The 72,089-nt window shown below is 44.7% G+C and overlaps 2 long non-coding RNA genes across 3 annotated transcripts; both read left to right on the top strand.

Moving 5' to 3' along the window:
• The first annotated feature begins 22,530 nt into the window (after positions 1-22,530).
• Positions 22,531-29,962, top strand: LOC127006461 (uncharacterized). The gene is made up of 3 exons (XR_007759575.1): positions 22,531-23,161; positions 28,878-29,012; positions 29,645-29,962. It is a non-coding gene; the product is annotated as an uncharacterized LOC127006461 (long non-coding RNA).
• Positions 29,963-33,827: 3,865 nt separating this feature from the next.
• On the top strand, positions 33,828-45,451 carry LOC127006462 (uncharacterized). 2 transcript variants are annotated; one of them, XR_007759577.1, is made up of 4 exons: positions 33,828-33,879; positions 44,790-44,862; positions 45,005-45,080; positions 45,314-45,451. It is a non-coding gene; the product is annotated as an uncharacterized LOC127006462 (long non-coding RNA). The 2 variants fall into 2 exon arrangements; XR_007759576.1 differs by lacking the exon at positions 45,314-45,451 and having other exon boundaries at positions 45,005-45,196.
• Positions 45,452-72,089: the final 26,638 nt, after the last annotated feature.

The following is a 72,089-nucleotide window of genomic DNA, read 5'->3' on the forward strand; positions in this document are numbered from 1 at the left end:
TGGAGAGTATGTGCCCTATCCTAAGGTGTTCCAGGAAAACACAAGTTATCAACCCTTCGGGACCCACGGACTGTGTTTTCCAAGTTCTAACAGCTTATCGCTATCTAAAGTCAAGAAATGTAGTTCCATCGGGCAGGCAATGGGAGAATGCTTGCTTGGCCTCTATTAATACGGGTAACATTCCAACCCCGGTATCCTGGGAAGACCTCGGTCGGCTTGAAAGATTAAACAACATAAGTATTCGCGTTTACTGTCTAGACAACGTTGAAGACAAAAAAGGCGAACTAACTCTAGTCAGAAAGTGGCTCAAAGATCAAGAAGTTGTTCATTGTCTGTTGTTGGGGAACAGACACCTAGCTCTTATCCAAGACTTTGACGCATACATGAACCTGTTTACCTGCCAACGTCGCGGGAAAAAAATGTTTTGCGATATCTGCCTGTGCGCCTGTGAGAACAAGGCAACGCTTGCTGAACATGTGCTAATTTGCCCAACGATGATCACAAGACTAAGATTCCCACCCGCAGGTTCTACTGTGAAATTTATTAATCATGCTAAGGCATATGAGCCATCTTATTTAGCATTCTATGACTTTGAGAGTATTCTCGTAGAGCCTTCTTCGAATGTGTCTGGATGTGTAAAGAGACATCACTTTGCCATAGCGTATGCTTACATTATAGTGAATAGAAACGGAGAAACAGTACAAAGCGGATCCTATTGTGGAAGTAATGCTGTAAACCATTTTATTCATACAATGCAGTGTGCCTGGAAAAAGTTGAAATTTTCTAAAGGCTACAATAAAATCAACATGACCGATGAAGATACGACACGTCACAATGAGCAAACTCACTGTCTTCTCTGCAAACAGGGTTTTTTAAAAGGTAAAGGAGTAAAACATCATGACCATGAAAATCAGGAAACAATTACATTGGAGCTTATTGTAATAGATGCAACCTCCAAATGAAAAATCACAAATTGCAGCTCACTCTCATTGCACATAATGCTAATTACGACATGTCGTTAATCCTGCGTGAATTAACGATACCTGACTTGAAAATCAAACTAAGACCAAAACGTTCAGTTCACAAATACCATGAAGTCATCATAAATGACTTGAGATTTATTGACTCGTATGCCTTTATGTCTGGTTCGCTCGCGACTTTAGCGAACCAATTCATCAGTAATGGGAACGAACCCATATGCACACAACAGATGTTGAAAGATGTGCCAGCACCTGCGTTGCCATTATTGATCAAGGGAAAGCAGGTGTTTTGTTATGACTATATGGATTCGATGGAACGACTTTCTGAGACACGTCTTCCATCCCGCGAAGATTTTTTCAATTCGCTTCAAGAAGCAGAACTTTCCGAAAGTGATTATAAACATGCTCAGAATGTTTGGAAAGTAGCTGGGTGTCAGAGCCTGAAGGACTATTTGTTGCTTTATGTAAAAGTGGATGTTGGTCTTCTATGTGATGTCTTCCTAGAGTGGAGAGGTATTTTGAAAACCCAGTGGAGGTTGGATATTGTAAATTATGTTAGCCTGCCAGGATTTGCCTATGACTCCTTTCTGCTAAAAACACAGCAGGAATTAGAGGTGCTTAGTAGCCCAGACATATATCATTGCATTCAAACAAATGTGCGTGGGGCTACACAAGTGTTGTGCGTCGTTTTGTACGCGCCAATAACATCTACACGAACCCTCAGTTTAATCCAAAACATGATAGAAGCACTTTCCTTTCATATCTTGACTTCAACAGTCTTTATCCCACTGTAATGCAAGAGAAGTTGCCATGTGGGGATATGAGAAAACTAGATGAGACAGAAATGCAGTCGTTTTTGAGCGGGGGCTTGGTCAATCAAGCAACCGATGGCGGATTTGGATATCTCATTCTGTGCGATACTGAGGCTGTCTCACGTGAAGTCGTTGAGAAAACGGATGACCTCCCACTGATCATCAGAAGACACAATATCACCAACAGAGATATATCGTCAGTCACACGCGAATGGTATGAAGAAGAAAACCGTCCAGCACCGTGTAAGAACATAAAACTGATTGGAACACATGCTGCTCAGGAGAAAATGCTATTTGCTCTGCCCCTCCTTAAACTACTTATTCGACTAGGCCTGGTTGTTAAAAAAGTGCATGCTATTTATACGTTTAAGCAAAAGCACTTTCTTGCGGACTTCATTCAGGATAACATAGAAGCCCGCAAAAGTGCTACTTGCCCTATCAAGAAAAATGCAATCAAGTGTATTTCAAACAGCATTATTGGTCGATTCCTGATGAACGTGGCCAAATATAGTGAAGACATAGATATTGTCACCAACCGCGAAAAGTTTTTGAAGCTGGCCCGAAGTCCTTACTTTAAACGCGTTGTACCTCTCAATGATGGTCATGTAGTTGTAACTCGCCATAAGAAATATTCACGGGTGAATCATCCAAACTACATTGGCTACTACATCCTAGAGCTGTCCAAGCTGCGACTATATGATTTCTATTACAATGTGTTGAAGGCTCATTACGGGGATCGGGCGAAACTAGTGTATTGCGACACTGATTCCTTAATAACAGAAATTTAAACTCCTGATCTATTGACAGAGTACTCGCAGGAACCCTTCAAAAGCTATATAGACACAAGTAACTATAGCCCTACACATTCCTTGTACAGCACAGACAACAAAGGAAAGCTAGGATTTCTCAAGTCTGAAGTGGGGAAAGAACCATCTCAGAATTTGTAGGTGTAAAACCAAATGCTACTCCATCCTCTTGGCAGACGGTGACCGGTTGAGTTCAGCTAAGGGCGTTCCAAAGTTCATAAAGAAGAAAATTGCTCATCAGCGATACAAAGACGCCCTATTCCAGAAGCAAACATTTACCTTTGACTATCAGGGATTCACAGTGCGCAATGGACGAATGAGTACAGTAAAATATCCCAAGAGAGGGATATCTGTAGTTGAGGACAAAAGATACTACATTAGCACCTTGGAGTCGCGATCTTACGGTCATCCCGATAATTCTATAGGGATAGAGGAGGAAGAGCAGGAGGAGGAGGTAGCCCACATCATGACACTGTCAAACGAAGAAAATTTGGAGGAAGGCGATGAAAGAGGCATAACAGAAGCGAGACTAGCCGAGGTAATGGGTGGGCAAGAGATCGGTGAAATGGGAGAACTAGAAGAAGAAACCTATGAATTGTGGGGAGAACGGGATGTGCTGGTCGAGCAATATTTTCCCTTGATAAAACGGGTAGAGGCGGATGATGACATGTTAATGCAAGCCGCGGAACAGGAAGAAATAAATCAAATGCTCTCATCATCCCCCCTTGAATATATGCTAGTAGATACAGACTTTTCAGAATAAATTGTAGTTGTTTATAAGATAGGGACTGGTGTGAATGTTGTATATACTGTTTATAGTGTAAGAATTTGCCTGCTATTTTTATGTTAAATATAAAATATATGTAAATATATTCTGTATATAGGACTAATGTTGGAGCCTTTGATATTATAAAATTGCACATGATGAATCTGGAATCATAATTTGACCAAATTCCAATAAACATTGAGTTTGTTTGACTTGTTTATATGACCTTTATCAAAAACGGATGAAAAAAACACAATAATTGTCTTAAAATTTATTCGATTTGTGGAAACATGAATAAAACGCTTTTATGTTTCGATCCGGCTCATGCATAAAAGACTGCCCGCCAAATCAGGCGGGCGGCGGCGGCGGCGGCGGCGGCGGTAGCGAGAGGTGCGGCGGCAAGATGCGACAGGATTGCTCGGGGCCCGGGACGGGGCGGGGCGGGGCGGGGCGGGTGCTGCACGGGGTCGTGGCGGAGACGGTGAGTACCTGTGAGTGGAGCAAGACCTCTGATTTAAGAATGGTATACAAACAACCAACCCACCTATAAAGGAACTAGAAAATTACTTATGCGTCATGGAATGTAATACAATTCATTATGAAAAAATCAATAAGTCAATACTTACTTTTTTGTAACAAGTGTTCAATTTTTGATGACTAACGGGCATTATAAAATTGCAGTAAGCGAATCGCATCACGTGTTCATCATTCCTCGAATATTCGGTATTGGTTAACTCCATACTTATTTTTCAAGAGTTTCTCTTACACACAAGTGCGTTACATTGTAGGCAAAGTACATGGAATAAGACACTCACACATATCTTCGAGTGCTTTGAAGTCGAAATTCATTTTTATACATACTGAGCCCAGGGTAATCAATATATTTGAAATGATCAGAGTATAATTTTGGATCGAGAGCATAACTATCTAGGAACACTGCCATGCCCGGTTCATAGTAGAGACAAATCCAGTGTCCCATTTCTCTTTTAGAATAACTTGGTAGCGTATTGACGATGCACACTATAGGTTTTCTATATCGAGGTATAGAGTTTACCTCGTCTGCCAATAACACGCCTAAAAACAAGGCTTGCTTTCCTATGTGCCCCTCAATCCTCTTTCAATCTCCATGTTGTTCATCGCACAGCCGCTTCAAGCGCGCACATCACACTGCAGCCGTCTTTCAGAATTAACTGTTATTATACCCACTGTTTCGCCAAACAGTATCAACAGACGGTTCTCGTTTTCTCCCTTGCTTAGATTCAAGCTAAGTCTAAGCCCCCATTCATTTCAACGGGCAAATTATCATTCAAGTTTTCAGCACGCAAATCAAATGTGCCAATCATTGCCCCTTGCCGAAAATATCCTTTCCGATTAAATGGTCTTTGTGAAAACCAAGTGCATCCAAAGTACGATGGTCGAGCTCAGCATAGTCATGAGGAATTTACTAGGAATATTATACATGGTTCTACCATTAACACTTAAGCTTATTTGACTTATATCGCCATGGCTCAAATACAATGGATTTAGCGTATAGTCGCCAGAATGAGCTTCCATGCTCGTTATAATAAGCGAGAGTTTTTCCGGAATAACATCACCCCACGGTTGATCATACGTTCCTGAGGTTTGGTCTTTGGCTAGCACATAGGTTTTCAAGAGGGTTTTGGTAAATGTCGATTTCAAAAGATTCCCTGTGGCGAGAGACGCGTTCAAAGCATGAAGTGCATTAGGGTAAGGAAACAGTCGCGTATAAAGCAGCTTGGCTGAATCTATATGCAGACGAATGTTATCGCCACTTGGAGAATTTAGCAGCCATGCATTACTAGATAGTTCCATTCTGAGTCTAATCGAAATACCATCGAGCAAGTAACTGTCTAAAGAACTTATATCCAGAAGAAGCGGGGTACAGAGTTGTATACCGTGAGTCTTAACCCGCTTCATAATGGTCTTGTGTTGCGCGCTGGCATTGTCAAAGTATTCTGCTGTTACTTTGGAAATAAAACCGTTCTCTGGGATGGCAATATTAGCATTGGCTCCAATTGTATTCAGTTTGTTGGGCGACAAAGTATTCAGCATTTTAACGTATGACGTGTACCCATAAAGTACATTATTGTCAACAGCTACATCTCCCGAAAAACATTGCACTGATTTGAATAGGCTGTGCGCGGTATTATTTGCAAATTCAACGTGTTGAACGTCTTCGAGAGGAGTAGTATTGTCTGGCTTAGTTAAGCGTAAAGAGGTGTGCAACACCAATTTCCCCAAATCAATAAAACTGCCAAGTGTTCCAGGAATGAGAAATTCTATATATCTATCGGATAATTTCATATTGAATCCGAGGTTAGTAGGTAAAACATCAGCATCATAACGGGAGGCAATCGTTGTTTCCAATAATCTCATTTTGTTAGGGCGGGGAAACAATTCACTGACACCGGCGGCATATTGCCCCAGGGGAGAACGCGGGTTCCCGACACCAACCGCGCTGGTGATGCTCGCCATACTGCTCTTAGTTCAACAATGATTACAACTCGGTAAAGATGTCCTTTTATAACACCTTTTCCTCCCGACTCGCTTGACTTTCTATTTCCCGCTTCCTCTAGTCAATTTCATTGCAGCTTGCTTTAAGGAATTAATTCCATGCTTTTTTATAGAGCTTCTCAAGTTGCTTCCCTGTGAAATATCATCTAGAACGTTGTTTCCAAATGTTCGAGCTGAAGGCACAATGACATTTTTCACTAGGAAAGGGAAAGCTCTTATAGCGAGTCCAGCTAAAACCGAGAATAAACCCCCGCCTCTGTGATAGCTTGGTTCATAAGAAAGTGTGACTATATCATCAATACCACTCCCTCGGGTTGATATCTGTTTGCCATTCGAAAACAGGGTATGATATTCTGCTACGGAAGGAGGGATGAATGTAACCCGCATGGTGGCGGCGAGGAGACTGTCTTTTCAAATGGACAACATTCCTATTAATACAGCAAAATGTACTCAAAGATTCAACGCGATCGGATATGAAGTAAACATGTAACAGGGTATCCTTCTTCGAAATGCATAGGACGACCTTTTTGATCTGTGAGTTTAATAGAAATCGAATCAATTACTTTGGATTTAAGGGACTTATATATAGTTGGATGCACGCCTTTTGTTAGACCTCCAGAGAGCGAAAAGGCATCAAGAATATTTACATTTTTCCCTGCATACCTAGAGGGATTGACAAGGTCAGTGTAAATGAGAACACACTGTACGTCACCATTTCTCAACAGAGGGGCATGACCATGTAGCGGAACAAGAACGGGTTTTTTGTTTTCATGTGTACCCAAGGAAGAAAACACAGCATAACCTAAGTTGGGGACAAAACCGAGAACCTGGGCCAGTCGCGCATCAAAGGAAACCTTAATAAATACAACTTGTGGATGATAACCATTGTAGCAGAACAAAGTTAAATGATCATTTGTGGAGCTAAATGCAAGAACCTCTCTAGAATACGCTAGTAAATGGTAGTTGTATCCATCGACCATCTCCTTTATCAATGTCGTTATTATACCGTTAACACACATCAGCAAATACCCAGTGTCATTATACAAGATATTAGCATTAATAGCCTTTGACAGTGTGCGTCTTTCAATAGCTTCTGAATCTGGCGTTGGTCTTTTACCACATTCAAGGTGTATACTACACTCTGGTTCACCCGGTTTAACAATGTAATACCGACGGTGAAGCAACACGTTCAGTAGACCGACTTCATATTCCACGTCCTTGTCTAATGTTAGAGTTTGTATATTATTAGTAAAGCTAGTGCTGGAATTGGGGTAAATTTCCCCATCCGCAATGCTGGTAACATATATATGATGTGACTCCATTTAGAGCAAGCAAGACACTAGCAAAAATATTATAATTATTTCATTATATAGAGGTAGACATGACGAGATGCCAATTACATATTGAAGGTAAATCATACTAAACATCATTACATTGTTATTTATTGACATATTTTACATTTAGTGATGTACATAATTATTGGGAAATTGTCTGGAGCTATAGTTATTCAGGATCCACGTCGACTACAGCACCGTCCCGTTTTCTTTTCCATTCGTCAGCCACAGCATCGTCCTCTGTATCCACCAGTTTCCTCTTCCTGTTTCGCTCCTGAGACACAGATAGAGTTAATTTTGTTTCAGGCTCATCGCAGGTCCACCATCTGTCCAGGATGACGCACGATATATTATGCAGTTGGAGTTCAGCCGCAGCCTCTTGGAGATGCGGTTGGTAGTCAACTTTCCACAACACGTAAAGAATTCCAGCGCTTGCAATATTGTAGGGGAAGACGACACTTGTAATGTTGCTTTTAATCACCCATTCTACCAGTTTTGTGATGGACTCTTTAAACCAGCGGAGGCGGTTATCATAACTGTCTTCCTTTACCCCACGAATGAAATTTTGATCTCTTGACGTCTGAAGATATCCTTGGTTTATAGGGTTATTTTCCAGTTCGCGGCCAGGAGCATACTGGGTTAGGATACACGCCACATAAGGAGATTTTCACTCGGAGGATAGCGAATATGCAGACTACCGGGAATACCACGATCTTCCCAGCGACACCTGTTCAGTTGATAGATCGGGCTTCTTTCGCGGTAGAGATTACTGTGCGGGTATAATCCATGTAGGCGTCCAGTAAACCCCTCTTTTCGTAGCAGGAACTGCAGTTGAGGAAGAAACGATGATGGTCTTGTTGTTGCGGTAGATGTCATCGCCAGGAGAACCGTCTTTGTAGTTGAACACGTAGGCGTCCGACATGGTGTCCTCTGGTATACTGGTGAGTGATGAATAGTACCGCTTCAGCTGATGGCGAGGGACGAGTAGCGAACCATCGTCCCATCTGCTCTCTCTTATAAGCCCGCTCGGGGCACCACCGTGTCCGAGCGTGTTCGTCCTCGCCTCCGGCATTTCTCTCTCCATGACGTCGCCGTCCCCGCTGTATAAGTCGCGCGTCCAACGCGGTTCAGTATCTACAACGTCCATGATTCTGTTTCTTTCTTGAATCACAATGTAGGACTGCACTAGCACATTGGAAAAGCGGATTTAATATGGGTCCCATCTGTAAGTTGCCAACGATGGTTGTTTGGTGAAACCAGATCCCTGAATCTTTTGCCGCACGCGCGTATTTTTTATTTCGCTAGGTAATACACCCGTGGCGTCAATGATGTGTTTTATATCAGCAATGTCAGCAATCGTTGGTTTTGACTTGCATTAGAGAGTAAATTCAACATGTACAGGATATTGGAGGATCGAACAGAAGACAATAGGTTGCCTCGGCTATCCCATTTTACGATGGGATTGTCTTTTATTCGTTCTAGCATCATATTGACGTATGGCACGTCGATACTTTTAACATACAGAGGTATTAAATTACTTATTTCAGGATTGGAGGATATCTTGTTCTCCCTAATCCCTGTGACTCTAAGTTCCACGGGTGGTAGTTTTGTGGTTTTGTATACACCAGATCGCGATATTTTCTTTTTTGTGGAGCTTTTCTTTCTTACAGAGCGAGACGACGGGTTCAATCTTGTAGGAGTGCTTGGTCTTGCACCATGGGAGGACACGACAGGACCGCTGCTGCTTGCTGGCACATGTTCAGAGACCGGCATATGATATGGATGGGTCGACTGCGGGTTGAAACACGATTGGCCGTTGACCCCCGGACTCGTGGAGTTGGCGCATTTAGGCTTAATACCCGTTAAAACACGCTCAGCGGTAGACTCAGGAACAAGATAATACGTGCGCATTATCCAAATAATTTTCCGATCAAGGAAGCGGCAATAGGTAGTATAGCAGCTAATATTATTACCGCCCGTCTCGATGTCAATATAAGTCTTTTCTTATGGAGAGGAGTTTTCTTTCTAGCTATGGCACGTATGTCTTCCCGATAGTTACGTAATTTCTTGATAACTTTGCTATTGAGGGTGAGGTGCTTCTTTAACAAATTGGAAAATATTTCAGATATACAGTTCAATTGTTCTCGAGCTGCTTGCTTAATAGCACGGTTTCTATCTTTTACTTTTAATTTCTTCAAAAGTAAGACAAAGTTTTGTGTGCACTGAGGTGGTGTCTTTTACGCATTTTCTACAATATCATTAGCGTCAATCCAGCTGTTGAATGAAGCAGGGTATCCCAACCACGATACAAAATACTGCTTTTTCCTTTATTTTTCGTGAACGCAGTATTTTAATATCGTATGTCTCAGGCAGAGCGCTTAAGACGAGCTCTGGCGCGTAGAATATCCCTGTATTGGTTCTCCAGACAAATCTTCTAAGAGATAAGTTCTTGGGCGATTCTTGTGTTTAATTGATTTTATGCGAAAGAGCTCGTGAGTATTTTTGCTGCGTGTATCCTTTATGGAATACAGAGGAACGAGCACTTCCAACAAGGCGAACTATTTCCCCAACTGCCAGTCGAAGTGATGGAAGACGCTGGTTGCTTCGGGTTTTATACATTGCGTGGAATTGCCGTTTGATTGCAGATGGGTTTTTAAGTTATGAATATCAATGGGAGTTTGTTTGTTCTTCAGTCCAGAATGGGGCGAGCGGTTGTAGGCACTGACCATGTTTTGCAGCTGATCAATATATCTTGAAGAATTTTGAGACGTGATGAACTTGTAGATGCGTGCTTTAAGTGTACGAATGGCCCGCTCTGCCAAGGCTGCTTTGATCTCACTTGAGTACACACTGTATAGCTTAATGCCCAGGAACATAAATAGTTTCTTACTTTTCGATTCCAGAATTCTGTGCCCAAGTCGGTGTTTAATCTTCGTAAGCCTTCAGAATCTTTATTTTCCACCACTTGTTTAAAGGCCACGAGCATAGTATTTGCGTCTTTATTCCGACACGGGACAACTTGCATATACCTAGAAAACACGTCTATGCATACTAACAAGTAGCCTATGTTATTATTTTCCTTTCTTATATGTCTCACGTCTGCTAAATCGGCAGCCATGATTACTTTGGGTTTTGAGGCTATTATCTTTTGCCGGGAAATTTTTAGTCTGTAGCTTATGCAATGTATATGTTTTATTGCTTCTCAAAAGTTGAATACGTCATCACGTGTTATTGCCGGATTTATACTTTTGCTTTCTCCATAATTTCGCCTGAGAGCTTAAACCATAGGGTTCGTTATGTTGGGAGTATAGTGTGTGTAAGAGTTCCTTCTTCCTGGAGTTCACCATTGGAATACGCGTTCACCTGGGGGTTCTCCAACAATGTTTGAGCGAAACTGTAGGGACTCAGGAGTATTTATACCCAAATCAACAAGAAGATATCCATAAGGACGTGAATACACAGCATATTTATATATATTTACAAACTGGTTTGCCTTCTCTTTCCCGAATATTTGTCTGCCCAGAGTGTGAATTTGAGATAAATCTTAACAAGAGTCTTAACAAGAGGAAATGAGAACAGTTCAGGCTAATATTCCTTGCATGCTTTCCACCCATATATAGATTTTGAGTGATAAATATGCATGAAATATTGTTGTGCCGTCCGCGAGTAAAAGCATCAACCACAATTTTGTTCCTTACAGCATCAATGAAAATATCGTCAAGTACATACAATGTCCCTCTCCGATCAAACGTATCCTCGTTGGCAATTGGATCAATTATTTCAGACGACACTATAACTTTAGGTCCTATTTCTTTATTTCTTTGAAGAGGATGAGACGTTAAGCCACATATGACAATTTTTTTGAACTTTTCATGATACTTCAGAATAAGCTGCTGTACAAGTTCCGATTTTCCAGAGTTGCTATATCCTGCAACTATTATGCGCGCAGGATATTGGAAAATATCGAGAAGGTTCTCTGAATATGTCTCAGTCATAGCGGAAACTCTATTAATGATGGTAATTATTAAAGTATGATGCTTATATAGCACAGAATATGTGTGTGTGTGTGTGTGTGTGTGTATACAACAAGAACAACAACAACAACAACAATAGCAATTACCCTCACTTTGTGCATGCCCCCCACTTCCGTCACCCCCCCGCTGACGGCCCTCTGACCGTCTTACCCCCACTCCCGTCACCCCCCCGCTGACCACCCTTTCTTCCGTCACCTCCCCCCGCTGACCGACCTACCCCCGCTCCCGTCACCCCCCCGCTTCCGTACGCTAGCCCGAGGGGGGTTAGGCATGTGAACTAGTGAAAACAATTTTTTTTTTTTTGGGGGTGAAAAGGTAAAATAGATGTGGGTAGGGGGTCTAGATACCCTCTTCCGTAACCCCCCGCAAATTACCCCCCACTCCTAACCCCCGCTCACCCCCAACCCCACTTCCAGTCCCCCAAATTACCCCACTCCCGTAACCCCCCGCTCACCCCCCAACCCCACTTCCAGTCCCCGCTGAGGCAACCCCACTTCCGTACATTTGTTACTACTTAGACGACATCATCATAGCAAGTAAAGACGTGCATGCACACATGGAAACACTAAAAGCAGTCCTACACAGACTTCAAGAGGTCGGATTAAAGCTCAAAATCACCAAATGTGAATTTTTAAAGCCTCGGATCAAGTTCTTGGGGCATGTCGTGGACGAATTCGGCATCCACACAGTGGACGACAAAATAAAAGCTATTGCCGAGTTCCCTCATCCAACGTCTGTGGACAAGGTACGGTCTTTCATAAAGGACTTCGCAGCACGCGCGAGTCCCCTAACCCATCTATTAAAGAAAGACGTACCATTTCAGTGGCTCCCAGCTCAACAAACGAGCTTTGAGGATTTAAAGAAAGCGCTTACACAGGCTCCGGTCCTTGTCTTTCCGGATTTCAAGGACCCCTTTCAGCTTTGTACCGACGCTTCGGCTAGTGGACTAGGAGCCACTCTGATGCAAACAGACAAGTCCGGCAAAAAGCATATGATAGCGTTCGCCAGTCGAGTACTAACAGCTCCGGAAAAGAACTATTCTGTTACCCACCTAGAGGCTCTTGCCATTGTGTGGGCTCTGAAGCATTTTCGTGACATAGTGATGGGGTACATAATTGTGGTGTATACGGACCACGCGGCCATAACTGATCTTTTCAAGGGAAAAAACCTACACGGTCGTCTGGCAAGATGGTTCTTAACGATCCAAGCATACAATCCGGAGATAAAATATATCACCGGGAAAACAAATGTGGTCGCAGATGCCTTATCTCGGAATATTCCGATAGGCGCGATTACCACCCCAGAGGTCATCCACAACTTCACTTTACCTGAGCTACACACTGCTCAGCGAGACCACCCTGTGTGGAAGAGGTTAATTTACGCCCTCAAGTCGGGAGACGAATCAAACCTTCCTGAATTGCCAGTTCCCTTTTCATAATTCTTCCTATCAGAGGACAACCTCCTTTGTAGGTCATGGCCAACCAAACCGGTACATATAGACCAACTGGTCATCCCAGACAAATACGTCCCCGTGACGCTTAAGCTGGTCCATAACACACCCATTGCGGGTCACCCAGGAAGAGACAAGACGATATCTGTCACCAGACGAAAATTCTACTGGCCCACATTACGGGTTGATGTAGAAAAACATGTCGCACATTGCGTCGTTTGTGCTAAGCACAAGGGGTCCGTAAAAGGGCCAGCACCTATGTTGCAATACCCAGTACCAGAGGCGCCATGGGATGTTGTTAATATAGACTTACTACAGCTCCCTCAGAGCCAACATGGTTCGCGCTACTTATTGGTGTGCGTCGACCAGTTCTCTAGGTTTCTAGTTCTAGCGCCTCTCAAGGACAAGACAGCCACACGCGTGGCCCATGCCCTCGTGACTCACGTGTTGTGTCCACATTTGTCTCCTCGAATTCTTTTGAGTGACAATGGCACCGAGTCTAAGAACTCAGTATTGAGCGAATTATGCGCTCAGTTTAACATCACGCAATCCTTCATCACAGCTTACCACCCAGCTGCTAATGGGTTGGCGGAGAGGGCTAATAGGAAAATCTTACAGGTCCTGAGGCCTATCGTGAACGATCTCCACGATAACTGGGAGGATTGGCTATCGCATATAGCCGCTCCCATAAATATTAGCGGAGTCAGTCTAGAAGTTCACAGTGATCGTCTGAAAGTAATTCCCTCATCTTTGGACCTTGATATTGGAAATTCCCCTTCAGAGTCAAATGTTCAACAAGATAATCCCAACACCCATAGGTATAACTTGAGACCACGTGTTTAAATACTTCATTCCCACCACTTTCAGATCATGATGTTGCGTTTTCTGATCATCTTGTTGTCCCTCGGCTCCCTGCTTGCAACGACACCCATCCACCTGAAGCCTGGTGCCCTCACGGCACACATAGGAGAGGTCTTCCTCATAGAAGATGTGCTCCTCGTAAAATATCCATATACTTCCTTGACCAACACAGCTGACACAATCAGGATAGCCTCAGAAAAACTACTCGGCATGGCAGACGCCATACGGGCTACCAAGACTAGGGAATCAAAGGCACTTTCTAGTACCAACTCTGACTGTTTTTCAACTACTGGAGGATAGGATTCTGTTCTAACGGGGAAAAGTTGATGAGGTAGACATGGATTATATTTTTCACTCAGTTCACTCTCGGGTAAAGAGGGGATTGCTCAACATCGTTGGGTCCGCCTCAAAGTTCCTTTTTCGGTACGGCCACCGACGAGGACGTACGCGATTTGCGGGACCACTACGCTCATGTACTTTCCTTTGCTGCCCGAAATCGCAGGGTGAGCAACGCCAATTGTAGAAAACTTGCGCTATTGCATACTAACATTTAGGAACTGCTAGAGGAGACAAATAAGATGGTAGAGGTTATCAACATAGTTGTCAAACAGATCGACCAGGTGAATCAGTTTCTCCTCCTAGATCAGGCCTTGCATGTATTGGAAAACGTCATTAACTCCGTCGCAACGGCAGATTAGCAGGTTATTAGTAACATGGTTGATGCAGCGCACGGTAGAGTCACACCTGCCTTGTTCCTTCTACACGATTTGAGAACGACTGTCCATATCGGGTATCAAAATTATAGCCTAACGCCTTTATTCAACCCAGACATGAGTCAATATTTTTACCCCTTGATTGAGTCCAGCCTCACCCCCGATGCCATAATCATTCATGTTCCATTTCAGACGGCGGACGTGTTTGAGGCACACGAAATTGTCCCGTTCCCTTTTTCAGCTAAGGACAGTGTGTTAGCTCTGGACACGTCCCCGTCTCTTGTTCTAATCGCGAAGGATTTCACTCTGTATCCAACGGGTAGCTACTCACTCTTGCAATATTGCAAGGAGACGGTCTTCAGGCGATTCTATTGCTCTGCGTCTCTCTTTGCCTTCCTACCAGTTCGGGGAGGGGTATGCGAGATCGCCCTCACCCGCGTGAACGCGTCTGACGCTCTTTCCCTGTGCCCTTACAAGCAGCTACCATCAACACCTGTTTTCCATATGAACTTTCAGGGTCTGCATTATTTTTATTTCCCTCAGCCATTCTATGCATCAGTCATCTGCCCGGAGGGTACCACTTATCAACGGGTTACTGGTCACTATGCCATACCGGAAGCTTGCTATATCCGCTCCACTAACATAACAACGTACCCGTCCCGGATCCGTCTGGTTTTCACGGCCAATATTTCCCATCGAGTGTTTCCTCTACGGTCTCTCGATGATATTCACTTCTCCAGCATCTCTTATGTGACTAATTCCCTTAATTCATTGTCTTTCGCAAACAAAACAGAGTTTGCGGAAACCCTGGAGGAAACGCTACCTGATTATTTGCATCTCCCCTACCTGTACCCTGGATTTTTTGTACCAATGTTTCTGATGTTCGTCAGTCTCGTCGTTATGTGCTACCTTATTAGGAGGAACTCTGTCCTGCACGATTATTTGGTTGTGCAGACACGGCGACTGGATGCAGGGAGGCCACTGGCAAGGTATTTTTTTTCCTTTTCTCAGGCAAATCAGAGGACAGAAACCTGGCATTCCCCTGCTCCTATACTTAACATTGTACTGTGTTTCACTACTGGATGTTTCACTACTGTATTTTTTAGGAGCTAGATCAACGTTTCATTGTCTGTAACTATGCCAGTTGATAGCTTCTTATACATGTGTCCTTATATTTATCTTTTGAGAGATTTCTTATGTTTCGTGTCACACACGTTGTGTTTTACCTCTCACTATTTACATTATAACTCCACATATGTTCTTACATAGCCAGTGTTTTGATGTAATTGTATCATAGGCAGTCTGCTTGACAAACTCCCACTATGTATGTTCATGGTAACTAGACTGTTATTTAGATTTTTGTATATCGCGAGGTCGCGATCACTGGTAGGTGACCTAGCAGTGTTATAGTAGGATATCAATGTATTATTATTATTATTTAATATCACCACGAATTAGGCATACAATTGTCAATGGAAAAAACCCACGACAGATAGATCACGCCACCTTATAGGAATGTCGTCCGTCAGTGTTTACCATCTCAGTTTTGTATACATCGCATTTCATGGTGCGCAGAGGTCACCTTGACGTACGTGACCAATTGTAACAATTATTTTCCAACCTGTAACTCGTCACTCCTTCACGAGAGTCCGACTGACACACAACGACAGTTGCTCTTGCTCCGACGCTCCTGTACATAGGCTACGAATATATTCGCCTTAAGGAAGCTGAAGTCTTAATCAACGCCCTTTAAACGCCCCCCGACAAGCCCGTTACATGTGTGTGTGCCACGCCACTACACGAGTGAGTACACACAGGTGCACATGCCACATGGGTACACAGGTACGCACAATGAAAAGCAGGTACACACAGGTACCCACTCAAAAAGCCTGGTTCCTTATAGGCCGGCGGCGTGTGTGTGTGTATGCATGTGGGTGCCGCGCCAGGACACAGGTGGGTAAATACAGATGCACATGGGTACACACACACACGCACACACACACACACACACATACACACACACACGGTGGTCGAGTGGTCAGCGTGCAGGCTGAAGATTTCACACATGCTACCCAGACCTTCAGTCAACGGTAACTTCAGCGATTCCGTTGAAGTGGAGCACCGGGGGACAGCATGGGCCGAGCAAGAGTCATATATCACGGCAGCCACTATAAATATATTTCGCTGCGCTAATAACGGGCTGGGGCCGTCCAAGAGGTCCCTCAAGAGAGCCTACCGGCGCTACAGAAGCAACTAAAACACACACACACACACACACACACACACACACACACACACACACACACACACACACACACACATTCCGTAGTGCAATGGCTAGCATACTCGGCTCACTACCGAGAGATCATGGGTTCGATTCCCGCGCGAAGCGGAGAAGGCTGGGCGATCTCTTTACACCCTCACTCCTGTCTACCCAACAGTGAATGGGAAACGGGTATTAGCCGGGGTCGTGTCCCGCCTCTCGAAGTAGTGGTCTGGCACCTGCCCACACCTCCCAAACCTTGGCTCCGATAAACGACGAGCGCAAACTCACAGTTCCAGTTCCAGTGAAAACACATGTAATGTGTATATTATAATGTACAGACTGTGCGTGTGGCGACACCCGGTCGGTGTCGCACAACAGGATGTTTAGCAACACGTCGTGCTTTTGGCCGTGGGAAGCTGTGATGAACTGACACTAGGATCAGCAAATGATGACTTTGATCAGCCGTCATCAACCGGAAACCCCACCCTTCCGGACGAACTACACGCAAATAAAACCAAACGAACAACGCGAAGAAGGGGGAGAAAACGGGTGACGGGCAGGCGAGTGGTGCTCCGCTGCCCTGCGCAAACTGTAAACTTTGTGTACAACTGTTAATATAGTTAAAACACATTTTGTATTTGAACTTACCCTGTAAGAGAGAGAACTAAAGTGAACTTATAACGGCTACCGCTCGGCCAACTAAAAGGCTATTGTGTTATCTCACCTACTACAGTCAACTTGTGAAAGCAGACAACGGTACACCGGACCTGACGTGAGATAGCAGTTCGTGCCTTAAACATTAAAAGTAACACTTAAACAAAAACACTTAAAAACAGCTAACAAAAACTTATAACAAAAGTGGTGGCAGCGGTGGGATTCGAACCCATACCTCCGAAGAGACTGGTGCCTCACTCTAGTCTCCGAGAGTGTAGAATAACATAGGGATAGGTACTTTTTAACCTTGAACCTCATGTGCTTCTGCTTAAAAGACTTTTTTTTTCTGCAATGACAGACTTAACTGAACTTGAGCAGACGCTCTCCCTAACTTTTATTGTAACCAGCATGTGAATACCTGTAAGCTTTGGAAGTAATTTTTGGCGTCACATATGTCAGTCATCCACGTTCGTTACGATCGAGGGATAGGTGGAAATTTGTATTTTTTTTATTTGATGTTTATTAATGCTGGAATTACTTTAATCAATTATGCTGGAATTATACATTTCAGTGAGATTTGTTACAACAGTGATTTCACAACTTGGTGACAAGATTTTCTTTTTATTAGTACTGTAGACCTGAAAAACGGAGTATCAGGAGTTAGTGGTGCTGACAGCCGATGCTTCTAAGGTTCTCCAGACTTGTCCTTGTTATCACATTGTAACTATTAGGAGACTCTACGGATAACATTACCTCTTTTCACACAACCTTATCTATTGTTCTAAACCCCGCCCAATTCGAAGGCGTGCCGAGGGTAACGACACTGGCAATTAATTGTCACGCAACGGATGAGTGTTTCTCTGCGACAGTTTTGTGTCAAGGTGTGAGTCGAAGGTTCAGTGTGTAGCAGATCTTCTTCAAGGATTTTTCCTTTTTCTTTTTACTATTCCAAATAGCTCCATTGCCATGTATCCTAATGACAATTTAGTCAATTTATTTTTCCAGGATGTATCATGTAAATAACTATTCGAGCTATTATTTTGTTTTCTCGGAATAGTACTGAGCTTCCATGTCCACGACTCTAGCCCTGTTTACCTCGCCCTGTATTTCCTTTGCCCATTTCTTGTTACTTCCATGATTATTTTTATTATCATTGGCATTTCCCGATGCTGTATCGTTAGGCGTATATATATTTTTTTTAATGCAACCATAACAGGACCTCGTTTAACTAGCACACATTGTGCGACTGTAACATGGATAGGTACACTGCTTTTAAAGGTCGGGTGAGTCGCGAGGTCGCAACTTTTAGGGAACCGAGCGATGTAATGTGTATATTATAATGTACATGTGAATGTATGAATGTATGTGTGGCGACACCCGGTCGGTGTCACACAACAGGATGTTTAACAACACGTCGTGCTTTTGGCCGTGGGAAGCTGTGATGAACTGACACCAGGATCAGCAAATGATGACTTTCATCAACCGTCAACAACCGGAAGCCCCACCCTTCCGGACAAACTACAAGCAAATAAGTTCGCACCTTAAACATTGAAAGTAACACTTAAACAAAAACACTTAAAAACAGCTTACAAAAACTTGTAATACACACACACACACACACACACACACACACACACACACACACACACACACACACACACACACCTGTGAAGATCAACACCTTACCGTCATTTGAAGGATGCCGATCAAATAGAACAAGAAGAAATCACAATTTGAAGATAAGTGGTAAAAGATTCTCGTCGAACGAAGCTAAACACTTCTTCTTCAATCGAGTTGTTAATGTTTGGAACTATCTACCCTGTGATGTCGTTGATAGTACAACAGTTACGGCCTTCAAGAATAGATTAGACAAGTATTTTGAATCCAACCAGCAACTAAGATTTTACTCTTGTCATAATAACGTTAAGTTCTTTCAAATACTGGTGTCCTTGTCCGTTTTTATCGCCCGGTTGGTGATAGCAGTAATGGTAGTGCTTTCCTCTTTCCTACATAATTTCCATGCAGTTTTTCCATGCTGGAGAGCTCTTTTTCCTTTCCTGTCAGCTTTGGCTGGAGGTATCGGGGGTTGGGGAGGAGCCTTCGCCTTTGCTGTCCTTCATCTTCCACCTTTAATTAGATAGTTAGTGTAGCTTGTCACAAACAGCCTCGTAAGGACCAGCAGATCAGCTGTTGTTTGTTCTTCATTTATGTACTTTGTGTTCCTCCTCCTCCTCCTCCTCTTCCTAGGTAAACGTTATATGACACTTATAATCAGTAAATAAAACAATATATTTCAATGTGAAGACATTTGACAGTGTCCTGTTCTTTTATCGTATTAGATTTTGTCATTCCGTTCACTTTTTATAATGTGTTAATGTTTATGACTGACTTGGTCTTTCAACTTCCTGCCTTTCTGTGTGTCTGTTAGCTTGACTGCTTTCTCTTTCGTTAAGTTCCCTATCCTCCTTCGATCAGCCTCCCTCTTTTGATTACAAGTGTCATATAACGTTTGCCTAGGAGAAGGAGGAGGAGGAGGAGGAGGCGAAGTGATGGGAAGAGAAAGAGGAGGAGAATGGAAAGCAACGGACCAAGAGATGTTAGCGTTGGCGAACACCTCGGTTCATGCGATCATAGACTGGTGAGTCTCGACATAAGAGCTCAAACAAGGATTGCAGATCATAAGATATTGGTTCCCAATTTTAAAAGAGCGGATTTTGAAAGACTAAGACAATTATTAACGAACTTTCAATTAGTATCCAACATTGACGTCAAAGAATCTTGGCAAGCTCGATTACTAACTGAACAAAATAAATCCGTGCAATCTTGTGAAAAGCGCCGAAAAGTAAAAATCCTCCGTGGTTTAATAATGAAATCAAACTTGCCCTCCAAAAGAGGAACTTGTTATATCGGCAAAAGAATACCGATAACTCTACCGAAAATAGTACACGGTACTTCGAAGCAAGACAAGTCAAAAGTTTAATCAAGCAGGCGAAATGGAGGTACGAAGTAAACATTGCGGTAAATTGCAAGTCAGATCCTAAAAGCTTGTTTTAGATATGTAAACAACAACAAAAAAAGATTCGAAGTGGGATTGGCCCATTAACTGATAATTCGGGCAATATCGTGACAGACAGCCAACGCATAGCGAACACGTTAAATTCTTATTTCGCCTCGGTTTTTAATAGTAATTCTACCGATACTGCTGCTGTTCCTAACAATATTGAAAATCCCAGTCATACCCTCCCTGACTTGTACAGATGAGGTTCTCAAAGCGCTGCAGTCACTTAAAACTAACAAAAGTCCAGGACCTGATAAAATATATCCAAAATTACTTAAAGAAATATCAAGAGAGATACTCAGACCTTTAACAATGCTGTTTATATGTCTTTGCACCGTTCCTAGTGATTGGAAAATGGCTAACGTAACACCCATTTTCAAAAAAAGGAGACTGAAAATTACCGGATAATTACAGGCCAACCAGCTTAACTTCAATTATTGGTAAATTATTTGAGACAGTTATTCGAGATAAAGTAATTAACTACCCATAGTGTAATTCACTGATGCTTGACTCGCAACACGGTTTCCGTAACAACATATCTTGTTTGTCGAATCTATTAACGTTCTATAACGAGCTTTTTGCAGTCTATGATGTTTCTAAACCACTTGATATTAGTTATTTGGACTTCCAGAAGGTGTTTGATAAAGTTCCACACTACATGTTGCTTCATAAAATCAAGGAAATAGGCATCGGGGGTAAGTCTCACGAATCGATCAAGCACTGGCTAAGCAATAGAAAGCAAAGATTTGAAATAAATGGAGTGACCTCTGAGTGGATGCCAGTCACTAGCGGTGTCCCCCAAGGCTCTGTCCTGGGACCCGTTGTCTTCGTCATTTACATCAACGACATTGACCTTGGTCTCAATAATTTCATTAGTAAATTTGCAGACGACATGAAAATCGGCAATGCGGTACGTACAGAACGTGACAGGCGGAGCCTACAAGAAGATTTGCGTAAAATAACAGATTGGTCAGTAAAATGGGAAATGCCTTTTAGTATAAACAAGTGCCAGATTCTGCAGGTTGGACATAGAAATATAAAGAAGGACTATGAAATGTGCGGCGTTAAAATTAAAAGCGTTCACTCGGTCAAAGATCATGGCGTCACAGTCGCGTCTAACCTCAAGTTTTCCCAGCAGTGCAACGAGTCCGTTAAAAAGCAAACAGGATGATGGGTTTGATTAAAAAAAAAACTTTCAAGAATAAAGATGTTATACTACCTTTGTAAAATAATTTCGTCAGACCTCATTTGGAGTATGCCGTGCAGTTTTGGTCTCCCCAACATGCGAAAGACATTGCTAAACTAGAAGGTGTTCAGCGTAGAGCAACCAAGATGATTCCTTCATTACAAAACAAACCCTACGAGGAAAGGCTGCCACATCTAAACCTGTTTTCTCTTGAAAAACGCCGCCTAAGAGGAAAACTGATCGAGGGCTTTAAAATACTTAACGGTTTTACCAACGTGGATCCGACCAAGCTGTTTGTGATGGATGATTCAACGCGAACCAGAAATAATGGCGCTAAACCAAAATGTAGACAAGTTCATTCTTCTTCACTAATGTTGTTGTTCGAGATTGGAACAGATTATCAACATCAGTGGTACAATGTAACTCGATTGCATCGTTTAAGACTAATCTTGACCGCTAGCTCCTCTACCTCAATGTTCACAAGGTCAGTTTCAACGTCATGGTGGCCGCATAACAACTGTCACTTAGGTTTAGGACAGATCACCTAGTTTGGGCCTTAGGGCCGGTGTGGTCTGGTTATCTATGTAATTATATATGTAATTATATGTAATTCTCCCGTCTTCTTCCCTGCCTTCCTCATCTGACCAGCCTCCCTCCTCCCTCCCTTTTACTAACCAACAATCTCTACTCTCACGATCATTCTCATTTATTGTCCTATGCTCGCAATCTCGGTAGCATGTCCCCTTACATCGCACACACTCCACCTCCCATACACTCTCTCCTCTCTCCTCCACCCTCTAATCACCTCCTCATCTCCTCCACTCACAGACTCGGAGACAACCCGGACCTCGTTCTTCAGGAGCGCCACGCTCAAGCTCACCAACGGCCGCGACTTTCTGCCGGCCCTCAATTGTACCGCCCCGACCCACACCGTTGACGAGACCACCGTGGCAGAGGTCTCACGGGCATCACTGGGCCGGGACGAGGTAGTAAAGATAGATACCAAACTGTGAGGTGGCGGTGCTGTTGCCAGGGACGATGTGGTCAAGGTCGAGTTAAGATGTGAGGTGGATGTAGTGGTGTGTGGTGTCGTGGTGTTGTAGACATGAAACTGTGAGGTGCTGCGTGTTGATGAGTAGTGTGGCAGTGCGGTAGTGTTGATGGGGTGATAGACTGTGGCAGCTTGTTTACGATACACCGCAGGCGTGCCTAGATGTTGTGGTCCATCCAGAACCACCCCACCCCAACCCTCCCCCAGTTGAGACAACAGTCTCCTGAAACGTCCTGTTGTGGGGTAGCACGAGGGAAGCTGTCACCAAATTCGCCCGTGGTTTCCTGCTAGCATTTGTACCAGGAACTTTGGGAATGCAGTAACCTCTGGAAAGATCGCGTCTTCGGGATACCATATCCGTTCGCTGACCACGATACCTATCTATGTCTGTGAGCTTGTCTGTCTTCCGAGTCCACTCTTCATACCCCTCAAAGAGACAGAGGAAGCTGGTTGGTCTGCAGCTGAAGAGTTAGGTGGAAGGGGACGAGGAGGACCAAGAGTGGACCCCGATCGTTCCGGCCATGACTCTGGTCTCCCCCAAGGAGTCGCCCCATGCCGTGGTGCTGCCCCAGGCCCACGCCTTCTCCATCACACAGCACCAGCAACAGCAGTAGTAGCAGCACTTTCTACAGCAGCAGGAGCAGTAAAGCATCAGGTTTGTAGTCGATATTTTTCTCAGATATTTTTCCCTGCTTTTTTTTTACTTTTTTTTTTTTTTACAGCTACGGAGACAGTTCAAGGGCGTAATGAAAAAAAAAAAAAAAAGAAAAGGCCCGCTACTTACTGCTCCAGTACAGAGGTTAAAGGAGTGTTCAAAATCAGAGGTCAATTTCGGGAGGAGAGGTGTCCTGATACCCTCCTCCTGAAAGAGTTCAAGTCATAGGCAGGAGGAAATACAGATTAAGGAAGATTGTTCCAGAGTTTACCAGCGTGAGGGATGAAAGAGTGAAGATGTTGGTTAAGTCTTGCATAAGGGGCTTGGACAGTATAGGGATGAGCATGAGTAGAAAGTCTTGTGAAGCGGGGCCGCGGGAGGAGGGGAGGCATGCAGTCAGCAAGTTCAGAAGAGCAGTCAGCATGAAAATGTCGATAGAAGATAGAATGAGAGGCAACATGGCGGCGGAATTTGAGAGGTAGAAGACTATCAGTATGAGGGGGAGAGCTAATGAGACGAAGAGTCTTTGATTCCACTCTGTCAAGGAGAGCTGTGTGAGTGGACCTCCCCCCACACATGAGATGCATACTCCATACGAGGGCGGACAAGGCCCCTGTAAATGGACAGCAACTGTGCGGGGGAGAAAAACTGGCGGAGACGGTACAGAACGCCCAGCCTCTAGGAAGCTGATTTAGTAAGAGAGGAGATATGAAGTTTCCAGTTGAGATTTTGAATTAAGGATAGACCGAGGATGTTTAGTGTTGAGGAAGGTGATAGCTGGGTGTTGTCAAAGAATAGGGGATAGTTGTTTGGAAGATTGTGTCGAGTGGATAGGTGGAAAAACTGTGTTTTTGAGGCGTTGAAGGACACCAGGTTCCTCTTGCCCCAATCGGAAATAATAGTAAGGTCTGAGGCTAAGCGTTCTGCAGCCTCCAGCCTTGAGTCGTTAAGTTCCTGTAGGGTGGGTCTTCTATTAAAAAAAGTTGAGTAATGCAGAGTGGAATCATCGGCGTAGGAATGGATAGTACAGTTCGTTTTGGAAAGAAGATTATCAATGAACAACAGAGAGTGGGAGATAGGACAGAACCCTGTGGGACACCACTGTTAATAGGTTTACGGGAAGAACAGTGACCGTCTACCACAGCAGAAACAGAACGGTCAGAAAGGAAACTGGAGATAAACATGGAAACATGGAAATGCAGGCAACAGAAAGCCTATTGGCTCATTACGAGGTCGCCCGCTTGGGTGATTTAGTCTGCTCGACCGCCACTTGGGGCTTGGTGAGCAGATGAAAGCACCTCGATATTGAGGAGCAGATGGAAGCCCCTCGTTATTCAGTTTACTCCCGACGCAGCGAAATGACGGTCGATTCTATATTTGAAGGAGTTGATGGTATTCGCATTTACTACTTTTGAGGGAAGATTGTTCCAGTGGCGGATGACTCGGTTTGAAAAGAAACTCCTTCCAATGTCTGTGTTACATCGACTCAACTCGAGAAGGATATAAACCGTAGGAGGGTAGTTTGGAAAGCAAAGATATGTGCCAGACCCTATCAAAAGCTTTTGATATGTCCAGCGCAATAGCAAAGGTTTCACCGAAACGGCTAAGAGAGGATGACCAAGAGTCATTTAAGAAGGCTAGGAGATCACCAGTAGAACGCCCCTTGCGGAACTCATACTGGCGATCAGATAGAAGGTCAGAAGTGGAAAGGTGCTTTTGAATCTTCCGGTTAAGGATTGATTCAAAAGCTTTAGATAGACAAGAAAGTAAAGCTATAGGACGGTAGTTTGAGGGATTGGAACGGTCACCCTTCTTAGGCACAGGCTGTATGAAGGCATACTTCCAGCAGGAAGGAAAGGTAGATGTTGACAGGCAGAGGCGAAAGAGTTTGACCAGGCAGGATGACAGCACGGAGGCACAGTTTTTAAGGACAATAGGAGGCCTTCTGAGGATTGAGGCCAGAGAGGGCATAGAAAACTTCATTTGGAAGAATCTTTATAACAGGCATAAACGAGTCAGAGGGGGGATGAGTAGGAGGAATATGCCCAGAATCATCCAGAGTGGAGTTTTTAGAAAAAGTTTGAGAAGAGTTCAGCCTTAGAGATAGATGAGACGGCAGTGTTGCCATCAGGACTGAGGAGTGGAGGGAAAGATGAAGAAGTGAAGTTGGAGATGTTTTTGGCTAGATGCCAGAAGTCGCGGGAAGAGTTAGAGAAAGCAAGGTTTTGGCATTTTCTATTAATGAAAGAGTTTTTGGTTAGTCGGAAATCGGAAATGTAAAGTTCATAATTAGCATTAGTTTGAAGGCTCTGGTACCTTTTGTGAGCTGCCTCTTTGTCATTGACAGCACGAGAACAAGCGTGATTAAACCAAGGCTTTTTAGCGTGAGGAGTAGAGAAAGAACGAGGAATGAATGCCTCCATTCCAGAGACAATCACCTCTGTGATGCGCTGAGCACACACAGAGGGGTCTCTATCCTGGAAGCAATAATCATTCCACGGGAAATCGAAAAAGTACATCCTCAAGTCGTCCCACCGAGCTGAAGCAAAATGCCAGAAGCATCGCCTCTTCGGTGGGTCCAGAGGGTGTACAGGAATGATAGGACAGGATGCAGAAATAAGCTTGTGATCGGAGGAACCAAACGGATAGAACAGTTTGACAGAAGGGTTTGAGGTAAGGAAGAGGTCTAGAATGTTGGGCAGGTCTTCAAGACGGTCGGGAATACGTGTAGGGTGCTGGATCAACCGCTCTAGGTCGTTGAGGATAGTAAAGTTGTAGGCTTGTCTATTCCTTCCTCATTTTTTTGCGTCTGTACATCTTCCTCTCTTTTTCCTATTTTATTTATTTTTCTTGTCTAAAGACATCCTCCGTGATCCAGTGATCTGCGTGCTACCACTTCGCGAGCACTGGTTCGAATCCCGGCCCAGGCAGTTGGCGTGCAGCTCACCCAGCTGTTCATCCTCCCTTTCGGGTTGGTCGATAAATGGGTACCTAGGGAAGACAAACTGTGGCAATTCCGTATTTCACATTGGCTCGTGTCCCGTGGTAAATGGTTCTTACCACAGGCTCAAAGGGCCAACGGATCGGAGATCAGCACTGCAGTCACGCTCAGCTATAGCGCATGCACACACCTTTATCTTATCTTTTAGATACAGCCTCTAGACTCTAGAGTACATATTTAGTTACTAGAAACTTATTTTATGAATTTGCTGCAGTTTCAGTCTGTTCACAGCATAATCTGTTCGTTGTACAGTTAACAGGACCTCTACTTATCAGTATATTTCGTTAAATTCACTCCGGTGGTCAACACTTTTTTATTCGATTTTAATATGAGAATCAACAACTTGATGACCGTATCCGTCACAAAAAAGTAGGATAGTTGTATCTGCCTCCGCTGAAGTGAGTTGTACCTATCTGGAAAGAGAAAGGGGACCGCCAGGACTTCAAGGACTATTGTGGTATTACGCTGCTCAGTGTGCCAGGCAAGGTGCTTCCCCATCTATTGCTGATGCGGATTCGCAACCAGCTGCTAAAGCTGCAGAAACCTAGGCAGTCCGGGTTCACGCTTGGTAAGTCGACAACTGGCACTATGGGGTCTTTTGTGACTCCGTGGGATTCCTGCATAGACCGTTGGTCTATTGACTGGCCTGTACTCTGGGAGTGAGAGTGTTATGAAGAGTAAGGGGGATGTGTCCAGCTGCTCTCCCATGAACGCGGGAATGAGGTAGGTCTGTGTCCTTGATTCATCACTTTTCAACACTTGTATTGACTGAGTATTAGGCAAAGTTGTGGATCATCTGTTGGCAATACCAGAGTCACTGACCTTGGTCTTGTCGATGATGCAGTAATCCTTGTGGAATCACAGAAGGTTCTGGTGATGACGCTGGTAGGACTGGATTACAAGATAACTCCCTTGGAACTCCAGGTCACCTGGGCCAAGACCAAGGTACAGGTGGTTGGAGGCTTACTAGATACAGCAGTACAGTCTATTCATTCGTTTGGCGAAGACAGTAATATCTTAGAAAATTTAACATTCGTTGGCAGCGTAGTTCAGGACAACGGCGGGTCTCATCAAGAATCTTACGGCTGACTGGCTTCTCCCACGGTGTTATTGACTCGCTCAGCACGAGTGTGTGGGGTTGTCGATACCTATGTCGAAAGACAAAAATCCGGATCTTGAAATCGCTTGGGCTCCCTGCCTTACTATTTGCCTGTAAGACAAGGACATTGAATAGTGATTTGAAAAGGCGGATTGATGGTTTGGTAGCTCGGATCTTCAAGTTGCGTGTGCTTCCTGTCTTATGCCATATGGGGCTGAAAAATGGACATTGAATAGTGACCTGAAGAGGCGGATTGATGCCTTTAGTAATACATATGTAGCTACGTAGAACCATGGGATATCGCTGAAGTGATTTTGTGTCAAACCGGCGATTGCTCCAACAGACTGATTCTGGGTATATTACCTACATAGTCCGTAAACGCCAACTCCGGCTATAAGGACATGTGGAACGCTACCCAGAAGTCGACCTTTCTCACCATATTGTTCCTGTATTAGATAACCGCAAGTGGAGGAGTCCAAGGAAATGCCCAGAGTTCGTCATAGGGTGGGCAGGGTGAGGCATTCCCCGGTGTATGCCCCCATTGATTGATTGATTGATTGATTGATTGAAGTGACGCTGAGGTGGGGCTTCGTCCTTCTGAGCTGACCTAACTTCTGTATGAAAGTTGGTATGTGCTTGAGAACTTTTGAAGGGGATGCCAGTGCTGACGAAGTTAGAGTTAGTGGGAGAGTTGCAGCAGCATGGAGAAAGTGGAAAGGAATATTTGGGTTGCTGATGAAAAGTGTTTTTTTTTTTTGTACGTTTCGGCCTATGGCGCCGATAGACTTTGTTAGTGGACCCTAATGATCGGCCCCAGCCTGTTATGGCGCAGGCAAGTGTTTATAGTGGCGCCATCTTGCTTGGCTCATGCTGCCCCACGAAGTTTACCTTTGAGCATCTCTTTACAGAGAGAATCTAGAGTCCGGGATCAAAGGTGGTCTTCAGGACAGCATGTTGGTAGTCTTAGGCCACTTGGCGGTGACTGAAAAAAAAACATGGGGCGGTGGGCAGGACTCGAACCCGCGTCCTCCCGCACGCGGCGCCGGCAGCTAACCACTCAGCAATTGCCTGTGTGTGGTATGGAGCGGATTGTGGGCTCTGACAAAGAAGCAGCAGGATGTACTGATGGAATGAGACAGAAGGGTGTTGAGGTATATGGCTGGTACCACCTGGAGGGATGGCGTAGGCAGTGCATCTGTGATGAGTCAATGACGAGCTACATTCAGAATCAGGAGACTAAGATTGTGTGAACATGTGAAGAGAAGAAATGCGAGTGACATCTGGTAAGAATGTCAGGCATTGAGGTGCCTTGTCATAGACCACCAGGAAGATTAAAGAAGAGTAGGATCTGTACCCGTTTTCGGTGTTAATATGGAGAAACACCCTTGATAGACAGTTGAAGAATGGTCATCGAATGTCTAATCTCAATAGATGTGAAAATGAAGAAAATGGAAAATGTCTGACACATATCACTTGTATCTCAGTTGATAATGACATCACCAACTCGTCTCGTTTATCACTCGAATGATCTTTCTCTCACAAACACATCTCCATTTCAGAAGGCCTTGGTGAGGTCTGATTGATCTTAACTCAGTAATTCATCTCACTCTCAACAGGACTGTCTTTGGTCTTTGTGATCATGCCTTCACCAATTCGTCTCCCAGTCGCATCTCCAGGGACAGGAAGGGCATAGACCGGGGCCTCTTCCCCACTTACTTCCTGCATGTGGAGCGAGACGACGGAAAAAAAAGGTGTGTAAGGCAGGTCAAGGGAACAGGATGGGAAGTTAGAGAGGAGGAGGTTGGGAGCTAGGGCACAAGAGACAGAGCAGGGGGTCACGATGGATAGAAGGAAAAAAAAAAGGAAGTTAAGAATGTATAAGCCAGGTCAAAGGGTCAGAAGGACAGGAAGGGAGAGTTAGGTTAGGGAGGGAAGGCACGGGGGCCTGGTTAGGAAATCAGAGAGAAAGGAACAAGAAATTGTAGAACAAATTAACTTATACATGTTGAGTGGCTACGTTGAGGGAAAGTGGGGCGACAGCTGGCATTAGGAATTTCAAGAAGGGGAATTCTTCAACCTTACATGCCTTACCTGTCATCCTTATAACCAAAGCAGTCTTGTTCAGTTCTATTAGACTGTAATATAGGTCTGGTTTCCCTCATCCAGTAGAGGATTGGATAGTGCCAGGCCTATAACAATTGTCTTGCCCAGGAAGTTGCTCATCCACCCACTGCCTGCATGCATTTGCTGTCACCTTCTGAAGTTTTAGACATGAACCACCTGGGTTCACTCATGGTAAAGAGACTATTGGGTTTAACTCAGCTCTCAGCATTTTTATAGAATGAACAGCCAAAGTAAATATGTTGCCTCTCTCCCATGTCAGATGTTCCTCCTCGCTGGACGAAAACGAAAGAAGTCAGCAACCTCAAGCTATCTGATTTCTGCTGACCCAACTGATTAGGCCCGAGGTGGTGAGTCTCTATGGGAAGCTGAGGTCGAATCTCCTGGGGACGCAGTTCACCATATATGATGGAGGTGAAGGTCGCAAGAAGACACTGTCCTCATCCACTACCACTGACAAGCAAAGCTTGTGTGCTGTGATCTATGTAAACAGTGGTTGAGCCTGGATTGTGGGTGTCCTGTATTCAGGGGCTGGTTTTTCATCATCAGCTGAAGCAGCAACTGCATGACAAAAGCCTTTCCCAATGATCTCCTATTTCTGCGTCTGATGTTAGTGTAATCCATGTCGCTCATGCACATATTCTCTGACTTCATTTATCCATCTTGTTATCTGTCTGCCCTGACCTTTAGATTTTTTTGGGTTGCCACACTGTTACATTGGTTGTCCATCTGTTTGTTTTTCGGTCCCCCTTTTTCCTACCATGTCACATTTTTATTGTCGCCTTCTATTTCCCCAGTCCTTCCTATCGCTCTTTGCTCTCAGTCTCCTTTCTTTTGTGAACAGTCATCCATCGCAGCGTGTCTCAAAGCTAGTGGAAAATCCTTGCCCTCCTCTATTAACAATCGCCATTTACCTTCGTTTCATCCTTACCTTTAATCCTTCTGCTTACTCTGTCAAACTGTTCTCTCCGTTGGGCTCCTCCGATCATAACCTTATATCTGTATCCTGTCCTATCGCTCCTGTACATCCTCTGGACCCGCCGAAGAGGCAATGCTTCTGGCATTTTGCTTCAGCTCGGTGGGACGACCTGAGGATGTACTTTTCCGATTTTCCGTGGAATGATTACTGCTTCCAGGAGAGAGACCCCTCTGTGTGTGCTCAGCGCATCACAGAGGTGATTGTCTCTGGAATGGAGGCATACATTCCTCGTACTTTCTCTACTCATGCTAAAAAGCCTTGGTTTTATCACGCTTATTCTCGTGCTATAAAAGATAGAGAGGCAGCTCACAAAAGGTTCCAGAGCCTTCGAACTCCCACTAACCTTTACATTTCAGCCCGGAATCGTGCCAAATCTATTCTCCGAATTACCAAAACTTCTTTTATTAGTAGAAAATGTCAACACCTTGCTTCTTCTAATTCTTCCCGTGACTTCTGGCATCTAGCCAAAAATATCTCCTCCAATTTCACTTCTTCCGCTTTCCCTCCTTAACCCTGACGGCAGCACTGCCGTCTCATCTGTCTCTAAGGCTGAACTCTTCGCTCAAACTTTCTGTAAGAACTCCACCCTGGACGATTCTGGGCATATTCCTCCTACTCATCCCCCCTCTGATTCCTTTATGATTGTTATTAAGATTCTTCCAAATGATGTTTTCTATGCTCTCTCTGGCCTGAACTCTCAGAAGGCTTATGGACCTGATGCAGTGCCTCCTATTGTCCTTAAAAACTGTGCTTCTGTGCTGACACCCTGCCTGGTCAAACTCTTTCGTCTCTGCCTATTAACATCTATCTTTCCTTCCTGCTGGAAGTATGCCTTTGTACAGCCTGTGCCTAAGAAGGGTGACCGTTCCAATCCCACAAACTTCCGCTCTGTAGCTTTACTTGCCTGTCTATCTAAAGCTTTTGAATCAATCCTTAACCGGAAGATTCAAAAGCGCCTTTCCACTTCTAACCTTCTATCTGATCGCCAGTATGGATTCCGCAAGGGGCGTTCTACTGGCGATCTTCTTGCTCTCTTAACTGACTCTTGGTCATCCTCTCTTAGCCGTTTCGGTGAAACTTTCTCTGTTGCGCTAGACATATCGAAAGCCTTCGATAGAGTCTGGCACCAGTCTTTGCTTTCTAAACTGCCCTCTTTCGGATTCTATCCCCCTCTCTGTTCCTTTATCTCCAATTTCCTTTCCGGTCGTTCTATCTCTGCGGTGGTAGACGGTCACTGCTCTTCCCCTAAATCTATCAACAGTGGCGTTCCACAGGGCTATGTCCTATCACCCACTCTCTTCCTGTTATTCATCAATGATCTTCTTTCCATAACAAACTGTTCTGTCCATTCATACGCCGACGACTTCACCCTGCATTATTCAACTTCTTTCAATAGAAGACCAACACATCAGGAAGTACACGACTCCAGACTGGACGCTGCAGAACGCTTAACCTTAACCTTGCTATCATTTCCGATTGAGGCAGAAGGAACCTTGTTTCCTTCAATGCCTCAAAAACTCACTTTCTCCACCTATCAACTCGACACAATCTTCCAAACACCTATCCCCTATTCTTCGACAATACTCAGCTGTCACCTTCTTCAACACTAAACATCCTCGGTCTATTCTAAGCTCAAAATCTCAACTGGAAACTTCATATCTCCTCTCTTGCTAAATCAGCTTCCTCGAGGTTGGGCGTTCTGTATCGTCTCCGCCAGTTCTTCTCCCCCGCGCAGTTGCTATCCATATACAGGGGCCTTGTCCGCCCTCGTATGGAGTATGCATCTCACGTGTGGGGGGGGGTTTCCACTCACACAGCTCTTCTGGACAGAGTGGAGTCTAAGGCTCTTCGTCTCATCAGCTCTCCTCCTCCTACTGATAGTCTTCTACCTCTTAAATTCCGCAGCGATGTTGCCTCTCTTTCTATCTTCTATCGATATTTCCACGCTGACTGCTCTTCTGAACTTGCTAACTGCATGCCTTCCCCCCTCCCGCGGCCCCGCTGCACACGACTTTCCACTCATGCTCATCCCTACAGTGTCCAAACCCCTTATGCAAGAGTTAACCAGCATCTTCACTCTTTCATCCCTCACGCTGGTAAACTCTGGAACAATCTTCCTTCATCTGTATTTCCTCCTGCCTACGACTTGAACTCTTTCAAGATGAGGGTATCAGGACACCTCTCCTTCCGAAATTGATCTTTCTTTCGGCCACCTCTTTTAATTCTTTTTTGGGAGCAGCGAGTAGCGGGCTTTTTTTTATTATTGTTTTCTTTGTTTGTGTGCCCTTGAGCTGCTTCCTTTGTTGTAAAAAATAAAAAAAAATCCTCTTGTGTTAATGAAGCGCACTTGATATTATTTTCCGTCGTTAGTAGTGAGCAACAGTCCATTTCTTCTCTTTTATTCCTCTTTATATCAGATTACAATATTCATTTAAGTCCTTTCAAAATAGTCAGACAACTAATGATAAATCACATGTGTGTTTAGTTCAAAATTTGACTTGGGAAGAACTTTGGAGCTTGTCAGCACTGTAAAGCTTTTTGAACAGAACTTGTGGAATGTGTTGGAACGAGATGATTTTGTCCAGTCAAGATGACAAGTAAGACTTTTGTGCTCCGCAGCAGCACACTCTGGGCTATGCCTGTTGTTTTATGCCACATGGCTGTGCAGGGCTGAGGGAGACAGTTGGAGGCTGTCACATATCCCTCTCCTCCACTCATCCCTCACGAGTGGTGGAGAGGGACAGAAGGCGTTTTGAGGGATGGGGGAAAGTCAGAGGCAGAGGTAGGGAAGTGAAGAAAACGAAGGGATGGACTGCTACAAATGAGAATTTGAAAGTATTTAGGCAAGAAGCGTAGATGTGTTCAAATGATCCAAAGGTGTATGCAAAGGGAAAATAGGTTACCATCTTACAGAGGTGCTGCCGAGGAGTACAAAGGTGCCTCGGTGGCCGGCTACTCACGAGCCCACAAGAGTATTGTAACGAGACGAGCCGTTTGATAACTGTTGTATTCACCCTCCCATTAGCTGTCTTGTTGTTTTCATGTTATAATACGGATAAACACATGGTAAATGTAACAAATATTAATGAATAAAAATACAAAAAAACTTAGGGTCCACGCTTTATTATAAATCTGGTGGCTTTGCCTTTGTCACTTATGTCGTATATTTGTGTAAACAAGTTCAAATAAGCACGGACTCAGTGAAACAGTGAAACGAACGGATCGAATCAGTGAAACAAATGTGGTTATATTACTATACATCATATTGAAAAGGTACTGCTATTGCTACTAATAAACCTATCTCAATTTATGGAACTAGTACGACCGGTTTCTACAATCACTGCTTCCTTATTCTGATGCATTTTGTTCTTACCTGTTTCACGTCACTGGTTCGACCCGTCATTCGGTCCACTGAAACACTGAGCGGCCTCAAGTTGTCTTCCCCGCCAGTCGCCCCACAGCAGGCCTCGTCTCCGCACTCGCCTCCTCGCCCCGTGCTGCTCACCTCTCTGACGCAGGTAAGTCACGCGAGTCACCACTATATAGTCAGGTAGGGTCGTCGATCAGTACACATCGTTCCAATTAGTACTCATGGTAGAGGAAGTATGGGTCAAGATTCGTTTTAGGTCCGTGCCAGTATCTCATAATCTACTTTATGAAACATCACTATCTCTTCATATATCTTTTCTACAAACCTTCAACAGTCATGGAAACGCTTTGAAAATCCATTCAAGGACTTTTTTTGGTAAAGATTCGTTTTAGGTCCGTGCCAGTATCTCATAATCTACTTTATGAAACATCACTATCTCTTCATATATCTTTTCTACAAACCTTCAACAGTCATGGAAACACATTGAAAATCCAATTCAAGGACTTTTTTTTTTTTTTTTTTACTCTTGAAAATAGGGGATAATGTTTACGAAAGCGCGTCGCCTCCTCTGGCGGCGGCCACGGCGACGCTGCAGCCGCCGCAGCCGTAAAATAGCTCGCAGCGAGTTTACGGTCGGGGAGCATATTTAAACTACTCCAACCGAACTTTACGATCTACTAACGGAAGGGCTGAGCCCCCATCGCCCCCCCCCCCGTATATGTGACTTATTTCAGCGAGGAGGTATTTCTCGCAACACCGGCTGCAGCGTCGCCGCGGCCGTCGCCAGAGGAGGCGACGCGCTTTCGTAAACATTATCCCCTATTTTTGAAGAGTAAAAAAAATCCTTGAATTGGATTTTCAAAGCGTTTCCATGACTGTTGAAGGTTTGTAGAAAAGATATATGAAGAGATAGTGATGTTTCATGAAGTAGATTATGAGATACTGGCACGGACCTAAAACGAATCTTTACCGATTCATTTTTAAAGGTGTTCACACAATGGCTATAGACAGCATTCAGAAATAATATTCCACTCATTTATGACCTTTGTGTCAAAGAAGTTTCCTCTGTTTAAGGATGTGTCCTCTCGTGACAATGTGTCCACGAGGGCATGCTGGAACTAGTCAGTATTTTCATGTCCATGAAAAAGTAACTTTTTGGTCTGTCTACCCATACTCTAACTGCCCACAATGTAGTAAAACCCAATACAGAACCGTGTGGCATGTGGGTGACGAAACTTAAGTACAGGGATGCGCGGTATGTGGCAGAGAGGCAAGGCTGAGGGGCAAGTGTGCGATCCATAGTCAGTTTTTAGTTACAACTCTTCCCCACCTCCTCCCGCGTCCTTACTTCTATAATCTATTCTTTGAGGTAGAGTAGGTCCACTCCTCGTCACCAATGTAAAGCCACGCCGTTGGTTGTTTGGTACAGTGGGCGGCATGGACATAATGGATTCAAATTGATGACTGCATCTCTCCACTGTATTTAAGACCTGGCTTTGGAGAATGTGACAGGTGACACATCCAAGTCTCGGGAGACCATCCCACATCAACCCCCCTCCCCCCCCCCCTGCTCCTCTCTCTCTCTCTCTCTCTCTCTCTCTCTCTCTCTCTCTCTCTCTCTCTCTCTCTCTCTCTCTTTCTCTCTCTCTCTCTCTCCTCGGCTCGAGTTGATATGCATATCGTTATATTTTGTTGATTACTGAAATATGACAGTGGACAGTGGTATTTATCTACTTGTATTTAACTAGCTGTGATATACGGGGAGGGAGCTACGCTCGCACTCTCGTCTCTGCATCTATTAATATCTAAATAGGCCTTGAATTCATGAATCGTCTTTGCACGGACCACATCCTTTTCTAGGCCATTGCAGGCCTCCACTATTCTTTATGGAAAGCTGTTCTTAATATTATCTCTTCTACTGGGATCCTTTTCTATCTTCTTTGCAAGGCCTCTTAAGTCTCTTGTATTCCATGTTATTGAACTTTCCTTGTCCTTTACTTCCACTCCATTCAGCACCCTATACACAGCAATCAGATCTCTCCTCTCCTTCTTCTGTTCCAATGTCGGTAACTTCAGTCTCCTCAGTTTCTCTTCGTATGTTAAGTCTCTTAGTTTTGGAACAAACTTTGGGTAATACTTTTTAAGAAGTTCGCCTCCCCCTCCGCCACTCCAGCCCCCCCTACCCCCCAAGACGAGCCTGAGGAACTGTGGGGAACTGGGGTTTGGGGGGGGGAAGCCAAAATCACTAAAAAATGGTCTTCCAAAATTTCCCTAGAAAAATCCCTAAATTAAGGAAAATTCCCTAGTCTCGAAAGTAAGGAAAGTCCTAACTTTATAACCTAATAGCCCCCCTCACCCCCCTGCTAACCAAGGGGGGCTGCGCCCCTCTCTGGACCCCCCCCCCACATGTATGGTGCTCCGAAAAATCGTGTTTAATTTTTTTTTGGGTGGGGAGCATATTTAAACTACTCCAACCGAACTTTACGACCTGCTAACGAGGGGGCCACCCCCCTCGACCCCCTCCTAACCAAGGGGGGCTGCGCCCCCCCCTGGACCTTTCCCCACATGTAGGTAATTTTCCTTATTTTGGGGATTTTTCTTGGGAAATTTTGGAAGCCCATTTTTTCAGTGATTTTGGCTCCCCCCCCCCCCCAAACCCCGGTTCCCTACAGTTAACCAGGCTTGTCTTGGGGGTAGGGGGGGCTGGACTGGCGGAGGGGGAGGCGGACTTCTTAGAAAGTATTACCAAAATTTGTTGTTGTCCTCTGAATCCTCTCTAATTTCCTTATGTTTAAATTTGTGCTCAGCGACCATATTGTTGCTGGGTATCCCAACCTTGGGCGTATCACGGTCACAATCAGTTTCTTCATCATTACCTCATCTAAATATTAAAATGTTACCTGTATGTTCCTCTCCAGGCTGTATGTCGCACCCACAATTGTTTGTTTCTCTGGCGACAAATTAACTGATAGTTACTCCAAGATCCTTTTCCATTGACGTTTTTTAGTGCTTTCATTTCCCATTGAATAGTTACCTGAAGTTCTCATTTTACTCTTTCCAAATTCCATTACACTGCACTTTCTGGTGTTAAATTCCATTTCCCAAATACGATTCCACTCTCATATCCTGTCCAGGTCATATTGCAGTGTTTGACAATCTTCTTCACTTCTAATGTTAAGACGTCTTCTATTTAGAACACTGATCAGCGACCACTGGCCCGGATCTGAATCTGCTCTGGGCCCGTATCCTCGAGAGCTATTAACTTTTACTCTTAAAGTTACTATCAAAGTTAATAGTTTCAAATTATTAAGAGTAATAGCTATCCTCGTCAACTTTGAGTGTAAGTATTAGCAAATCCTGGCTACTATTATCTTCTTCTTCTTTATGGCGGGCTCGTTGCTAAGGACGCCTCCGTGCAAAACGTAAACATCCGACATGAATTAAGTATATGTTTTAAAAGAAAAATAAAGAAAACATGTATAAATGTACAACAGAAACATAATAAATGGCTAACACAAGAAAATACTGAGTTTTGTGGCAGATAGAAGCAGCCTCAAAGGCTGCTTTTACTCCGTCACTCGTCAATACCCGTATCTCCCCTCCTGCGTCACGACTTGCTCTGCTGAAATTACCGCACCATAACCACGTCATCTGCCCCAATGAGCACATCTACGGGCCGGAGAACCAGCGCAGAAAAGGAGTAAGTTTAATTGGTCGCCCGATGAAACGGTCTTCTTACATCAAATTCAAGAAAAAATACGTATAATCAGAGGGTGTTATGGGAAGAGTATCAACCCTGAGGATAAGAAGAGAGCGTGGACTGAAGTGGCAGAAGCTGTAACAAGGTTAGTAATCACATATTCATGGTTCAATTAGCTTACAAACTAACCTAACCTAATCAATTGGGTATTTTTTGCATAATAACACAACCACTGACCTTCCAAACAGAACATACTTTTTTGTTCTGTATCTGAGTAGTTTCATTATGACCATTTCTGCCACAACCCCCTCTGCCTCAACAACCAAACCTAACTAAACCTAACCATGACAAACCTGCCCCGTCCTACCGAGCACATCCTAACTTAACATGCCAAGTTTCTTGGGGGAGAGGGGTTATAGATAGTTAAGGCATATTTGCCCTGTTTTATTCTTTATTTATTTTTATTTGTTTATTATTTTTTTATTGGGGTTGATGCTAGGCAGGCCAGACTGTGGACAATTTTACAAGTACTTTATGTCAAGACTATATGGGAATAGGTAGGTTTCGTTAGAATGGTAAAGTAAGATTAAAATAGTATATTTATAGCATTGGTCAAACAGATTATGGTGATATAATGTTAGATTGGAATGTACTCAAGATAATGAAATTAAGGTTAACACTTTTATTTTTTTTGTTACATATTCACATATCCATGATTCAAGTAACTTGCAAACTAACCTAACCTCGTCAAATGGGTATTTTTGTATACAAACACAACCACAGAGTTTCCAAACAGGACATACTTTTTCCTATTGCTCCATGTGAATAGCATCATCATGACCATTTCTGCTGCAACCCCCACTCCCTCAACAATCTAACATAACTAAACCAACTCCTGCTAAAGCTGTCCTACCTAACACGTCCTAACCTAACATGGTAGGTCCCCAAGTTCGTTAGGGTGGAAAGGGGGTTCGTATAAGAGAGTCAAGTCATATTTACCGGTTATTTTATTTATTCCTTATTTAGATTTTCTTTTTGGGGGTGGGCGGGTTGGGCATGCCAGACTCTCAACACTTTTACAAGTATTTTATGTTAAGACTATATCAGAATAGGTAGATTTGATGAGAATGGTAAAGTAAGATTAAAATATTATTTTGATAGCATTGGTCAAACAGTTTCTGGTGATATAATGTTAGGTTAGAAGTACTCAAAAGAATGGAATTAAGATTAATGCTTTGAATTTTTTTTATATAGCTGTATTGTGTAATATCATCCTACTTAGAGAAAAGCATTTTAGAAAAGTAGGTAATGAAAAGTAGTATTTATGGCCATGTTCATAACAACTAAAAAGTTAATGTCTTACGATGCATGTAAATAAAATACTGGTACTGATTTAGCTTTCCATCACAGCATGTATTAAATGTTATTGGAGAAGGTATGGGAAATAAAAAGCATGCCAAAGTGAAACGATTAAGAAACTTGCTTCATATTTATACCCTGACAGTGCCTTCCCTGGGAGTGGACCCCGTACGCAGGATGACTGTGAGAGGCGTTGGTACAACGTACAACAAAAATCAAAGCCTCACATTGCCAAGTACAAGAATGAGCAGCGGCAGACTGGTAATTTTTTTTAGTTATGTCTTTAAATGTAAAACTTACATTAGTTTTTTATGTGCTCACAGAATGCAGCTATACTGGCCACACTGCCTTTATTTCAGCTTAAAGTTAATAAGTTCATAGCAGTGAACTGCATATTTGATATAGAATTTTTATTAATGTTCATCTGTCAATGACTATCAATCTATCTAAATACCTTGGTTGTCTTCCCCCAGTGAAGGGTTTTAGCCAAGACAGGCACACACTTACTCACCCACTCACACTCATCTACACCACTCTCTCAGCTGCACAGCCCCTGAGGGAATAAAAAAGGCCCTCACTGTATGGGGGATTAGCTACACAGTTCAGACAGGGAACTTCCACACCAAGGCCTCACAGCATACACTGGTTTACCCCTGCCCCTTCATAACAATGACATTTCCCCCAGCACCTGAGTGCCCCACACGTGTGGCACCACAGATACGCAGGCGCCTGCCTATATAACTATGACATTAACTGGTGTATGACATCATAGGCTGCTCGTCTCATGTATTTGAAGGGGCAGAGCCATTCAGCATTGGCATGATGTGCTAGGGATAGGACAGCAGCAACAGTCAAGCAGCAGTGAAATATTGACTGGCCTGTATGTTTTTGGCAAAAACTTTTATAATCTCATTAAAACAATTTATTAATCACCCTTAAATTCATATTTTTTGTAGATACACACTTTATCAGTATTGCTAGAGACCATCCCAGCACATTGTTCGTTACTTGTGGAAAAGATACCATTAGCTGCTCCGGCAACAGCCACTGCTTCAATATCTACTGGCCCTATGACACCAGCCACTGCTTCATCATCTGCTGGCCCAATGACACCTGCCACTGCTTCATCATCTGCTGGCCCTATGACACCTGCCACTGTTACATCATCTCCTGGCCCAATGACACCTGCCACTGCAAGGTATGACAATGAAGCTGCTCCACCACAGTCACCACCTACTTCATCGGAGTTAAGAGATGCCTTTCATAGGGCAGCAGCATAATTTTTTGATGCTGGGGCTGAATAGTACTGCCTCAAGGCTATGATTTTCTTTTTTTTTTATATTACTGAGGAGGTTAGGGTGGAAGGGGTGAAAAATAATCTCTGCTGTTTTTCGACAGAAATGGTTAGCAAATTCATTCAAAGCACAAAATTTACCAGAAAAAAAATTGTGTGCCATTGTGAGTGGGTTCACTTGAGATTGGGCTCCAATACGCATCCGTTGTCTAGTGGTCAGCATGCCTGGCTTCTACGCGGGCCCGGGTTCGATTCCTGGCCCGGGCAGTCGGCGTGCAGCTCACCCAGCTGATCATCCTCCCTCTCGGGCTCGATTGACAGACATGGCTTTGTATGTCGAAGGTCACTGGTTCAATCACCAAAGCAACACTCTCTAACTTGGATTTTTCCGAGTTCCCTAGTTCCTAGATTAATTTCTCGGTGTTAAATGAGGAGATTTGCACCGGCACCCAGTCATGGGTGTTACAAGATACGTTGTTACAATCAGTGGTGTCATTTGGACTTCAAAAGTGGGAGGGACATTAGGGCAGACAGTTTGTATATATATATATATATATATATATATATATATATATATATATATATATATATATATATATATATATATATATATATATATATATATATATATATATATATATATATATATATATATATATATATATATATATATATATATATATATATATATATATATATATTCCATCATAAGCTTATAACCCCTTTAGTCACCGATTATATTTGCATTTGATGTAGTCTGTGATGCAGGCAGGATATTCATTAGCACCTAATTAGACTCATGCTGCTCTCCAGTGCTCTCTGATGCACTCACAATCAAAGATGTAGTACCTATATGGTAGCATTGAGTAATCTTAGGTCACTTGGTAAAGTGTTCACCTAAGTCCGACCCAAGCTGACAACATAAACCTAAGCGTGTTTGCAAGCTGAGTGTTTAGAATATTGGCATAATAATAAAAGACGCTGAAAACTGGATTCCACTACTTTATTGAATATATGAATAATTATATACTGAATTTGTAATGGAGCCTAGATAAAAAAAGCTATGTTTTTCAGCGGTCATACCATGATCTCATGAAAATAATTAGGTTGACATATATAATTAATTACTACGTATTTTGGTATGATGACCATTGCACGTTAATACCATAGCTTTGCTAGCATTGAGTAATCTTACGTCACTTGGTAAAGTGTTCACATAAGTCCGACCCAAGCTGACAACGTAAACCTAAGCATGTTTGCAAGCTGAGTGCTTAGAATATTGGCATTATAATAAAAGATGCTGAAAACTAGATTCCACTAATAGAGTAATTATATACTGAATTTGTAATGGAGCCAAGATAAAAAAAAACAATGTTTTTCAGTGGTCATACCATGATCTCATGAAAATAAATAGGTTGACATACATAATTAATTACTACGTATTTTGTTATGATGACTATTGCACATTAATACCATAGCTTTGAATCCAATGATGAATATCTTCAAGCAAGACACAAATAGCAACAGATTGGTCACCAATTCACTCAGTAAACACAATACTCCAGAAAAGTATACACTGAATTCACAATAAAGTTGTTTTTCCACTTGGAACTTTGTAAACAGAAACCAAGTAACCTCGTTTTACTTCACTTATAAGTCATGATGTTCGCGATGTGGTCACCTCGACCTTTCGTTCCTCCTCCCTCACACTGGCAGACATCTCTAACAAGCTTTCTTACCACCATTATCTCAATACGAATAACCGGCAGGAGTAATTTGTTTTCTAACTTGATTTTAAAGCAACAATAATTATAAATCATATTCTAAACTACATTTTAATGCAATTTTAATGTCATGTTTTTCATTTGCATATGTGTACCTTTCTGCTACAAATAAAAGTTTTTTTCCCATGTTTTGTTTTCCTTAACTCAAATATTTCACATTTTAATCAATAACAAAGGCATCAAACACTAATTGTATGTTCAAGCTATGTTAGTTTTTTTTTCTGTTGACATAAACTACTTCGTTATCCTTTGGTGCCATTATTTTCACATGGGTGTAGTCTATCACTCCCACAACAGCGGCAAGTTGGTAGAATTCTGCTTGCTTTTCACGGATCTCCACCCTATCAAGGGGAGACTGGATAAACCTCCCGACTACCTACGGGGCACTGAGGGCGGCCAGAGTTTCCGCAATCACCCTGCTTACACTACTCTGGCTTACCTCCAAACTCATCACTTGAACACTGCAGCATTTTTCCTGTAGCCAAGTACCTTTAAGTCAAAATCACTTTCAACCCCGGGGTGAGGGAATGCTCCCTTTGAACTGGATCTTGTAGCTCTCTTCTCACCAAATCAGTCACATACTCCATTCCTGCACGGTCTAATATGTATGTCTTGACAAGTTCACCATCGTTATACAGTTCCAAAGCGTCCTATCAAACTCTAAATTGCGGAGGCGGGCTGGACGAGGAAGTCCGGTGGCCATGTTGATATGGGTCTGGGTCTGGGATTCACTATTAACTTTACTATTAAGTGTTTAGAAGTCCTCGCCAGCACTCCCAAGTTAATACCAAAGTTAATAGTAGGTATTAGGCTAATAGTTGTTGAGGATACACTTTGAGAGTGAAGTTAATACTAAAGTCGAAAGTTAATACCAAGTTTAGTATTAATAGTTGTCGCGGATACGGGCCCTGGATTCGCTCTGGTTAAATAGAAAGCGGAGCGACAGATCAAAACAAAGCGCGCGCGCGCGCGCGCACACACACACACACACACACACACACACACACACACACACACACACACACACCACTCCGGTAGCTCAATCGGTTAGAGCGCCGCGCTGGAAGGCTTCACGGCCAAACAGGCCGCGGTTCGAGCCCCGCTCAGGCCGGATTATTTCCGTTGACTAGGAGTGGTTACTGTCCCCCCTTGAGCAAGGGGGATAGGGTGTGTGGTGTGTGAATCCTAACAGTACCCATATATCGACGATAATGAGCACTTGCTCAAGTCGGTGTGGCCTAGCTGTATATCTCCTACAATTCCGTTGTGTAATACTTCTATTTTACATCTTTACTGCCTACAAAAACATTTCTGCAACATCTTATCTTATTATATGCTGCTCACTCGTTATGGGAGGCGGTGTTGAGCTGTATACTAGAATAAAGTCGGAGATGCTAAGTGTAACCGCGTGAGAGCTGGACGCGGGCGTCGTCTGCTACAACCCACCTCGGCCTCTGGATCTGGCAGATCAGGATCAGGATCACCCAGTTAATGACAATCCAGAACTTGGTGGTCAATAGAACACGGGTTCTCCAGCCAGATCAGTTATCTAAAACGGATCCTTGTAAATAGAAGAGGTCTTTAATTAACTTGTTATTGTGAGCAAACAAACTTATACCTGTTCACTCCCTCCGTCATGTCGTTAATGTAAATTGTAAACATGACCGGCGCCAGCACCAACCCTTGTGGAACGCCACTGATCACTTTCCTCCACAAGGACCATCCGAACGGTTGGTAGCACTGCCATAAGGGCTTTTGATAAACACGCGTCATGCGTCAGAATGGTTTGTTTTCTCTGATGAGTAAGTTTCTCCACGAAGCACCCTTTACTATCTCGAACGAATATCTGTTTAAAGTAGTCCATTTAAAATACATGAGTACATGAGACATGAGCAGACTGTATAAAGTACTGACAGGAAATTTTATGGTTATGTTAACACAGTCTGCAGCGGTCCGACGGCCATCTACCTCACCCACCTCCCAAAGGCCATTCCATACCACCCAGTCCCAGACTCCACCAGAGATGCGACCACTCCTTTGTGCAAAAACATTCGTCTCGTTTTATCTGCAATATAAAAGTTAAACTGCCACTTCATATGCTTGTACTGCATAATAACCTATTGAAGCATATAGCAAGCATAGCCTTGGAAGGATCACGAATACCAGGCTATAACTCTTATCATAAAAAAAATGATAATTTACGATGTTCAAGCTGTAGTGCTATAACCATGTACAGTTAACAAGGTACCTTGAGTTAACTCTGCGCCATACTGTTTGTGGCCGGAAACCCTCAGACGAAAACACCTTTTAGTCACAAAATATGACATTCTGCTCATGCCAGCATATTGTGTTGCAAATTGTAATCGTAGCTGTTTTTGTCAATGTCAGCGCAGGTTTTACGGCTGGGCTTCGGGAAAATAAAGCAGCCTCTCGAAGTCGACGCACCGGCTCGATTATTACAGTTCGCATTTCAACTCTTTTATGAATTCCAGATGCATATCCTTTAAAATCTCCATGGTTCATTTCGACCACATCTCATCAGCGGCGGATATGAAGCTTTAGAAAAAAATCGCTCTTGCCAACCGCATGGACAATAATGTGGTGGGACACGTTGTTCCACGAGTTATATGATCGGACAAGACTACGACACGACTTTTGTCTTTGACAATACTATGACAATCCCTCGCTAGTAAAAACACATTAAATTTGTTGTACAGGATTTTAGTTCTTGAAAGTCACACTGTTTGTCCGTCAATAGTGTGTGTGTGTGTGTGTGTGTGTGTGTGTGTGTGTTGTGTAAGATATTCAATTATGAGCAAGTGTCCACCCCAACAACGTAGGGAGGTGTTCACACCTCGTTGTCCTGACTTCAGTGACGTAGCGGGCACAATGAAGGTGACTCACTCGCTATCTGCTTTCAGCCTCACCAACCTCACCGACGAGACGCCTGCATGGAGAATTGCTTGGAAAGACCCCCGGGGTTGGCACTATAAGGTGGGTGCATCCCTCCTTTCTCTTCCCGCATACCCGTATGCTCATATTGATTGACTGATATACAAAGTCTTGCATACTTAACATGACTATAATAGTAAATTATCATCGATCTTCCATGTACTGCAGTGTGTATCTTTTCCAGATATTGCGCTGAGTGGCACGGTGGCCCTGAGCTGGTGTCTGATGTCACAGCAAGTGTAGCTACAACTTCACACAACGTAAGATTAACCAAACTTCTATTGACATTTTGTTCATATGAACCAAATCAGTGACAAAATATTCCAATTACGAATGACCATTCATGTTACTTGTGCACAACTGTCATTCAGCCTATTTGAAGTAATGATTGGATATTGATATGTAAGTAGTAAAACAGATGGTTAACAAAATTTATGATTCAGGTGAATAAAGGATTTTTTAAACATCATATGGCACGCAATACTTTTGACAGGTCTGGCTGGGGATGGAGAACACCCTGCCCCACTAAACACACTCGCTCCCTTTTCTTGGGGATCTCCAGTGATGTAATTGAGACACAAGCTTGTCGGGCCAGGCCCGGTGTAAACTCCAGGGGGCTCTGTGTGGGTGCCTGGAATATTCTGAGCCTTTCATTGGATCACTGACTACCACATTTATCAGCTGAACTTAACCTCTAAGAGTGGTCATAGCGGGGTTCTCCGAGACGAGGAGACCTGTCAATGGAGAGATCAATAGTGGAGGTAATTACTACTACTGGTCAGGCCAGAGTAATGGTGCTCATCTCAAAGGAGTAGATGTAGCCATTTCTCGCCGGATGCAGTCTTCTATTGTTGGAGGTGCAGTCGTGGGACACAAGTGTTGACACAGTTTCCAAAATCTTTCGGACACCAACTATCCAGCAGAGCTGCATTCGAGTTATATAAGACTTATGTGCGTCTATGTGTGAGTGTGTGCAAGGATCAAAGAGTGTGTGTGGGTGTGAGAGAGATATTATTTAAGGATTTTTCTTACGAAATTGTGAGCATCAACTGCACGACGATTATGTTTCTTTAACCCTGGAACACTGAACCTGTTTCCCTGTTACACGGCCAATGAACGTGGGTAGTTTATACCCGATTTTGGAAAATTAAAGAAAAATAGTAAATATACAAATTTATTAATCCTATCCCGTACACACTAAATATAATCCTCTTACTTAGTAATGAAACTATTAAATTAGAAAACTTACTTTAAGAAACTTAAATTAAAAAGCAAAAAGAAAGGAATGTAAAAAAGTGAAAAATTTTGAATGTTTTTGCAAAAAAAATAAGCAAAAAGAAACCCTCCCATAAAAATCGCTCAGATGCTCCCACACGCTTCCAAGGATGTCAGGCTCTCATCCCAGGGGGTCATCAATGCACAGGCGATGCAGGAACTGTAGGGAAGAGAGTAGGAAAAACACCCTTTTTTTAGTGCACCAGAAATGACAAATTGTGGAATATAATGTGTTTTTTGCTTATAAAACCCATTGAAACTGTGTATAAAAGGCTACTAAGATACAATAAAGGCTTAGCCTGATGATCGCCCACACCAAGCATCTCCACTGGTGTCTATCCCTTGCAACCTCCTGTCATTGATGTTGAAACTTCCCACTTTTTTGAAGTACTTATTGAAATGGCTTATTATATATTTTTTTTTTACATAACATAAACACTTTATCACACATCCGCACTCAAAATCTTAGTTTTATATTTATTACCTACCTCAGCCTTAGAGGCAATCACAGCAGTAGGGGAAGTAGTGGCTCGGGCAGACAGGTTGGCGGCAGCTGTGACACCTGAAACGTGTCTTCTTGTCTGCCTTGGAGTCACACTTCGTGCAACGGACCATAGGGTTCCTCATCTCGGCTGCCGATGCTCCAGCACCTGCAGCTGTGCCAGAGGGGAGGTTGAGGGAGCACACCTGTCTTATGGCCAGCTTCACCTGGCGATGCTGAGACGGGTTGTTCATCCGTTCCCGCGCTGAGGGCTTGATTAGTTGCAGGGCCAGTCCATGCATGAATTTTCTCCTGTGCAATTCCTTGCGTCCTAGCGTTGGATTATTTGCCTTGTATATAATCCAGGAGTTAATGACACTTGCATTGACCATCCCAAAGAAAACACACAATGGCCACCTATTTGTTTTTCTATATACACTTATCACTGAACGTGGGTAAACGGTACCCGAACACGTCTGTAGCGCAAAATCCAGGCAGAGGAGTGGAGCGACGCGACTTCCCCCTATAAACCCATAGGGTAGAATGAAGCTATACGGAGTCCCAGCGCGCTGGCTTGTGGGGAAGAGGGTGGAACACGAATGACGTCACCTACCCCGGGTAATCTATACCCACGTTCAGTGTTCCAGGGTTAAAAAAATCTGTTATGAATGCTCTTATTCCCACTAGTGCACGTTCTGAAATAAGATTTTCTGCATTCCATTAGCTAAACACTTGCTTGGCTTTGGTTGCCATTGTGCATTCTGGAGAGAGAGAGAGAGAGAGAGAGAGAGAGAGAGAGAGAGAGAGAGAGAGAGAGAGAGAGAGAGAGAGAGATTAATTTATCTTGAGAAAAAAAAAAGTCACTGCAAAGTAATAGCCTAGTTTCATAAATGCAAACGAATCGCTTAGTATTCTCAAATGCAAAATAATGGCTTTGTAATTCATTTCAATTCATAATAGCCTACTAGTTTCCTAAATGCGCCGGCTGGCACGGCCGATGACGTCATTGCATAACACTATCAAGCGAGAGTTAAACGGTGGTATCATTATATGTTTCTAACCATATCAGATTTTTGGTGCACGTTATCAATGTTTTCTTCGTATTTTCTTAGCGAGGACGTTGCAGGAATGAATACAACATCTATTCAAAAGCATAATAGCGTTGTAAACAACTTTACTGTCCCTGACTAAATTTGAACGAAATGTAAAGAGACATTTTCGTCCGCGAATTTAAAAGTTGTTATCAGTGTGCACAACTGACAAATTCATATCTAATAAATTATGGAGAGTGTATATGTAGTGACATATCTGAACATTAGCCTCCTTCCATGCGGTGTATATATTTTAAAGTCGGGGCCGGTGAACGAAACTCAGTGGACAGTGTGTCAACACTTGTGTCCCACGATTGTACTTCGGTTGAGGAACGTGTGATGCTGGTGGTTGAAGCACACCTTGGACTCTATTATAGTATGCAGTAAAAGTAGTAATCAAGTTGCAACGCCGTTCGGAACCAACAGGCCAGTGTGAGTCAGATTGGTTACAAATCAAAAACTTGTATTAAATGTCCTACCATGCATAGAGCAGCATTCCTGTGCCTCCGGCCCTCCCCTCCTAACCTACCTGTCCCCATGAACTCACCTCGCCCCAGCAGCCCAAAATTTGGTTGACCCCTTAGTCATTCAATGTTGTGCAACGTTACAAAATTGAGATACAAAGTTTTGCCACGATGGTGGCTTTAGCCCCACGCCCCGCTAAATCATGGCACAAGAGTTGTGCTGGCAGGGGGGCAGTGTTTGTTAACAAAGGACATCGCAGTTATGAGTGGCCAGCGTCACCTCGGCTGCATCTGTTTACCTTCTGTGAATGTTTTGTTAGACTATGATGGCTACTTCCATTAAATGGTTGCATATAGGAGCTGCTGCAGGAACAGTGTGAGGGAACTGCTGTTGTGGGATGCCATTTTGTTAGCCATCTGGTGTGTGCTAGATCTAGCAGTAAGCTTATATAGCAGACTGTAGGCCGATAAACTGGTAGAGTAGCGACTTATGACTGCAGCTTGAGTTCCACAGGCAACCGAGGAAGTGAGGGTGGGTTATCCCACCCATCCTTCCCTCCTCCTGCCTTACCCTATCCTGGGTGGGGTGGGACCAGCACGTGAGGACAGCAGTGGGTTGGGGGTGGGTGCTAGGCATGGGAGCACGATGTAAACAAGCAGTTGGCTTACCAGTGATGAGATATTTGAAATGTTAGCTCATTACTTAAGTTACTTACTTAATAGTATTGGCCTGGTCGTAACTGCAGGCGGTTGTCAGTCACATCCATTGTAACTCTAGGACTACCTGTATATGCCCCTACCAAGATGTGTGAGTTTGAGGGGAGAGATATGCTCTATGCCAAGCTCAACTCTGTAGTCAATCAGTGCCCCCTGTGTGACGTACGCATTGTACTGGGCGATTCCAATGCAGTTACTGACGCAAAGTGCTGGCTATGACTTGTGTATTGGCCCCACTTGCTTCTGGCACCAGAAACATATATAGTTCTTCCCAGAAGGCTGAGCATTGATTCCTTGCTCCTGGTTCCAGCCTTGCCACCCAACTAGTTATAGTACTACTGGTGGTGAGGCAAAGAGATTGAAACCAAAGGACCAGGCGTGTGCTCAAGAGTATAGGGTGGCAGTCTCAAATTGATTTGGGCCCGTACCAAGAGTCACGAAGATCGAAGGGAAGGACGGTGCGCACCTATAGTCACTAGCATTTTTGGAACAAAGGTCTGCGGGAGAGACGAAGGGAAGGCACGGTCTACCCCGTGTCTTCCCGCAGACCTTCGAGGAAAAATGCTTATTTTCCAAATTTGGCGTGGCAAATTGTTACGGTTCAGTTAAAACAACCTGAGAAAATATTTTCCCTAATTGGAAAGTCGTATATTATAGTTGCAGCAAATATATGTGTCTTGTTTACGACAACAGCACGCGCCTTCAAAGCACAGAGAAACCAGCCAGCAGGCGGGAACCTTCGTGGCTCACATTTTCCGACGATCCAAGGTTTTTCAAATTCTTTCTCATTTCAGTTAAGACATCTGGCTCTGTAAGTGCAAACAAAGGGTAATTAATAATTTACTGCATGCAAATAACGATTAATAATGGAAAAAAAAACGTGAAATAATAAATAATAACTGCTGAATGCGATGCTAGGCTATTTGGAGTATATTATGCTACCCATGTTATTTATACATACAACATCAAAATTCCTTATTTATAGACACTTCCAGAGTCGTACGTCATTTTATATCCCTTAACCTTAAAAGGTCCGAGTGTGGCCACATCTGGCCACCCCTCAGGCACTTCTATCAAAACGATACATTTTTTTTTTATCATGTGTAAAAGAAAAACAGTCCTTCAGATAAACGCAGAAAATACCCTAGATTAACATGTGATATCAATAAGAACCATATGAATCCTCGTTATTTTGCTATACACGAATATTTCGAGAAACTGACGCCAATCATTTTGAAACACAGTCGATGCATTATGGAACAAACGCGTTGAAACGGCTGCCGAGGGTCAGATGTACAATATAACCTATACGATACGATGATACTATTACTGTTACAAGTATATATACCCGTGTTGTATACTGCATGTTTTGCATTTTTTTTTTTTTTTTTTTTTGTTAATAAAGCTTTAGCTGATACACTAAACAGACCAGCAAACAAACTGGCTGTGGTAACTATAATGAAGGAAGACTATATAGGCTATATCCGTCGTTGGTAGCGTGCATTCTAGGTGCGTTCTAGCAAGGCCCTCTAGATGGCATTAGTTCTAGCGTGTGTGTTGTCAACGGGCAGCCGGTGACACAAGCTTGTGATTGATGATTGATTGATAGTTTATTATTGCAAGTAAACAACAATAGAGAAGGGAGGAGCATGCCATCCCAACTCCCAGGCAGTACAGTGTAATTGTACAGTCGCCAGCAAGAGGGACGTCGCACCTCAAAAAATGTTTCGTCCACTAGCCTCTATATATTTTGATGCCCTATCCTTATCCCGAGGTGATGCCGCTGAAGCTGACGCGCCGCCACCTTGAATCTCACAACTCGCTCCACAAACCTCTTGCCTTGGATCACAAAGAGTTGCTTTACACTTCAACATCCCCACCCCCACCACCACCACCAACAACAACAACACCACCATCATCACACCCCAACACCACCACCACCACCAACAACAACAACAACAACACTGCCACCACCACCACCATCATCATATAGTCCAGCAGCTACTTCCTGTACAAGGCCAAATAAGGGATTTCGTTCAACACCCCCTACAGATAAGGTTTGGCTTGACAGGATCGTTGGGTAGACCCTCAGGAACACCCTTAGGTAGTTTGTGGTTTTAAATTGTGGTATCACTTAAAAAATATAGACCGATTTACAAAAAAAAGTGAGAAAAATAATTTTTGCGTAATCACTTCATTTTATTAACAGGAATCAGAGTTATTTTGGACGAAAAATACATGTGTTATATATCAAATGGTTCGCAATGAAATACTCTATCAGTACATGTATATGAAGTTTGGCTTCTACCTCACTTCTGATGAGGGTATTACGTGAAATGCAAGAAGAGTGGAAAAAAATGCTAGTTTTCCATTTTTGTATCATATTGTGACTACTTCTCCTTCCTTTCATATAAAACAAATTGTTTCTTATGCCACCAAAAACTGCCCCTATTATTCTATTATATCTTGTGAAAGAATGAGCAACATACATCAATTATTATTACCGCAGGAAGAACGTTAGTATCAACAATCCATAGTCACTCCGCACACAAAATTTTTCAACACAGTTATTAACACTGGTATTAACAGAGTTATTCAATATCTTCTTCATCTGTGGTCTCATCAGCGACAGTTCTTTGATTTTCACACACTTCTTGGGCCATGCATGAACATGACTCTATGCATGGCATATTGTTTGCCCGGCATGCACAGTTTGCTCGTCGGCATGCAGACTTCCGGCAGTGGCAGACTGTTAGCTCGATGAGGCCTCTGGGTGCTGGATCTTTCGTCATTAGCACGGGTTGGAGTGTATTATCCTCAACTATCCAACCATGTCCAGAAGGTGGTGGTAAGTTTTGTGTTGATTCCAAAGCTTTCTTCCACACACGGGACTGATAATTGGCTCTGTTCATGTGCTGCAGCAAACTATCACTAGTTGGGGGTAAGCTTTCATTTTTCTGTCCCTTTTGGCAGAACAACCAGTATCTGACATCATTTATTTTTCTCCCTGCCTTTTCTGCTGTGGTGTAGACAGAACAAACAAAACCCTCACATGCTTCCGATGTGCTAGTAGAGAGTTGCAGTTCTTCTCCAAGCTGTCCAAGACTGCACTGATATTCTTTACTTTTGAGGAGAATGTTCAGACCCCTCTTCTTTCCCAGCCCTGAGAGGCCACTGTTAGAATCGCAGCCCGTTAGTGCATGGAATCCTGGTAAGGCTCTGCACAGTTGTGGTCCTAGATCTTGGGCAAGACTGTGGATAGGCAGATACCTCACTTTGTCTTTAGCTCCTGTTCGAAACCACAGTTCCTGGCAGTGTAGGTTGCTGTAGTGAAATGTGGACAGGACAGCTACATCTGTGTCCGGGGATTGAATGATTATTCTGCTGTGATCATATGATGCATGTTTGGCATGCAGTAGCAGCCGTGTGTCAGCCTCTTCGTGGTCTGACTTGAGGTTGGCTAGGTCTTCACAGTGCCCTTTTATGACTCGAACTGACCTTGTTGAATTTTTGAAACCACCACCGATGACAAGTTCTTGTCCATCAGGCAGATTATCAACACCCATTTGGCACCAGGTTTCTGCCAGGAATGCATTTAGGTTAACTTTGTTGTTTTGGTTGCTTATGTACTTGGACCACTGCTTTGGGACTGGTGTGTCTGGACCTTGAATGTTGACCTGTAAGCCTGCAGATGCACCACGTTTCCTTCGCTCCCCAGCCTTGATTGACAGATCAAGGTAGCGGTCAAAGACAACATCAACACGCCGACATCCATTTTTACCAAGCGGTGCAATAAGCTGGTTGTAATATTTGGAAGCCATTTCACCGAAGGTCACTACCCCACCAAACTTTGTTACCTGTATCACTGCCATTGCATCAAAGAGGTGTGCTGAACACTTCCCACTGGCTATTGGTGGCGGATTTGGTTGAACTTGAATCCTTTTCTCCAACTCCGTAAGGAGTACGCCTTTGTTTGTCTTCCTTAGACTGCCATCAGGATGTGCAAGGGAGTATGGTACTGTTGCAAGTTCATAACTTAGTACATCTTTCAAGTCAATATCTCGAGCTCTTGCTGCAATCACAAGTCGACCAAAAAGGTCACGGTCAGCACCAAAAGTTAGTACCTTTTTGTCAGCTGTTTTCACTGTTTTCTTCTTTGCTAGAGAGGCAAATGTTTTGATCTTCAGGTTTGGTATAGCATTAAAAAAATTCACGTTATTGATATTTAGTCTTTGTTCAACAAAGTCCATCATCTGAGTAGTGCCGGCGTCGTAGGAATTCAGTAGGCATGCGGCAGTATCTGGCGGCATCACAACTCCAGTTGCAATGTTGACAAGTGGTGAGACACAATGCTCGTCCTCATCCAGGGAAAAGGGATCTGTCATCATCCCTGATGTTATGATCCTTATCAGTTTCTGAATATCTGCTTCATCTCTCTCAACCCTCTTTGATGCTCCTTCTCTGTGAGTACCCACACGATCTGAGTCATGTAGGCCACACATCTCTTTCATTGCTGTTGCTATTGCTGCTCGTTCATGCCATGTCAGAAACCATCGTTCCAGTGCTCCTGGTCTCTTACTAATGCCTACGATGCCACCACTTGTCTTGCTGTCGAGGTTGATGGATTGTTCTAGCGCCATGTCTGTCCATACCTGAGCAAATGGTTTGGTTGACCGACTTATGGCGTGGTTCCCAGACATGAACTCATGGTGTAATGAAAGCTTACCCCCAACTAGTGATAGTTTGCTGCAGCACATGAACAGAGCCAATTATCAGTCCCGTGTGTGGAAGAAAGCTTTGGAATCAACACAAAACTTACCACCACCTTCTGGACATGGTTGGATAGTTGAGGATAATACACTCCAACCCGTGCTAATGACGAAAGATCCAGCACCCAGAGGCCTCATCGAGCTAACAGTCTGCCACTGCCGGAAGTCTGCATGCCGACGAGCAAACTGTGCATGCCGGGCAAACAATATGCCATGCATAGAGTCATGTTCATGCATGGCCCAAGAAGTGTGTGAAAATCAAAGAACTGTCGCTGATGAGACCACAGATGAAGAAGATATTGAATAACTCTGTTAATACCAGTGTTAATAACTGTGTTGAAAAATTTTCTGTGCGGAGTGACTATGGATTGTTGATACTAACGTTCTTCCTGCGGTAATAATAATTGATGTATGTTGCTCATTCTTTCACAAGATATAATAGAATAATAGGGGCAGTTTTTGGTGGCATAAGAAACAATTTATGTTTTATATGAAAGGAAGGAGAAGTAGTCACAATATGATACAAAAATGGAAAACTAGCATTTTCTTCCACTCTTCTTGCATTTCACGTAATACCCTCATCAGAAGTGAGGTAGAAGCCAAACTTCATATACATGTACTGATAGAGTATTTCATTGCGAACCATTTGATATATAACACATGTATTTTTCGTCCAAAATAACTCTGATTCCTGTTAATAAAATGAAGTGATTACGCAAAAATTATTTTTCTCACTTTTTTTTTGTAAATCGGTCTATATTTTTTAAGTGATACCACAATTTAAAACCACAAACTACCTAGGGGTGTTCCAGAGGGTCTACCCAACGATCCTATCAAGCCAAACCTTATCTGTAGGGGGTGTTGAACGATTCCTAAATTTCACGGACCCTGCTGCTGGACTAATACACCACTACCACCACCACCATCATCACCACCACCACCATCATCACCACCACCACCATCATCACACCCCAACACCACCACCACCAACAACAACAACACTACTACCACCACCACCATCACCACCACCACCACCACCATTATCATGCATCACCACCATCATCACCACCACCATCATCATCATCATCAACACCACCACCATCATCACCACCATCACCACCACCACCACCACCACCATCATCACCACCACCACCACCACCACCATCACCACCACCACCACCACCATCATCACCACTACCATCACCACCACCACCATGGGGTGTTCCAGAGGGTCTACCCAACGATCCTATCAAGCCAAACCTTATCTGTAGGGGGTGTTGAACGATTCCTAAATTTCACGGACCCTGCTGCTGGACTAATACACCACTACCACCACCACCATCATCACCACCACCACCATCATCACACCCCAACACCACCACCACCAACAACAACAACACTACCACCACCACCACCATCACCACCACCACCACCACCATTATCATGCATCACCACCACCACCATCATCACCACCACCATCATCATCATCATCAACACCACCACCATCATCACCACCATCACCACCACCACCACCACCACCATCATCACCACCACCACCACCACCACCATCATCACCACCACCACCACCACCACCACCATCACCACCACCACCACCACCATCATCACCACTACCATCACCACCACCACCATCATCACCACCACCATCATCATCATCATCATCATCAACACCACCACCACCACCACCACCATCATCACCACCACCACCACCACCACCACCACCACCACCATCACCACCACCACCACCACCATCATCACCACTACCATCACCACCACCACCATCATCACCACCACCATCACCATCATCACAACCACCACCATCATCATCACCACCACCACCACCATCACCACCACCACCACGACCACCACCACCATCATCACTACCACCACCACCACCATCACCACCACTACCACGACCACCACCACCATTATCATGCACCAACACCACCATCATCATCACCACCACCACCACCACCACCATCAAGAGGAGGAGGAAGAAGAGGAAGAGGAGGAAGAAGAAGAGGAAGAAGAGGAGGAAGAGGAGGAAGAAGAGGAAGAGGAGGAAGAAGAGGAAGAAGAAGAAGAGGAAGAAGAAGAGGAAGAAGAAGAAAAGAAAGAAGAGGAAGAAGAAGAGGAAGAAGAGGAAGAAGAAGAGGAGGAAGAAGAAGAGGAAGAGGAGGAAGAAGAAGAGGAAGAGGAGGAAGAAGAAGAGGAAGAGGGAGAAGAAGAGTCTGAGGAGGAGGAGGAGGAGGAGGAGGAGGAGGAGGAAGAGGAAGAAAAGGAAGAGGAGGAAGAGGAGGAAGAAGAGGAAGAGGAGGAAGAGGAGGAAGAAGAGGTAGAGGAGGAAGAAGAGGAAGAGGAGGAAGAAGAGGAACAAGAGGAAGAGGAGGAAGAAGAGGTAGAGGAGGAAGAAGAGGAAGAGGAGAAAGAAGAGGAAGAAGAGGAAGAGGAGGAAGAAGAGGAAGAAGAGGTAGATGAGGAAGATGAGGAAGATGAGGAAGAAGAGGAAGAAGAGGAAGAGGAGGAAGAGGAGGAAGAAGAGGAAGAATAAGAAGAAGAGAAAGAGGAAGAGGAAGAAGAAGAAGAATAGGAAGAAGAAGAGGAAGAGGAAGAAGAAGAGGAAGAGGAAGAGGAAGAAGAAAAGGAAGAGGAAGAAGAGGAAGAAAATTATCAGCGAGGTATACATAAATGATGCGTGTGTACGATATTTGTTTTGCGAGTTAAGATGTCTACATTCTTCCTCCAAACCTGAGACAAGCGACAGAGGGAGGGAGGGAAGGAGGGAGGAGGAGGAAGAGAGTTACCTCCGTTTTTTTTATACCCTTTTTTACTTTCCATTAGCTTCTTTTCACTCATTATTCACTATTGTTTTACACTATTGATTCGGTACCAGTATTTAGTGTTGATGAGCGTTATCGTTGTTCAGAAAAATGAGTACGATGCAAGGTGTTACGAGCGCGAAAATTTGAAAATGTCGGAGCTTATAGGGTTAAATGAGATGAAATATGAATATCTGAAAGGCTATAGGATAGCATAGATCGTTCGAGTATGATCAAACTATACTGTTTGATAGACAAGTTGTTTCTTCGTGTCCTTGTATGGTATATTATCGACGTAAATCTTTTGTTTGCAGTTCATATACGATGGTTTGAAGATTTTTTGTATACACAAACATTCAAATGATCTTCACGCAATCACAAACTCACAATGCGCAGGTGCCACATCTACATTCATGAGTGGACAGACGGAATAAAACGGACAACATTATGGCTGTAATTGCACCATGGAGGTATTATACCTCCATGAATAGCACTGTGTTTGTATGCGTGTGCGTGCATTAGATCTGGTAGGTGAAAAGAAGGTTTCAGTGTGTGTATGTGCATTTACCTTCCCGAGCGACTTGTGGTAAGGATTGAACGCACGGTCTGAGGCCGTGCCTACATTGTCGAAGGGAAGGTACGCGGCTCGACCTTCACGACTCTTGGTACGGGCCTTGAGGTTCTTTGTACCCTGGAGAACCCTGGAAAGGAATACCTTTAACCATGAAACTTTAAAAGCTGCCAAAGAGTGTACTGGAAAGTGTCCAAGGTCTAGGTGGAGTTGCCTTGAAGGTGACACTGGAGAATATTGTGTTGCCAGGTTGGGTGGGGGACTCTGACATATACAGGACTGTCACAAAGGACTAAAAACCTTCTGAGGAGGGATAAGGAAGGTATGTCTGAGGTCTTGCTGTGAATGTCGAGTGCTACCTAAATGCAAACTACCATAGACCAGCCTTCTGAGCTCTGAACACGCTCCACCCCAAATCCACATCTGAGACGATTACTATCAGAATAGCTGATGACCAGAGAATAGTATCAGACACAGACAGGGAACCAGGCTTGATGGGCAGATTACTCTGGGCAGCTGTTCATGGCAGATCCCCCTAGGGAACAGCTTCTGACTGGTTTGCAGAAGGTGGTTGCTAATCACCTTTCGACGAAATTCCACACTTTTGCTGAGGTAAGAGAGGCTGTGAGGAAGTTGAAGGGTGGAAAGGCAGCTGGGGTCTGTAATATCAGTGCAAAGATGCTGACAGTCGAAGGGGTCTGTAATATCAGTGCAGAGATGCTGACAGTCGAAGGTGTGTCTCGTCTTCTCGTCACTCGCAGGCTCATAGGCGAATGAAAGAAGGTCGTAGGTTTTCTTTATATATTGCTAAGTCACACAGAAAGCACACAATGTAGGAATAAAAGCCAAATCCCTAGTTCTCGTTGTGTGTGTGTGTGGCCGCTGAGAGAGGTGGTGGTGGACTGAACTACGCGTCCCGCGCAGCGCATGTGTGTGTTGCCAGCTGTATAGTTACCCGTGTACCTATAGCTAGCTAATAAATAACCCACACCTCCCCTTCCGCTTCAAGCTGATAGTGGAATCTTCAGCGTGATGTCTCATCAGTCCGGCCACGTAGACGGGGTGATCGCCGGAGAGCTGGTGGGTCCCGGGGCCTGTCGTCAGGAGGTTCCGGGCACACAGGGTCCTCGTCAGGGACTGCTGCGGGGCGCAGGTGGCGGCGGTTTCTCTGAAGAAGGCGTCCACTCGGGAGGCGAACTTGAAACTGCCGCGATCGTCCGCGCGCCATCACAATGCCGTCCTTGTCCCAGAGGCCAGACACGGTCCTGAACGCGGACGCGCTGGTTGACGAGTAGGAGGGGCGGTTGACGCGCGTGCTGGTTGTAGCGCTGTATTGCCTGCTCTGTCTGTTGTGCTGCACGGCGATCGCACTCCTCCGCTTCGGCCTGCCACTCTGCCCGGAAGGAAGCGTGGTGGGCTGGAACACAGGTGCGGAGAGGGTGACCGTACAGGATTTGAGCAGGCGAGCGACCACTGCGGTTGGGAGTGTTGCGGACTTCCAGAAGGCCCCTGTCAAAGTCCTCGCAGTCTATGTTGCCCGTGGGAGCGACCTTCATGATTAGGTGTTTCATGGACTTTACGGCCGCTTCAGCATGGCCGTTAGACTGCGGGTAGTGGGGGGAAGTCACTGTATGTCGAACACCCCAGCGAGTCAGGAACTGCTTGAAAGCGCTGCTTGTGAACTGGGGTCCGCCGTCGGTTCTCAGTCGCAGGGGGACGCCTAAGTCGCGGAAGTAGCTCCTGAACTGGCGTATGGTGGCGTCAGCGGTAGTGTCCCTGCCGCACGGGAAGACGACTGGCCACCCAGACAGGCGGTCCGCGATGACAAGGAATGCTTTCCCTGCCACGGAGAAGTGGTCCGCTGACATAGACTCGAAAGGTCGTGTGGGATGGTCGTCGTTCTTGTACTCCTCCTGCTGTTGACTGGGTAGAAGTGTCTAGCAGGCTTCGCAAGCGCGCACGACGTTGGTAATGTCGGCGTTTATGCCCGGCCAGAAGACTGTTTGCCCTGCACGGCGCTTTGTAGCCTCGGATCCGCGGTGGCTGTCGTGCAAACGCTGTAGAACTGACTTGCGTAGCGCTGCTGGTACTATGACGCGCGGGCCGTAGAGTAGGAGGTCACCGTCGCAGTAGAGCTCATCGCGAATCTTCCAGAATGGCAGGAGCGAGTTGTGTAGGTCGTATCGGTGGGATGGGAAGCCGTGGCGTACACACTCCAACAGTCTTGCATACGTCTCGTCGTTGCGTGCTGCTTGCCGTACGTCTCCCGTCGGGTTCTGGTCCTCGGGCAAGGTTAGGGTACGCACTGCCCTCAGAGTAACGGCGTCCCGGACGGAGATGTTGTGAAGCATGTCGTCGCCAGTCTCTGGATGCTTCACTGGGTGGCGGGACAGCGCGTCAGGGATGCAGAGCATCTTGCCTGCACGCCACTTGGTGGTGAAGACGTATGGCGACAGCTTCTCCTTCAGGCGCTGCAGACGAGGGTTCTCTACAGCGTCGAGGGTGTAGTGGTTCAGGATAGGGATGAGCGGGCGGTGGTCCGTCACATGTTCGTAGTGGTGCAAGCCTATGAGGTGGTACTTGCACTTGTGCATCGCCCAGGTTGTAGCTAGCATCCCCAACTCAATGGTGGCGTATCGCGTCTCTGCGTCTGACGAGAAGCGGGAGCCACACTGGACCAAGCGAAGGTTGTTGCTGCCGTGGTCTTGAAGAAGTGCGTAGCCGATTCCGTAGAGACGAGATGCGTCGGTCTGCAGAATCGTGGGCAGGTGCGGGTCGAACATGGCGAGCAGCGGTGGACGCGAGAGAGCTTCCTTCACCTTGGAGAAGGCTGCCTCGTGGTCAGCAGTCCACACGAATGCACGCCGTGGGCTCATGAGGGGTCTGAGGGGTTGGGCGTTAGCAGCGATGTCGGGTGAGAACTCCGTGAGCTGGTTGACTAGGCCCATGAACGACCTCAGGTCCGTAATGTTGGCTGGCGTGGGGAAGTCTGCTATGGCGGCGACTTTCTCTGGGTCTGCCGCTATCCCGTCAGCAGATAGGATGAATCCGCAGAACTTCACTGCTGGGACGGCGAGAACAAACTTGTCAGCGTTAAGTGTGATGCCGTACGCTCTGCACCTGGCCAGGACCATGTTGACTCGTCGTAGATGCTCGAGGAAGTCTTCGTCGTGGAGAAGAACGTCGTCGACTACCTTGCCGCAGCGGGAGATGCCTTGCAGTGCCTCGTCTCCGCGACGACAAAAAGCGTCACCCGTCGCTGCGAATCCCATCGGGCCACGTAAATATGTGTAGCGGCCGTAAGGTGTGATGAAGGTAGTGAGGTGCTGGTCTTCCTCTGCTAGCTCGAGTTGCCAGTAGCCGCACAGCGCATCGATGGTGGTGAAGTGTCTTGCCTTCGGGTCTACGCTCCTGATGGCTGCGAAAGGTGTTGGCGAGGGGTGAGCAGGTCGTGACACCTGACCGTTGAGCTTCGACAGGTCAGTGGTGATCCTCACGCCGCCGTTGGGTTTGGCAACTGCAACGAGTGGGTGACACCAGGGGGCTGGAGTATCGTTGGCAGGTGCAATGATGCCCTGTGACACCATGGTCTGCAGCTCCTTCTTCACCTCCTCCTGGAAAGCCAACGGGATCTGGCGAGGCGTGTGGATCGCGAATGGTTGTGCACCCTCACGTAGATAGATCCTCATCGGTGTGCCCGTCATGGGTTTCAGAGGTGAATTGTTGAGGTCCGCCCGAGACATGAGCACGCACTTGTACTCCTTGAGAAAAAACGCCCTGGCCTGTGCCGGAGTAGTAGCGGTGTTGAAGGGAAGGGCTGGTGTCGGGACGGAAGGGCTGGGTAGCGGAGGGTGAGTCGAGGGTGCGGTGGCTGGGGGTGCAGAGACCGGGACAGCGGGGGCTTCGCCGCTCTGCGCCTCGACACGCACGCTCGCATGAGTGACCTCCGCGATGGGTTGCGGGAAGCGGTTGGGGATCAGTCGTAGCTCCTTGCAGGCTTGGAACGACAGCAAGGGGACGGGAACGTCATTGTGTACGTCGATCCACGCCTCTGTCGTGACATCCTTGAGGGATAACTCCACCTGCAGCGATCCAAGGGCAGGCGTCATGGGTGAGCCGTCTGCCGTGTATCTCGGGTCGGTGGATGGTGGCTGGAGATCGCTGGTAGACAGTCCGAGCCGTGCGAGGTGCCCTGGGCCGATGATGGTCACGTCTGCTCCCGTGTCTGGCAGCATGAAAAGAGAACTCGATCCGTTGCTGTGTACGGCGGTGACGGTGACGGGTGGGGAAGATGCTGGCGAGTTGCGTGAAGTGGAACGGACGAGCCGAGCTCCGTTGCCCTTAGAGTCCTTTCGTGGCTGACGTGAAGACTCTTGTGCACGCCCTTTGGTCTCTGCATCGCTCCCTTGGCCCTTAGACGACCTGCAGTACTGGTCATAGTGGTCCACACGCTGACATCCGCGACAGGTACCCTTCGTGGCTGGACGGCGTGGAGTACGGGCCCAGTGACCGCGGTTACCACAGTTGTTACACTTGGCATCTCTGGCTGGACACTTGTCTTTCTCGTGCTTCCTTGTGCAGCAGTTGCATGTCTCCTTGAGCGTGGGAAGTGGTGGAGGCTTCTGCTTTGCCTTCTTGTGAGCTTTGTATTGCGACGTCGCAAAAACTTGCTTTCCAGGTGCAGTGATGACTGAAGCTGTTGTGTGAGTCGCCTCAAAAGCATAACACTGTTACACTACCTCCTCCAGAGTGGAAGTAGGGATTTTGGGAATGAGTTCTTGGATGAGTTGTTCATCCCGGACGCCCATCATGATGACCTGTTTGAGCTGCATCTCGTAACAGGCGTTGTCCCCTGCCTTACACACATCCACTGCCTCGACGAGAAGTCTAATACGGACGTAGAACTCGTTGAATTTCTCCCCGACCTCTTGCCTGCAGCTGAACAAATCCTTGCGTCGCAGGGCCTCGTTTGTCTGTTCCCTAACGAATCCCTTCAGGGTGTTGAGAACGTCTTCGACCGAAGAGGTAGTGTTGTCGGGGGTCTTGAGTCTGGTGCGAAGTGTGTGAAGCATCTCAGGGGATAAACACATCCTTAGTTGAGCGTGTTGTTTGGACAGGGGTGGACAGGGTGGAGAGATCTATCATTGTTGCATAGTCTGTCCACTTGCTCTTCCAATCGCCGAAGTTTTGGAAGGTGACATCTTGCTGTAGCGGTGGAGGAAGTTTAGCCACGGCTTTAGGTGACTGTGAGTTGCGAGCGGGAGCGTTATCGGGGGTGTGGCGTGTTGCAGCTATCTGCTGGCCAGTAAGTGCTGCCAGTAGTGCCTTAAACTCGTCATCCCTCCTTCTTGTCTTGTCCTGGCGTCGCTCCTCCTCCTGGCGTCGCTGTTCCTCCTCAAGACGTCTTTCCTTGTCTTCCTGTCGCCTTTTTGCGTCCTCGGCCCGTCGAGTTTCCTCGAAGTACTTGAGAAGCTGTGACAACTCCGTTGGTTCACCCATGGCTGCAAGTGGTCTTGACTTGGACCTCGTAGTCGGCCCTAGCATGTACACTGAACAACAGCACTCTATATAAAGAGGGGATCAACTCCTCGGCCTCCTATATAGACGTGTGTGTGTTTGGAATGTGTGTTAACATGTGTGCCTGGGTGTGGTGTTGTCGCGTGGTGAGTCAGCTGTGAGCTGTGGTGGCCACAAGAGGAAGAAGAGCAGCCCAAGATGGCCGACTCTAGCAGCTCCGTTGAATGGGATGCTTTGAAACTTCATTTTGAAATGGCTTCTTCAAAAGAACGTTGCCATTTTGTGGGTTTTTACCCACAAATCTGTGGGTAAGCAGGATAATTGTGGGTGCCTTTGTGGGTGAGGCGATTTTAAGTCTATTTGTGGGTAAAATTTATGGGTGTTCATTGTATGTGTGGGTAGTTTTAGGACTTTTATGCTGAATATATAAATCTACGATTACATTATTATTATTATTATTATTATTATTGTATCCTGCCGTACGCTCAGTCAAGATATGAAAAATAGGAAGCGTCCGGGACCCGTGCATGCAAGAGTGGTTTGTTATCCCGTTGCTTTGAGTGCTGCAGCGCCTCCGCCTCGCCCGCCGCGCCGCGGGACCCGTACGCTTCCTGTTTTGATCACGTTCAGTCAACAGTCCACACCACGGTGACGGTCTCTCACAGTGCCACTCTTCACTCACCTACTCACTACATCGGTTCAACCAACAGTACCCGTGCATGGTACAAGTGGACTAGCTGAACAGTACTGTACGTAACAGAGTAGGCCTTGGGTTCCCAGCTCCTGCCATGAGTGACAAGAAATATACTCAGCATTACAGGACAGTTTGGGAAACTGACAGCCGATTCAAAGGTTAGTTTTAGTTTTATTGTTGCTTTGTATATATATATATATATATATATATATATATATATATATATATATATATATATATATATATATAGTGTGTGTGTGTGTGTGTGTGTGACTATAGTTAACTTAATTCTTAGTAGGTGGTATATAGCTATGGTAAACGAATACATTAATATATAAATGCATAGGAAATACATAGGACTCGTTTTTTTCCCCTCAGGATGGCTGCAGCCATTTCCGGGTGACAGCACCAAAGCCAGATGCAAAGTTTGTGGCACTTCCTTGCAAGCACACTTGAAAACCATTCTTGGACATGCTGAAACAAAGAGACACATCGATAACATAAAGCCATCTGGAAGTAAAGTTCAGTCATCGATTAAAGACAGTTTTAAGCTTGCAGAAAATGACCCTACAAAAGTAGCTGAACTGAAATTGGCTGTGTTTATTTCTGAGCATGCTTCTACTTTGTCAATAGATCATTTGGGTGAATTAGTACCTCAGTTAGACAAAAAATCAAGTACACTACAGAAAATCAAGCTTCATCGTACAAAATGTGCTCGTTTGCAGAAACATGTATTGGCCCCATCATTTGCACAGGAGATGAGAAATGAAATAGGTGACCAACACTACAGCTTGACAGTGGATGAAAGCACAAATGAGGCAAATATCACATGTTTGGGATTGAGTATTAGGTTTTACAGTGTAAAGAAGCGTAGTTGATACATTTTATCGTCTTCTACCTTTGAAGGATACAACTGCACACACTATCTACACAACACTGAAAGGCTGTCTTGAGGAGGATGGTTTAGATCTCAACAAGTTGATTGGCATAGGTACTGATGGGGCTAGCGCAATGGTTGGACAAACACATTCTCTTTCTACTCTACTGAAGAATGATAATCCTGAGTTGACTCTTGTACGATGCGTATGTCACTCGCTCCATTTAGCTGCTGCCAAAGCCTGTGATGTTCTTCCCACGGTTATTTTGTTTATAGTTAGAGAAACACATACCTGGTTCTCAAACAGCCCAAAGAGAATGCACACGTATCAAGAGCTGTATAAGGTACTAGAAGGTTGTAGTAGTGTGCCCAAGAAAGTCCCGGGTTTGGCTACTACACGGTGGTTGGCACGCTTGGAAGCAATCAATGTCATACTTGATGAATGGGATGCTTTGAAACTTCATTTTGAAATGGCTTCTTCAAAAGAACGTTGCCACATATCAAAAGAGCTTGCAAATGCTTACAAGGATCCTCAAACCAAGCTATATCTTTTGTTTCTCAGAAAGATCCTGAAGGAGGTTGTGAGAATGAATAAACTTTTCCAGGGCCAGAATGTTGATATTACAAAAATCACTGATGATCTACTGGATATGTACCGTAGCCTTATGCAAGTAGTAGTTGACTCTAATTACTTGTCAAAGTGTCCCAAAGAAAGCCTGCCAAATCTTAGCATTCAGAGCTACATCCTACCACATACAGCAGGGGTTATCAACCTGGGGTTCGTGAACCCCCAGGGGTTCACAAGAAGATTTCCAGGGGTACTTAGATGGCTGATGAAATTGTTTTTTTTAAATAGGCTAGTTAAATCTGCAGAGAGAGAGAGAGAGAGAGAGAGAGAGAGAGAGAGAGAGTGTGTGTGTGTGTGTGTGAGAGAGAGACGGAGAGGCGCTCCGTATCATGTCGGGTCACGTTCAAACAGCAACTGTGAGTGAGGGTGGGGGGCAGGGTTGCCATTTTTTTTGTTTTCAATACCAAACTAGGGTAAATTTGGTATTGAAGCGTAAGAAAATTGGTATTGAACTATAAAAAAAAAAATAAGGCATACTTCCACTTAGACATTCCCTTACAGTCTAAATAAAGTCATTAAAATTTGAATCATTTGATAATATCCTTTGCAGTACCATTGTATCTTGAGTTAGTCACTAAATTACCATTCTGTTCGATGTCAGATTACTGGGGGTTCGGGTTGATGGTCTTATAACTCAGGGGGTACTTGACGTGATAAAGGTTGAGAACCCCTGACATACAGTCATAAACTTTGGTCATGAGTTCAACTCATTTGCACAGTCATGTTCTCTGAGTAGTGAGCAGATCAGTTGTGTTAAAGAACGCTGCAAAAATTTCATGTTAGAACTCTTAACTGAAGTACAGAGGCGCCTTCCAGACAATGTTGACATTCTCCTGATGTTAAAGAACTTTCATCCCTCTAACGTTACTTCCCAGTGCAAACGGTCTATTGTGCCTGTTGCCTGCAGATATAAATCAACATTTGCAGATATGGATAGTTTGGAGAATGAATGGGAAAATGTCAGCTTTGTGCAGTGGCCCAAAGAATGCCTTAATGATACTGTTAGTTTCTGGGCTGAGGTAAATGAATACACAATGAGCTCAGGTGTAAAAAAGTTTCCAAATTTATCATCACTTGCACTCTCACTACTGTCCTTGCCTTACTCAAATGCGAGCATTGAGAGAATCTTTTCACAAATGAACGTAGTTCATTCAAAATTAAGGAATAGGCTAAGTGTAAGATCAGTTGAAGCCATATTGCAAATTCGCTATGGACTGAAACTGCAGTCACTGAACTGCTCAACTTTTGTACCTTCCAATGAAATTATTAGAAACTTTGGAGCTAAAGATAGTGCTGAAGAGGCTAATGATGATATAATTTCCATAGACACGGACTAAAACTAGTGAATGATCGCTCAAGCCAGTTGTAGCCTTATTAGTTAAAATTCTTCTTTCCGCTAAACTAACTACTTCTGGCTGCTGTTTCTGAAGGAATTTTTTATTTTTATTTTTTAACTACAATTTTGTTATAAAATGATGCAGAAATAATCGTGTAAATACATGTGCACATTTATTCTGTTGATTTTATTAACCACCATGAAAAATAGTTACTATAAAAATTACGAATATTTGTGGGTAGATTTGTGGGTATATCATAAAAATTTGTGGGATTTTTGTGGGTAAAATGCAACTTTTTTTATGGGTAGCATTCCAGACTAAAGTGGCACCGGCAACGGCGTTGCTTTCGTGAGGCAGTGTACCGCTGGCAGTGATGGAGGGAGGGTGTGACGCTCTCTCCTCCTTGATGCGTAGATGATACGATGGTCAGCCTGTTTTAAGCGCTTGAGAGCCTTAAAACTACGCAAAACCACCGTAAATAGCAATCATCCACACTTCACTGTCACTGTAGGCACTGGATAGTCACTGTATTCACTATAAAGGCGTAAACGCGTGAATCCACAGGTGTAGCGGCCTGGCTGGCTGCGTGATGGCTTGTCTCCCTCTATGTCGGCTGTCTGCACTCACTGCGCCATGTGTCTCGTCTTCTCGTCACTCGCAGGCTCATAGGCGAATGAAAGAAGGTCGTAGGTTTTCTTTATATATTGCTAAGTCACACAGAAAGCACACAATGTAGGAATAAAAGCCAAATCCCTAGTTCTCGTTGTGTGTGTGCGTGGCCGCTGAGAGAGGTGGTGGTGGACTGAACTACGCGTCCCGCGCAGCGCATGTGTGTGTTGCCAGCTGTATAGTTACCCGTGTACCTATAGCTAGCTAATAAATAACAGACAGAAGGGGTCTGTAATATCGGTGCAGAGATGCTGACAGTCGAAGTGGCCTGTAATATCAGTGCAGAGATGCTGACAGTCGAAGGGGTCTGTACTACAGTGCAGAGATGCTGACAGTCGAAGGGGTCTGTAATATCAGTGCAGAGATCCAGACAGTCGAAGGGGCCTGTACTATCAGTGCAGAGATGCTGACAGTCGAAGGGGTCTGTAATATCAGTGCAGAGATCCAGACAGTCGAAGGGGCCTGTACTATCAGTGCAGAGATCCAGACAGTCGAAGGGGCCTGTAATATCAGTGCAGAGATCCTGACAGTCGAAGGGGTCTGTACTATCAGTGCAGAGATGCTGACAGTCGAGGGGGTCTGTACTATCAGTGCAGAGATGCTGACAGTCGAAGGGGTCTGTACTATCAGTGCAGAGATGCTGACAGTCGAAGGGGTCTGTACTATCAGTGCAGAGATGCTGACAGTCGAAGGGGTCTGTACTATCAGTGCAGAGATCCTGACAGTCGAGGGGGTCTGTACTATCAGTGCAGAGATGCTGACAGTCGAAGGGGTCTGTACTATCAGTGCAGAGATGCTGACAGTCGAAGGGGTCTGTACTATCAGTGCAGAGATGCTGACAGTCGAGGGGGTCTGTACTATCAGTGCAGAGATGCTGACAGTCGAGGGGGTCTGTACTATCAGTGCAGAGATGCTGACAGTCGAGGGGGTCTGTACTATCAGTGCAGAGATGCTGACAGTCGAAGGGTCTGTACTATCAGTGCAGAGATGCTGACAGTCGAGGGGGTCTGTACTATCAGTGCAGAGATGCTGACAGTCGAGGGGGTCTGTACTATCAGTGCAGAGATGCTGACAGTCGAGGGGGTCTGTACTATCAGTGCAGAGATGCTGACAGTCGAGGGGGTCTGTACTATCAGTGCAGAGATGCTGACAGTCGAGGGGGTCTGTACTATCAGTGCAGAGATGCTGACAGTCGAGGGGGTCTGTACTATCAGTGCAGAGATGCTGACAGTCGAGGGGGTCTGTACTATCAGTGCAGAGATGCTGACAGTCGAGGGGGTCTGTACTATCAGTGCAGAGATGCTGACAGTCGAGGGGGTCTGTACTATCAGTGCAGAGATGCTGACAGTCGAGGGGGTCTGTACTATCAGTGCAGAGATGCTGACAGTCGAAGGGGTCTGTACTATCAGTGCAGAGATGCTGACAGTCGAGGGGGTCTGTACTATCAGAGCAGAGATGCTGACAGTCAAGGGGGTCTGTACTATCAGTGCAGAGATGCTGACAGTCGAGGGGGTCTGTACTATCAGTGCAGAGATGCTGACAGTCGAAGGTGAAGTCATGCTCTATGGGTTACACGTGGTACTGTCTGCTGTGTGGCAGTCTGGTGCCACTCCTGATTGGAATATGGGGTTTGTTGTTCCTGTCTGGAAAGGGATAGTGGTCCGGCAGGGCTGCAGCAGTTATTGTGGTATTACACTGCCAGGCGAAGTGTTCACTTATTTGCCGTTGATGCAAATACGATCTCATCTGCTTAAGTTTCAGATATCTGAGTGTTCCATGTTCATGCCTAGGAACTCAACAATTGACCAAATGTTATCACTTTGTGTCCTTGTGGAATGCCAATAGGAGTTTCAACAGGGGCTACTCACAGCCTGTGTCAATCTCACGATGGCATTTGACTTAGTGCATCGTGAGGCACTCTGGAACATTCTGGTAGGGTGGGTAGGGTTGTCATCCGTTCCTTAAAATAAGGAATCGTTCCATATTGTCGAGTGAGATACTGCGTTCCGCTTTGAACCAATACGGAACACCATTTGTTCCCTTTTGGCTGTCTGAATGGTCAAGCAAATAACATTCAGTATTGTACATTTGTAGTGAGCACATTTTTCATTCAATCACAAAACCAGTCTGTAAAATTGTGTTTGTCAAGGGTTCACCCCCCCCTCCCCCCCTTCCACCACCAACGGGCAGTAGCTGTCAGTCAGGGCAGACTAGATAAATTTAGGTTGCCACCTGTTCCTTAAAATACGTTCGTTCTGTATTAAGTAGTGATATGATGTGTTTCTTATTTTTCTGAGCTCAAGGTGGCAACCCTATTCGTTGGACTCCTGCAATGAGTATTGACCTGATGCCTCTGGAACTGAGAGTGCTGTGATGTGTGAGGGAGCCATTTCCGGTTTCTTCCCTGTTAATTCAAGAGGGTAGTGGGGATGCAGCCTTGGTCAATCACATTCCAACATTTACATGGACTGGGTATTCTGAAAAGTTTTTGATCATAGTCATTGCAGAGCATCTGTTGGGACATCATGGTCACTGCCCTTGTGTTTGCTGATGATGCTATACTTTTCGCGGAATTGCTGGACGTTCTGGTGTTGGCGCTTGAATTGCTACATGAGGAGACAAAATCACTGGGACAGAGGGTCTTCTGGCCCAAAACCAAAATCAAGTCATTTGGAGGCTTGCTGGGTGATACAGTTCAATCTGTTTATGGATGTGGCGAGGATGTCGGTCACTAATAGTTTCACTTACCTTGGTAGAGTAGTGCAGGGTTTCTCAACGTGGGCCATATGACTTCTGGGGCCATTGTAAATTTTAAAGGAACAAGTAACAACATTAAGCAAATGTAGGTCCAAAGGGGTCCACATAACTTCCTAAGTTTGCGTTGCTCATATGAGCTTAATATTTTCATATTTGTTTTATGGTGTTTTCTTATCATCTGTTCTACTGCTTCATTTAGCGACTTCAGCGTCTTTTTGCTGTAATTCTGGCAACATTCACTTCCAATGAGCTGGCAACACTGGATTCGGGATTGCTAGATTTGTCCTTTCAAGGACATTCTATCCCATTTTGGTCCGTTTGTCCTTTAATGTTCCTGAAAAAAGAAAAGACAGCCTTTATCTGACTTTTTTTACACAGTATATCTTTTTCCTGTTTACACGTTAACATAAGGCAGTGCTAACGAATTGAGTCAAACTGTCAGAGCATGTTCGTGTACGTAGTGGTACCAGTATTAGACGCGTTAGGACTCAGGAAGGCTGATCCTAACAACGATCATTACCTATATCTGCTTCCCAAAATGTAGTCACTTAGGGGGGACCACGAGAGCTCAAATTACCTTGGAGGGGGCCACTGCCGAAAAAAGGTTGATAAACCCCGGTGTAGTGCATGCTCAGCATGAGTATAGACGATATGTACGCGGGTGGAGAACGATTCTAATCTTCAAGTCACTTGTGCTTTCCTGTCATACTCTGTCAGTGAGACATGGACACTGAACATTGACTTGAAGAGGCTTGTCGATGTGTTTGGTATGTCTTAGCAGGATCATGAGGTATTGCTGGAATGACTGTGTCGAACCATCAAATACTTGATGACCAACTCTGGCTATATGGGCATGTGGCACACTTCCTGGATGTCGATCCAGCTCATAGGATTGTTTCTGTATAAGACCACTCCTAGTGGAGGAGACCAAGGGAACACCCATGTAACTCGTAACTGGGACAAGTTGATCTATCCTGCTGAGCTGTCCTTGGAAAGACCAACAGCATGGAGGCTTGCTTGGGGAACCATTGGGAGGGGAAGCAACATCCCTGCTGATATGTGCTCCCCATTAGTTAGTAGTCGGTATAAGGTAACTTGTACCATACACCTTTACAATATCAACTAACTAACGGGGAGAATACTCCAGGAGGCATGGCGCTTTACTCACCTGCCATCTCCACTCCTGACAGTTCCTCCAAGCAAGCCTCAATGCATCCTTCCTTCTCATCTTAAGCCCCTCCTAGAACTGATCAACTTGACTCATCTATGAGTTACATGGGAATCCCCTTGGCTTCCTCCACTCGGTAGAACGAACGCAAGCTCAGAGATCTTGCTGCTGCTGACAGATGCTCTGCAACAACTTTTCTTTGTATCCAATCCATGCAAGTGTTGAAACGTAATTGAGCAAGGATACAACTTTGCCTCGCTCCTTAATTAACAGGGAAGAAACCAAAAATGCCTCTTCCACACTTTTCACCACTCTCAGTCCTGGAATATAAACCAGTCATCAGGTTAATATTCCTTGCAGGTATTCCTTGGATCTGCAGAATGACCCAGAGTGCCTCACAATGCACGGATTCAAATATGTACCTTATTGATATCGGCATAGGCTGCGAGTAGCCCATCTCAAAACTCGCAATAGCATTCCACAAGGGTGTAAAGTGCTAAGATCCAATCAATTGTCGTCTTGCTGGGTGAGAAACTGGGCTGCTCAGATCTCTTGAAACTTTAGCAACTGAGATTGAATTCACATCAACAGAAAATGAGAGAACACTTTGCCCGCTACACTGAGCAGTGTAATTGTTGCAGTCCTGTCGGTCCCCTTTCCCTTTCCAGAGAGGGACAGCCAACCCCCTTCTCCAGTCAGAAGGAAATGCGCTAGAGTGCTACACGGCAGACAGCATCACTTGTAATCCATGGATTAGGAGTTTACCCCTGACTTTCAGCATCTTCACACTGACATTAAAAATTCCAGTTGCCTTTACACCCTTCAGTTTCCTTATTGCCTCTCTGTTTATGACATAACCAAATCACTGGACGTAGTCTGTCTTGATCTCTAGAAAGCGTTTGATAAAGTTCCACACCAGAAATTACTTTATAAATTTTAGCAACTAGGTACTGACGGTCAAATACACTAGTGGATCGCGAATTGGTTGAGCAGCAGACAGCAGAGAGTGGTGATCGACGGATTTAATTAACTCAAGAGTGGGTGCCTGTCACTAGTGGCGTCCCTCTGGACTCAGTTCTTGGCCCAGTGCTGTTCATTATTTACATTAATGATGTGGACCTTGGAATCGATAAACTCTTTAGTAAATTTGCGGATGAGACAAAGATTGGTAACTCGGTTCTCACTGACAAAGACAGACAAAGCCTGCAAGATCATTTGCAAAAAAAATCAGCTTGGTCTGATAGATGGGAGATGCCCTTTAATATAGATAAAGTGCCAGGTTCTTCAAGTTTGAAGAAGAAATAAGAGGTTCGATTACGAAATGCGTGGCATTAAACTCAAAAGCATTCAATGCATCAAGAACCTGGGCGTCAAAATCGAGTCAAACCTCAAATTTTCACAGCAATGCATCGACGCA

Source organism: Eriocheir sinensis, chromosome 32, assembly GCF_024679095.1.
Source record: "Eriocheir sinensis breed Jianghai 21 chromosome 32, ASM2467909v1, whole genome shotgun sequence".
Taxonomy (NCBI): Eukaryota; Metazoa; Arthropoda; class Malacostraca; order Decapoda; family Varunidae; genus Eriocheir; species Eriocheir sinensis.